Source organism: Uranotaenia lowii, chromosome 2 (assembly GCF_029784155.1).
Source record: "Uranotaenia lowii strain MFRU-FL chromosome 2, ASM2978415v1, whole genome shotgun sequence".
NCBI lineage: Eukaryota > Metazoa > Arthropoda > Insecta > Diptera > Culicidae > Uranotaenia > Uranotaenia lowii.
In genome coordinates, this window is record NC_073692.1 from 183,460,389 (window position 1) to 183,532,477 (window position 72,089).

At 35.1% G+C, this 72,089-nt stretch overlaps 2 protein-coding genes across 2 annotated transcripts; both read right to left on the reverse strand.

The window, feature by feature from the left end:
- Positions 1–13,746: 13,746 nt before the first annotated feature.
- Positions 13,747–14,184, reverse strand: LOC129742146 (uncharacterized). Its single transcript, XM_055733989.1, has one exon. The coding sequence runs from the start codon at positions 14,182–14,184 to the stop codon at positions 13,747–13,749; it is 438 nt and encodes a 145-aa protein (XP_055589964.1).
- Positions 14,185–34,743: 20,559 nt separating this feature from the next.
- On the reverse strand, positions 34,744–46,372 carry LOC129748994 (putative serine protease K12H4.7). The gene is made up of 2 exons (XM_055743810.1): positions 45,931–46,372; positions 34,744–35,885 (listed from the first exon to the last, which is right to left on the reverse strand). Exons 1-2 carry the CDS (start codon positions 46,341–46,343, stop codon positions 34,778–34,780), a joined length of 1,521 nt encoding a protein of 506 aa, XP_055599785.1. The 5' UTR covers positions 46,344–46,372; the 3' UTR covers positions 34,744–34,777.
- Between the last annotated feature and the right edge of the window lie 25,717 nt (positions 46,373–72,089).

A 72,089-nucleotide genomic window follows, 5' to 3' on the forward strand; every position in this document is an offset into this window, starting at 1 on the left:
TCTAAGCTGTAAGTTCTAATACTGTATTTGTTTTCTCCACTCGTGGAGTGTTCCACCGTACCCTATAAAAACAAACAAAAATCGTCGCCAGTGTATTGCTACCTCGCTCACTCACACGTTCTCTCGCAACACTGACAAAATTTTCGGGGCAACACCGCCCGATGGCAGTGCAACACCAGGTCAAAACCAGTGCAACACCGTCCGAATAAACAAACAGTTAGACAGCACCTAGTGGTGCACCAGTGCAACACTAGTGCAACACTCGGCATAAACAAATACGGTATAAGTATGAGTCTACATATTATAGCATGCAATTGACTACAGTAATGAACGATTTAATTGAACTAACGAAACTATATATAATAATGATAATAAGACAAAAACGAATATGTAACCTGTAAGTAATGGATTATCGAAAGATATCCCGATTACATTTTGCGCAGTATTACTGACATTTGATTACCCCTCGTCGAATTGGGGCACTTATCTCGTCTCTTTCTATCAACCTTCCTTCTCGTGCACTCGGTCCTATTGCATCGGCATTCATTAGTCGTCCAACGTTCGTAGCGATAGCTTGCGCGGTTAGCAGTGGTAAACCTTTATTATGTAACGTTATTAGCAACCAGAGATTTCTTATGATATTAGATAACCACTATTTTACAGAAACAACCACCCGGATTCGCTTCTCCGGGCAAGGAAGATTGGGTATGCAAACTGAATCGTAGCATTTATGGTTTGCGGCAATCAGCGCGCTGTTGGAACCGGCGGCTGACGGAAGTATTGGAACGAGTCGGGTTCCAAGTATCGAATGGTGACCCATGGATGTTTGTGAAGCAAGGGAGCAAGAAGACGTTCCTACTAGTCTATGTGGACGATCTTCTTATTGCGGCCGAAGACGAAGAAAGTGTTAAAAGTGTTTGTGATGAGCTCAGCAAAGAGTTTGAATTGACGTGTCTTGGACAAGTCCAGCATTTCCTTGGCATGGAGGTGCAGTTGCAGAATGGTGTGTTCCAAGTACGACAGCGAAGTTACATCAAGCAAATGATCGAGCGTCACGGAATGGCCGAAGCAAAGACCGCAAAGACTCCCATGGATACCGGCTATTTCAAGAGTGAAACTGACAACCCAGACAACCATTTGGTGGGTATTTCAAATTTGCAACGCAAATATACATGCAAATATACGTGTAAACATATCGTATATAATGTAGCAAAACTAGTATATACGTATCATTTTGGAGGCCATATATGTACATTAGCAAACATATTCTTGATTTGGATTGTATTAAATTACGATTTGCACGACTTGTCATGCGCATCATTTACGACTGCCCTGATTCTTTTTGGAATATACTATGACAATTTACATCATCATATAGAATATTGAGGTTGTAATATACGACATTTTTCGTAACAATATGGAAAGTCTGACGACTTGTTTGGTCGTCTTTTGCGACTTGAGTGCAGGGCTCTCATTTTCCGTCAGTTGAATAAAAATAAGATTATTATTTTTTTTTTCATACTTTAAACCAATTGGTTTATGCATCCATAAAAATAATAAAAATAAGATTATTTCAAAGAAATGCGTTTTTTGCTGTCAAATTCAAGTTTATATCGTACAAATACGAGACGAGATAAGATTTTTTTTTTTTAAATTCTTTATTTGAAACGGCTTCCACTTCTCGGTCCCAGTAACGTTAAACTAAAAGACAAAATTCTTGATGAGAGAGACCGAAAGGCGAAAGTTCAAGGGAAACAGTTAGGGGATACACGTAGACGTGCCCGAAAATGTCGTGTCAAAAAAGGCGATATGGTAATCTTAGAAAGAATTAACCGATCTAAAGGCGAAACCAGGTTCCACCCGAAAAAGTATTCCGTTATCAAGGAAAACAACGGAAATCTTCTACTGGAAGATGAACACGGAGCAACGATAAGAAGACATGTTTCCCAAGCCCGACGTGTCCATGAATGGAAAATGTATAACCAGCACATACCTGACGCATTAGAAACAGCAGAACAACTGGACTCAATCCCATCAGCAGCGGCTCAAAACATTCCGGAGCATCCAGTAGAGCCTAGGCGGTCTTCCAGGGAAAAGAAAATACCCGACCATTTGAAGAGCTACGTTTGGGCTTGCGGAAAAGAAACCCAGGAGCGCCTTGTCACTAAAACGAAAGAAAAATAATTAAAAGATCCATAGCATCCATCATTTTTTCAATTATAGAAATACTCACTATCTCTTGATTTCCGTCTCTTCCAGTGTGCACTCGCTGAGCCTTATGCTGGTTAGCTTCCGCCATTCGCGTACAGTGTTCGGATGGTAGTAGAAAACAGGTCTTTTCTGAGCAAAATTTCTAACTTTTGCTGAAATGTTTTCCAATGGGGTGAGTTTTTTTGAACATTAGTTCCATTTCCCAATAAGAGATGGCGCTCATCAAAATGGTTCCTTTAGACAAAAATTTGTATGGAAAAATTGAGAGTTACATTTTTTAAATTTTTTTGACGTACCTGGCACACTTTTTCAAAACTTCTAAAGGTTCCCACACATTTTCCGGATCGTTTGCCCCCGGTGCTGATATCGAACGAGGTGGTGAAAGTTGTTAAAATCGCGAAAAACTGTCGGTGAGAGCGTAATTTTTTTTGTTTTGATTTTCTATTTTGGGGGCAGCAGGGCTGCCAGTTAGAATGTTGGAATTTTTATGTTTCGTGAAATTTTCTTAGTTTTAAGCGGGCCATATGACTACACCACATTTGTACAAATGCGATGAAATTCGAAGACATTCTGTCGCTGTAAACAGGATTTGCATCGTGTATGGCACTGCTTGAATGAGCGCTCAAACGGTTTGGGTAAAATCGGTCCTGATCGAAATATTTTGTACAAACCACCCTCTGTGGTGGTTTTTTGTTGTTGCTGATGCTCTTTTCGCCAGCAATCGTTTGTTTGTACCGTGTGTAGGCGAGCATAAATCAAACAATCGTCGTAAAATCATCTAATTTGTACATGCCATTTGTGTAGTCTATGACCCGCTTTACACATAAACATATGAAGAAAATTTCAATATTGGATTTGTTTTTTAATGATACCAGTTTAAGTAAATTGTAAAGGCTGATGTTAAGCTGTCCTGATAAATTCATGATAGTACTGTTACAAGGATGTGATTGACCTTGGTAAATTGTAAACAATTTGTTTGCATAAGATTTGTAACTTACAATCGACTCCCTTGACGTCTACGATATATTTTAACCATACGCTCGAATGGTTCTCTTAGAATTCATTTATAGACCATATTAAAACTCTAAATCTATTCAGTATTTGAACCAATTATATAATATGATTATCGTCAATATTGTTTGAATAAAATCTATAGTTTTTTTATTCGAGGTTGTAAGTTTCTTCATAAAAATGGGTTCCTGAGTAAATGTTATGCCACAAAGCAATATTGTTATTGTTAAGCCAACTGGGTTGGGTAATAGTTAAAACTAGAAGACGGCACTCTGTACTGGTCGGAGAAATGGGTTGGGACTAATTTCAGGAACCAATATTGATAAATCGGCAGTTCTACATAATTAATACGAAATCACATTTTTCATACTTCAAAATGATTTAAAGGTTATCATTTGGCAACCCTTTCGATTCCAATCCGTTTTTGTTTTGCTTTATTCTCCTTTTCTACACGATTGTAAATGTTCCCAGCGATGTTCCAAGAGGTAATTTTCATTAACAAAAATATTAATCTTAACACATATGAGAAAGGTTTTTTTTTATATTTCAGCAACATATTCCCTGATGGAGACAAGTCACGGAGAGCGAAAGCATCCTGACGTCTGGATCCAGCAGCTACGCCAACGTTCGGGTGAACACGGACACGGATGGTGTATCGAAAATGAGACCTGCACCTAGCCCAACAAACACTTTTTGCTGCATAAACGCTGAAAAAATATTGTGGATCAATTTTTAATCAGCAATCTGGCTGAAAGAAGGCCTCAAAAATTTACTGATTCACTTGTCTTCAGCCTTTAATCATCTTGATCTGGAGAAGTTATTCAGCTAACGTCATTAAACGTCAATTGACGGATCAACCCAAAAAAAAAGTCCAATGCCTGTCTGTCAGATGTTTCGCACCAACTTTTTCCCCTCTGTGTTGTTTTTTTTTTCGTTTCAATTACCCCGAACTTCAAATCTCCAGCCAAAAAACTAAAAAAAAAAACTAAACTATTTAAACTTCAATTTTTAAGGCTAAGAGCCTTTTCCTCTCAATAAACTGGTTAACATCTGGCTTAAATTTATCCTATCATTCCTGCACCACCGTAAGAAATGTACTAGCTGCGATAGACATTGATTACATGTTGGAAATATACCGTCCTAAAGCATTGATCTGCGCCTATTATTCTTTTCATTTTTTTTGTTTACTGTTCTCTTTAAAAGCTTACGATCTAGACCTAAGCAAACAATTGCAAACATACAACACGAGTTTGGTATGAGCTGATTCAACGCAAGAAAGTACAAACAGTTTTCAGTTTTCTAAAACAAACTCGCTTAAGATTGGATCGTTGAAACGAGAAAACACAATTTTAGGTTCATTTCATAGACTATGTTTTGATTACTAGTCAATCTGGGAACCAAAAGATAACCGTGTATCATTGAGATTTTCAAAACCACAAATTTGGCTTGAATATGTTTTCCGTGCACAAATGTAAACAAGTTATTTCTCAGCCAATCAGTTTCATGGTACTTATTCGGCTGCACTCCAGCCTCAACCTCAATACAATAAAAAAAAAAGGATACTTGCGTAGCCCATCCCTTCGAAAGAGAACAACGAGACGGCAGATTTCGGCAATCTCTGTAACCCAAAAGTGCAATTTCCCGGTTTGACCCTCGGCAACCGGTGACATTCGTAATGCGGCCCCACTACTAAGCAGAGTTTCAGAAACGCTCCAGTTCTATGGCGACGGAACAACTATCTCCGTAGCTGAGAATTTGTTGACATAAATCTCCCGCCGGAATAAACCAAATTCCCACTCAACAGTGCGATTCTGATGCCAGCAATCCCAGTCCACCATCGGAAAGGATTGCGTTTAAGGACCCGAAATAGGTGCAATCGGAACCATTTGTCAGATGATGACCGTTCATTTTATCCCTCCTTACCGCAGGATTCAATTGAGATTATTTCATACGCGGGTACTACCAGAAGGCACCACATACATCATGCACCCAGAACTCAATCCTATTTCCCATCAAGAGTTTCCTAGAACTAAACCACATTCAGAACTGCGATTATAAGCTTCCTTTTTTCAGCCTGTCGCTCCGAAAACTTTTTCTTTTTCCATTTTATTTATAATTTTGGTTGGTGATTTGGTGAAAAACAATCGGGCCGGACACTTCAATCGACTTCTATTAAGGGCCGAGGCAAACACTGGAAGAAGCTCTACTGAATCTTCCTGAACCCGTAATTGGTTGTGGGTCATAGTGAATCGCAAAACGATAAAAGAGCGCTGAAAAGAAGAAGCAAAGTAGTAAACTTACGGCACCGAAGCAGTTCCTGAAAAACCTCTTGTTAATTTCGATCGTTTGACACAAAATGAGGTCTTTTGTATTGATCCCGAATTAATTCCATTTTCCAAACCTAGGTCTGATATGAATACTTTCTAGCGATTGAGCCTGTTTTGATAATTTTTCTTGCTTACAACATTTCGTATATATTTTGACAATCTAAGCTTTACTACTTTGCTCTCGCTTTCATCTAAATTACACAAGTCTCAACTCAGACCCTATGTTACACTCAATAGCACATTTCTACAAGATTATTTCGGTAAAGCTTACCAGACTTTCGCGTGAGGGCTTTACTAATAAATGTCCATTGAAAACTTTAAACGCTTGACTTTCGCAATTTGAACAGAATACTCGCTAACAGTCTTTCTCATTTAAACCAGCGGGGGCAATACTTATCTACTTATTAATCACTATTTTTCTTAGAACCTTAAGCGAAATTTTGCTCATAATGAAATGTGAATAATTAAATCCATCCTTATTCAATTCTGCGAAGGTTATAAATAAGTAGACATGAACTTGTTACGACACTTTTCATATTTCAGATAATTTGTATTATCATTGAGATTTCAATAACATTGTCTGCTGTTTAAGAACTGTTCTTTTGATGATTTTTACGTGTTATACGAAGTTCCGCAATAGTATTCCCTAAAATATCATACTTAAAGGAAAGGATACTAATCATTCTAGTTTAAATCGGACTTATAAGTATTCCACTAGCGATCATTGCATTAACTGGGCACTCAACATCGTTAACTGGACTAGAAAGTCCTAAACTGGCGACCATCGCCTCAACTGGACTTATAGTCCGCAACTGGCGATCAACGCTTGAACTGGACTTGAAAGTTCCAAACTGGCGACTATCGCCTCAACTGGACTTCTAGTCCGCAACTGGCGATCAACGCCTGAACTGGACTTGAAAGTCCTAAACTGGCGATCATCGCCTCAACTGGACATCTAGTCCGCAACTGGCGATCAATTCCCTAAAAAAATTAAACAGATATGAAAATGCGTGAAAATTTATATTTCGTAATTGGATTTTAATGTTTTGCCTTCCTCAAACTGAATTTTGGGTTTCATTTCTTGACCGTGCAACAAAAAAAAAAATCAATTTATAAAGTTTTCTAAGTTTATCGTGTAAAATCAAATTCGAAAATCAAGATCATAACAAAACGGATAAAATTTTCTCTCTTTCAACTGATTCTCTCTCTCCAATGAGAGGGAACTAGTGGCGGCTCCAAACGGTCGTTATGTGCTGGCGCTTGCCGACACAGGCCATTGGAATGTTTTCAATGTCAAGGTCAAGGGCGGTTTGTTTACACTTGTACACGATAAAAACCTTGAATTTAAACTTTGCCTTGAATTCTCCCATAGTTTTACACGTTCAAATTAATAGAAGCAAGAAATGAAAATTATCACACAATTGCAGGAACAGCGTGTACAATGGGCCGAACGAACCCGCTGCGTACAACGGGCCAAATAATTAATGAAGTAATTTATTTATGATTTTGTTTTGTTTTTGGAACAATTAAAAGTTTTCCTCAATAAAAAAAAACAATATTCTTTAGAATGTTGGTTATCCTAAGCTTAACATGTCTTTTATCAATGTACGGCTATCACCCGAAAGGATGATAATCCCAGAGGAAAAGTGCACGGCTACACCGTTTTGCGTTTATATCATTCAGCAAAGGTTGCTATGGAAAATTTTTAGCTTGTTTAAAAAAAAAACTTGAAATGATTGATAAAAAAAATGAAAGGTATTGAATATAAACCATTGTTATGAGGACCAGGAAAAACTGTTTATTTGTACAAAGGCGACCATACTACAGAATATTTTTAAAAACTTCTCTTCTTTTTCTTTCGTTCCTTTTTGATAGAGAAGGAGGGGAATGTAAGTAATGGATTATCGAAAGATATCCCGATTACATTTTGCGCAGTATTACTGACATTTGATTACCCCTCGTCGAATTGGGGCACTTATCTCGTCTCTTTCTATCAACCTTCCTTCTCGTGCACTCGGTCCTATTGCATCGGCATTCATTAGTCGTCCAACGTTCGTAGCGATAGCTTGCGCGGTTAGCAGTGGTAAACCTTTATTATGTAACGTTATTAGCAACCAGAGATTTCTTATGATATTAGATAACCACTATTTTACATAACCCTGTTACAAGGTACATCAGATGGTTGCTACTTATTGTTTTTCGCATATTATCCATCCGATGCCTTACTTTTTCACCAAGTGCCTCGTGTTGAATCGTATTGTTATTTGTTTTCCCATTTCCCCCCTTCTTTAGCCAATTGATTTTGGCTATGGAAAATGGGAAAATGGGAAAACAAATAACAATACGATTCAACACGAGGCACTTGGCGAAAAAGTCAGGCATCGGATGGATAATATGCAAAAAACAATAAGTAGCAACCATCTGATGTACCTGAACGAGTAGCACGCATCGATAGAATTGGTTAAGCAATAAAAACAGCACTTGTGAGCGCTGCTTGTGTGATTTTTTGCCCGGTCGGACGCAACCTCATGTATTCGACCCATCTGAGCTGGTTGTGGGTAGCAATGTGGCTTCTTCGTCACTTACTACAAACAGCCAGCAGGTGCCGGGTAAAGAATCACACAAGCAGTAAAAAGCTGTCGATAACACAATGCCCTGCTCACATTTTTCACCATCTATTCGTTTCTTCTACCCAAAGCGCTCTAGCTTTGACCTTTCCACCTATCAATTTTCATTTCTGTCTTAATTGCTCTCTAACTAGAATTTCAATTTGCCGAAATGCCATAAAACTTAGATAAGAATATATCCCAGCGGCGATCAAAATAAGATAACATTCTTATAATGTTAACATATTTATTTTGTAGCTTCTACGTGAAAATCAGTTGGATAAAAATTATGTAGCCACGACGTGCAGATAATTTTGAGTGTATAGCAACTCTCGCTGGAAAAAAATGTGTTGATGAACACCATTAAGCAACTTTTTTGTACATCAAGTAAACAACAAAACTGCATTTAAAGGTTCTGAATTGGATCAATTTAAAGTCCTTGATGAGAGTTTGAAGTTCATTTAACGAAAATGACAATTTTTAAAGGGACTGTACCAATTTGCGATCATTTCTTCAAAGATTATATGAATCATAAAATGTGAAAACACATTTTCTAACGCATTGAAATATCTTTTTCAAAAAGGTTCTTGCTTTAGGATTTATTGGAATATTGTTTATCGCCGCGCTTTAATGTAATTTGAATCATCGACGTTTTTCGGCGGATTTTAGAATCAAAACGTTATTACCAGTTGTCCAGACGTTTCGAGCTACTATGGCTTTCGCTCCTCTTCAGTGGACACTAAAATTATATTTTAAACAATGAATTTTTATCTTAATTTACAATATTTAAAATCTTACAAACTACTGGCCTTCGTCTATACTAGTTTGATTCGGGACATTTTGTTTTGATTTTCGTTTACATTTGTATGTTAGTGTTTGTGACAATTTTTTGATTACAGAGTCGTAAGCTGTCTTAAAATTACAGGAGTCTATCTGCCTATTGACTACATTGTTGTCACCTCTAATCTTAATGTAAAAAGTTTCAGCTGTGATTCTTGCATTATAGCCTGTAACTTTTTCTAAAATGTTTGTATTGTCGAAGTCGAAAAGGTGACCAGTTTCCAAACTGTGTTGTGCTAGTCCAGTGCTTATTTGTTTTGTGGATACATTCGTTTTATGTTGTTTTAATCTTTTTTCCAAGAACTGACTAGTTTCACCTATGTATGATTTGTTACATTTACCACAATTGATTTCATACACGACGTTGGTATTTTTGTTTTTGGGGATTTTGTCCTTAGTTTTTGTTAGGATCAGATTTTTAATTTTATCTAAAGGCTGGAAGGCGACATTAATTTCAAATTGCCATAAGTACCTTGAAAGTTTCTCCCCCAATCCTGAACAATACGGAATAGTTACAAATTTGTTTGAATTTCTATTGGTTATACTTAAAGTGTTATAAATTTTATGTGTTCGTTCTTTGACAATACTCGCAACAAAATATTGTGGATAGTTGTTTAAGTTCAAAATGTTTCTAACTGTATTAAGTGTTTTTTCCCTATATTTTGCGTGTGATAATCTTATTGCCCTGTCTACTAAAGCTATGACAGTGTTCTTTTTGTGCGAATATGGACTTAACGAATTAAAATCTAGGTAGCGGCCTTTTTCGTCTTTTGGGAACCATTCTGTTGTGATGCCATTTCCTTCCCGCCGCAAAATTGTATCGAGAAACTTGATTTCTCCATTCAATTCGCGCTCGATAGTGAACTGTAACCGTTGATGAAATCCATTGAAGGTGTCGACAGTTTCAGTCTGTTGATCACTTCTTGCAGCTACCAAGCAGTCATCAACGTATCGCTTGAAGAAAACCGGCGAGATCCCCTTCATTCGCAACTCATCTAACGCAGCCTGTTCGATCCGCTCGAGAGCTATAGAAGCCACCACCGGACTCAAAGGTGAACCCATCGGGACTCCAAATTTCTGAGCGTAGAATCTTCCGTTGAATTGAAAAAATGTAGATTTAAGCACTAAGTCCAAAAGTTGCAAAAAACTACTTTTTTCAATTTTCGTGTGTTGTTCAATTTCATCCCAACGTGATTCGATCGTTTCCATCGCAAAATCCACTGGGACGTTCGTAAAAAGTGAAACGACATCCAGTGAGAACAAAACCGTCTCTGGGGGGAGAACAATTTTTCTCATCTCGTCGACGAACTCGAAGCTGTTGTTGATGTGGCGATTTGTGTTCCCAGCTATTTTATTCAAAATACCGGTGATATATTTTGCTATTTTGTAAGTAGCAGTACCTATCGTGGAGACTATCAGACGGAGTGGCCTGCCTTCCTTGTGCGTTTTTGGGAGGCCATAGGCTCGCGGAGGGTTACAATGATACACCTTTAATCGGTACATCGTGCGTTTGTCAATGTAATCCCGCTTGTGCCAATCAGTTATGACGGCGTTTATTTTTTTCAGAGTGGAAACTGTGCAGACCTGTCCGGAGGTCTGCAACCCGGAAGCAACACCGGTGAGCAACCCGACCTCGAACTACCGAGGAAACTATGCGCTGCCCGGCTAGCACGCTTGCTGGCCGACTGACTGACCAACTGGCTCGCTGCACGCTTGTGACGAATGACGCGGTATCACACATCCCCCTCCTATCCCAAAAAAAATGATTTAATATAATTAAAAAATAACTGTTTTGAAATCGTTTCTTTTTATTAAGTTAAAAAAAATGCAAATCGACAATAAGTTTGTTTTTGTTTTAGGAAACTCGTCTAATTGGCATTTGCCAAGCATCCTATCGATGGACTGATGTGAAATAGGTACAAACAACTTGCGCTACAATTCGTGGCCGATGTTTTCATATCTCATTTCCACCTCTCTTTCAATTTCCGTTTAACGAAATCATCCTAAACACTTCGATGAAATTAGATCTCTATTTGATCATCGACTAGCTAAGCGACAATTATTCAAAAAATTGCGAACTATAACTCAAATAGATATTTTATAACACTATGCAAGCAAGTTGTGTTGTAGTGGTTTTAAGCTTAGTCACACGTTTAGGCGCCCGCACAATAGCCCGTTGGACGTCGCGTCTGCGTTTTAGTACTCAACGACAGCGTTGACAGCTGACGCGACGCGACGTCTTACGTGCTATTGTGCGGGTGCCTTTTGTTTCTATATTGCATAATATTTTTGTTTGCGTTCCACAGATTTGATACACGGTTGACATATAATCTATAAAACGGTATTATAATTCAACGATTACTCATTTGAACTCTGAGTTTAATCGAGAAAACCTATATTCCATATTTCTTTTATTCATTTTCTCGTTTTAACTGCGCATATCACAAAACTTTAAAAATTTAATTGGGGGCAGTTAGTATGAAGATGTTAGATCTAAGTTTAACGTGAATTTTAGCTATTGTCGCGGAACCCTAAAACCGGGGTTTTTGTTAAAATCAGCGCCGGCGACATTCATTGACGATATATCATGTTGACCAGACGTCTAACAAACATATTCCAAGTATCGGCACCGGACAACAGCAAGGGCTGTCGACTGCCAAAGTGTTCGTTAAATTGATATGATTTTTTTTACCATTTCTGGTTGGCAAGATTGTAAACTACCAGCGTTAAAGCTTCAGTTACCAACTGCATCAAAATATTATTAAATTGCGATACACAAAAACTTTCGATAAAAACTGCCGGGGAAAAACCCGTGATATGAATTTCTAATTGGCTAATTGTGATATCTAATGATTTAATTGTGTATTTTGATCCAAATTCATGAGGATAAGCTCAAAGCTCACGCACAAAAGATGGTTTATTTTGTATTGTACTTTTGTATATTGTAAGTACTCATCTTGTATTTTTTTTTCAAACTTTTCTTACAACCCGGTAAAATTACGAAATAACCTCTCGGCGCGTTAAGAAACTATAACTGTTCCCTCAAGATGCTATCAAGGTTTGCTATTCACCCTTAAAACTGGACACACACTTTTTCATTTTTTCAATTGTCAACCTATGTGTTCAGGCTGTTTTCTAGACTTTCTCATTGTTTTCTATCATCTCAAGCTGTCTCCTCAACCATCTTGATTATTAATTTAATGAGATACCGAAACCGTCCTCTCAACATACTTTTCGTTTCCAGGAGCAGTTATTACTCAGTTGAAATCCTATCGAGCTGCTCTCTCGAAATGTTCCATAGTTCTTATATCAAACTGTTAAGTTCAAATTTATTCCTTGAATGGGAAAACTGTTCTTTTCAATTGTGTTTTGTCAATTCAAAACTATCCTGTAAGCTCGCATGAAATCAGTTCATCAATTTATACGAGCTATCACCTGGACACGCTTTATGGTTCATTCTTATTATAAGCAATCTTCAAACTGTCCTCTTGATACCCTTTCTTCCTCCTTTCAAATTGTCCCCTCGACACGCTCATAGTTGCCTCATTTCTCAAGCTGTTCTTCGAACTCGCTATATTTTCAAATTAATTTCAAAAAGTCAACACGTTTTTTTTTTTCAAATTGAAAGTAGTCCTCTCGCATTACATTTCAATCTTATTTCAAGCTGTCATCTTAACCGGCCTTCTAATTTCAAGCTGTTCTCTCAATTCGCTTGAAATTTCTATTGATGCTTTCAGGCTGTCCTCTCAACTCGCCATTCAATTTCAAGCTGTCCTCTCAACTCGCTCGAATTTCTATCGATACGTTTAGGCTGTCCTCTCAACTCGCCTGTCAAATTCAAGCTGTTCTCTCAGCTCGCTTAAAATTTCTATCGGCTGTCCTCTCAACTCGCCTTTCATTTTCAAGCTGTCCTCTCAACTCGCTTGAAATTTCTATCGGTACTCTCAGGCTGTCCTCTCAACTCGCCTGTCGATTTCAAGCTGTCCTCTCAACTCGCTTGAAATTTCTATCGGTACTTTCAGGCTGTCCTCTCAACTCGCCTTTCAACTTCAAGCTGTCCTCTCAACTCGCTTGAAATTGCTATCGATACGTTTAGGCTGTCCTCTCAACTCGCCTTTCAATTTCAAGCTGTCCTCTCAACTCGCTTGAAATTTCTATCGATACGTTCAGGCTGTCCTCTCAACTCGCCTTCCAATTTCAAGCTGTCCTCTCAACCCGCTTGAAATTGTGAACATGATCAAGCTGTCCTCACGACTTGCTTGAAATTTAATTTTGATTTCATGTTGTTTTCTCAACGAAACTTCAATGCCTAATTCACCAATTCCAGTTTCGGTATTATTTCACAACCCGCCGGAAATCATTCAACAGCGTTGCTTTTTGTTTCAACTTCACATCACTTAATGAGTACTCGAATTACTCATTTTATCACGGTAATTAACAAACTGATTGATTTTCAATCAAGTTTGATGAAAATAAACTCAGCGTGAATCAATGACCACGTTTGTTTACTTTTTCGGTTCGGTATTTTTTTGGTATTTATAATTTCTTGTTTTTATGTTATGTAACAAGAAATTACCTGTCACGGTCGCCAAATGTGCAGACCTGTCCGGAGGTCTGCAACCCGGAAGCAACACCGGTGAGCAACCCGACCTCGAACTACCGAGGAAACTATGCGCTGCCCGGCTAGCACGCTTGCTGGCCGACTGACTGACCAACTGGCTCGCTGCACGCTTGTGACGAATGACGCGGTATCACACAGAAACTGTTGGATCTTTATCGAGGCTAACGTAGGTTTCTTTGTCGTTTAAAAGTTCACGCATTTTTTCCTCGTATTCGTTTCTTTTAATAACAACGATAGCCTTACCTTTATCTGCTTTAGTAACAAGCAGATCTGGACGAGATTTGAAAAATATTTTCGACTTCCGAATCTCTTCTCGAACCCATTCATGATTGTCATGAGCCGATTGTTTTGCGTAGTTAATGTGGTTCACAATCGCATTCGAAATATCGTTCCGAATCACAGGTGCCTGTGGATGCTGTTGTATGGCACACTCTATTTCGGAGAGAATTTTAACGTACGGCACACAATGCGGATCCGGGCAGTTGTAGCCGCTTCCCAGCTGGAGCGATCGTAAAACATTGTTTGGTAGATCTTCGCCGCTGTAGTTTTGCACCCAATTCTCACACATTTTTACTTTATCAGTTTCCGCACATATCAATTTATCGAACTTATTTGTTAATCGAACTTTGCAGCGAGCAAAAGTGTTTTTTTGTTTCCGAGATGATGACAAAATCATCATCTGAAAATCGTCGTTACTTACATAGCGTTGCAAAAGGTTCGAAATGTGCAACGCTATGTAAGTAACGACGATTTTCAGATGATGATTTTGTCATCATCTCGGAAACAAAAAAACACTTTTGCTCGCTGCAAAGTTCGATTAACAAATAAGTTCGATAAATTGATATGTGCGGAAACTGATAAAGTAAAAATGTGTGAGAATTGGGTGCAAAACTACAGCGGCGAAGATCTACCAAACAATGTTTTACGATCGCTCCAGCTGGGAAGCGGCTACAACTGCCCGGACCCGCATTGTGTGCCGTACGTTAAAATTCTCTCCGAAATAGAGTGTGCCATACAACAGCATCCACAGGCACCTGTGATTCGGAACGATATTTCGAATGCGATTGTGAACCACATTAACTACGCAAAACAATCGGCTCATGACAATCATGAATGGGTTCGAGAAGAGATTCGGAAGTCGAAAATATTTTTCAAATCTCGTCCAGATCTGCTTGTTACTAAAGCAGATAAAGGTAAGGCTATCGTTGTTATTAAAAGAAACGAATACGAGGAAAAAAAAAATGCGTGAACTTTTAAACGACAAAGAAACCTACGTTAGCCTCGATAAAGATCCAACAGTTTCCACTCTGAAAAAAATAAACGCCGTCATAACTGATTGGCACAAGCGGGATTACATTGACAAACGCACGATGTACCGATTAAAGGTGTATCATTGTAACCCTCCGCGAGCCTATGGCCTCCCAAAAACGCACAAGGAAGGCAGGCCACTCCGTCTGATAGTCTCCACGATAGGTACTGCTACTTACAAAATAGCAAAATATATCACCGGTATTTTGAATAAAATAGCTGGGAACACAAATCGCCACATCAACAACAGCTTCGAGTTCGTCGACGAGATGAGAAAAATTGTTCTCCCCCCAGAGACGGTTTTGTTCTCACTGGATGTCGTTTCACTTTTTACGAACGTCCCAGTGGATTTTGCGATGGAAACGATCGAATCACGTTGGGATGAAATTGAACAACACACGAAAATTGAAAAAAGTAGTTTTTTGCAACTTTTGGACTTAGTGCTTAAATCTACATTTTTTCAATTCAACGGAAGATTCTACGCTCAGAAATTTGGAGTCCCGATGGGTTCACCTTTGAGTCCGGTGGTGGCTTCTATAGCTCTCGAGCGGATCGAACAGGCTGCGTTAGATGAGTTGCGAATGAAGGGGATCTCGCCGGTTTTCTTCAAGCGATACGTTGATGACTGCTTGGTAGCTGCAAGAAGTGATCAACAGACTGAAACTGTCGACACCTTCAATGGATTTCATCAACGGTTACAGTTCACTATCGAGCGCGAATTGAATGGAGAAATCAAGTTTCTCGATACAATTTTGCGGCGGGAAGGAAATGGCATCACAACAGAATGGTTCCCAAAAGACGAAAAAGGCCGCTACCTAGATTTTAATTCGTTAAGTCCATATTCGCACAAAAAGAACACTGTCATAGCTTTAGTAGACAGGGAAATAAGATTATCACACGCAAAATATAGGGAAAAAACACTTAATACAGTTAGAAACATTTTGAACTTAAACAACTATCCACAATATTTTGTTGCGAGTATTGTCAAAGAACGAACACATAAAATTTATAACACTTTAAGTATAACCAATAGAAATTCAAACAAATTTGTAACTATTCCGTATTGTTCAGGATTGGGGGAGAAACTTTCAAGGTACTTATGGCAATTTGAAATTAATGTCGCCTTCCAGCCTTTAGATAAAATTAAAAATCTGATCCTAACAAAAACTAAGGACAAAATCCCCAAAAACAAAAATACCAACGTCGTGTATGAAATCAATTGTGGTAAATGTAACAAATCATACATAGGTGAAACTAGTCAGTTCTTGGAAAAAAGATTAAAACAACATAAAACGAATGTATCCACAAAACAAATAAGCACTGGACTAGCACAACACAGTTTGGAAACTGGTCACCTTTTCGACTTCGACAATACAAACATTTTAGAAAAAGTTACAGGCTATAATGCAAGAATCACAGCTGAAACTTTTTACATTAAGATTAGAGGTGACAACAATGTAGTCAATAGGCAGATAGACTCCTGTAATTTTAAGACAGCTTACGACTCTGTAATCAAAAAATTGTCACAAACACTAACATACAAATGTAAACGAAAATCAAAACAAAATGTCCCGAATCAAACTAGTATAGACGAAGGCCAGTAGTTTGTAAGATTTTAAATATTGTAAATTAAGATAAAAATTCATTGTTTAAAATATAATTTTAGTGTCCACTGAAGAGGAGCGAAAGCCATAGTAGCTCGAAACGTCTGGACAACTGGTAATAACGTTTTGATTCTAAAATCCGCCGAAAAACGTCGATGATTCAAATTACTTTAGGATTTATTTGAAAATTTAAATTTGTGAAAGATTCTACTTTACAAAGTAAATAATCTTATTGTTTTTCTAGAATACAATTTCATTTTTGTATTTGAAAAATTCCATTTAAATAGTGAAATTTCAAATTATTCTTTTTTTTAAACTTTTATATAAAATTCAAAAATAGAAACCAGTGAAATAACTGTATTATAATTTACAGATGGAAATGGAAATCGAAGACAAAAATATGAATATTACCTCTAGGTACTTTTAGATATGTAGTTTCCTCGACATAAGTACCCCCATATATTCATATCTTCCGTCCTCCCTGTCGTCATAAGCCATTATCAAAAATTTGCACTATCTTCCCCTAGCCGAGCCAATCTAATCTATCGATAAACTGCATTTCCCATTCAATCGCCAGTTTTATTCCGTTACGACCCGATAATAATATAAAACATAAATGGATACTCGTAAAACCTCCCCCGTCCACTCACTTTCAGCTAGGGATGGTGGTGGTTTTTCGGGACCAGACGGTCGAACAGCTAAAGTGCGAGAAATTCCCAAAAGGTCGAAATCGGAGCTGACAGAGGCAGGCAGCAGCAGCGGTTGCAACAACTTCAAGAAGGAACCATCATCGGCAGGTTCGACTTCCACCCCCTCACTCGTGGTTGGGGGCATGGGTTTCGGTCGGATGGCAAGCTGGATGGCTGGCTGCCTGGCCCCATAAATGTACATGAAGTGTAAAAATTAATGAAAAGTTATGATTATTGAATCTTGGATCGTTTTTTTGCCTTTTTGCTGGTTTTCGGAATATTTTTTTTCTCTCATGATTTAATAAGCTTGAAGTAGGGGGTTCAGAACGTTGCGTTCTGCATTTGACTGGATAAGCTGGAAAATCCGGTTGAGATTTGCACACTTTGATACTGAGATAAAATCCAAACTGTTGCAGTTTTTTTCGCTCTTCAGTGGATGTGACAGGGTTGAATTTCATAATTTTTTGAACGGATGTATGTGTAGAATCAATGTTTTTGCGTTCTCTTCTTCGCAGTTGGATTTTTTTCACACTTATATAACTTTTAATTAATGAAACTTTCAACTTAACAATATTTGAAGATAATATATACATACATATTTAGTTCCAAAAAAAATGAAATCGTCTGTTTGTGAAGCAATCTCAAATTTCCCTATCCAAACTAAAGGAGCTAAACCTCTGTTACTAGTACTCGCAGAATGTTCAAAATTCAAGCAATCATGTGTTAATGAGTTAAACTAGCTTATGTGAACTTATCATGAAAAAATGTCAACGGTGGGTGATATTGCATTTAACAAAAATCATGTATAGTGCACTACTGAAGAATATGCATCTGACTTGGGAGGCACAGGTTTATTCATATTATTAGCTAAATGAAATAAAAAAAATAATTTCCTCATTGAAAATTTCAAGACTTTGTGGTCAAAAACGATATAAAATAATCCATAACGAACATGAGTTTTGGTATAGTTCTCATATACGATTTTAAAAAGGCTGATGCTGTGATTTCAAGTTATATTTTTTTACTTTTCTCTTGTTTGTTTTGGCCTAGATTTTGTTCAAATTTTCCCTTTTTTCAAATCAATTTTTTTTTCCTGAATTGCCCGACCGTTGGGCTTAAAGTATATTTTTATTAAGGTTAAAAATCATCGTTCTTATTAACAACTATTATGAAGATGTCTTGTGAAATTCGAATTTCATAGTTTAAAATTTATAGTTTAAAATTTCAAATTCCAAACAATAACAAATTTCTAAGAGATATTTAGAATCATCATTTAAATTTGGCTTTTTTGGTCTGGGATGTAGATCAAACAACGATTGGTTTTGAAACACCTAACGTTTCGATCAGATTTTTCAATCTTTTTCAAGGGAATTTGCTGTCTGTTGTTTTGTCGATTTCATTTCCGTCCATTGATTGCTATTCACGTTTTTCACTGGATGGAAAAGATTTTTTTCTCATCCGTATCGTTATGTTCACGTTTCATTTAGATTTATAAACATCCGTGAAGACTATTTTTTAGGACATAAAAATTCAGAATTAAAAAATAAAGAGAAGCGAAAATTAAAAGAAGATAAATAGTAGGACTATCAAATTCGGTTTCTTGATTTAAAAGTTAAAAGAAGTAAGAAGATTAAAAAAAATTCAACATTTGAAAAGGATTTTTTTAAATAAATATGTCATAACATTTTGTAAATTTATTAATGAAATTTAATTGAAAATTCAATGCACCATTATTTTTAGTGCCAATGTTCAAATTATTTATTGGGAAGATTTTAGCGTCGTGAACTGATTTTTTTTTCAAATTTAGTCTATCACTTCTAATTTTGGTGATATTCCGTTTAAAAGTTTTGAAATATATCCGATTTGTGTTAAATCAATGATTGATAACTGCCCAAGTAACACAGATTAAGCCAACTTGCCTTAAGAAGTTTCATTCTGTTTTTATTTTTTATGCAGCTTATTTTTTGACGGTTTTACTACAGTCATGCAAAATGCTTATATTCTTGTTTCGACCATTTGTTTTCAGATAGTTTCAGAAACGCTAAAAAAGCTTTTATTAAACATACATGTTTTATAATAGCACTCAGTGCATGATTATTAAATCGCCATAAAACTCAGTGACAATTCTCAATCAAGATGTCAACACAGAACACTCTCATATTAGATTACACATATTTGAATTGGAATTCCTATTTTTACACATTTTTGATAAGTTATGTGTGTTGGTTTTGAGTTAAAATAAAAAAAAAAATTAAAATCTTTCAAAACATGAAATCACCGAAAGTGATATGAAAATCTTTACAAAATGCGTATTAAATGAAAGGGCCCAAATAAGGCCGGAACAAATTTGAAATCCTTCTTTTGTCACTCGGAGTTGGAACATCACAAGGGGGGTGGACAATAAAGAATAATGCGAAAAAAAAATTAATTGGAATAAATCGCACGAAAGCTTGTATGCAACCAAATTGCTTACTCCATCATTGCATAAAACCTATAATTCAAGTACTTTTACTATCGAATAATTCAATAAAATCAAGATTAGAAAAGGTGGAAAAACTCCCATCTTCCAAAATTTGTATTTTGGTGTTGTAATCTTGCAGATATTTGAATTTTTTGTCGAAATTTACATAAAATACTTCAAACCTTATTTTTCCCCCCTTCGGGTTTTTGGAAATTTCGAAGGGGGGGGGGGGGGGGTTGGCAAAAGAAGAAATTGATATTTGTTCCAGCCTAATATGAAAAAATAATTATTGCTTGACGCCATCATTAATCCAAGATGGCGGCTTCCACTTTAATTTTCAAAGCTGTAAATTACTGAAAATCTCATAAAACTTTCACAATATAGTTTAAAGGCGAAAGGGCTAAACGAGTAGAAGTCGAATTTCGTTTTCCGTCGACATCTTGAAATCCAAGATGGTGGCTTTCGATTGACTTTAAAAATGCAAATTATTAAATATTGCACGAAACCTTCAAAATATGGGTTTAAGTTAAATGGAATAAGCAATAAGAAGTTGATTTCAGCTTTCTGACGCCATCTTTAAATCCAAGATGGCTGCTTCAGCTTATTTCTAAAATGCTGTTAGTGAATGAAAATCGAATAAAAAACTACAATACAGACCCCATTCGTTTTTGCCAACATTCGATTTTGGCAACATTCGTTTTTTGGCGACATCCGGTTTTGGCTCATGTGCCAAAATCGAACGATTTCCATAAAAAAAAACATTGCCTTATAGTTTTCGCTGTGATAGGACTAATACAATTCAGACATAATAGCATAATAGACATCATAGAATGACATAAATAGCAAATATAGAAAAAAACAAAAACTATAAACGAAATAAGAAAAGTGCTAAATGCATCGCAAACATGATAAAAAAAATAAGAAAATTCTAAAAATAATCGGAAAATGACTTAAAATAAAAAACAGTAGTTTTAATGTAGTACTAAGTGAAAAAAAAGTTGAGAGAAACCGTTCGAATTTCGGCAACACAAAACTTTCGGGTGTGTTGCCAAAACCAAACAGGGTCTGGTTCTTCTAGTTTAGCCCTTTCATCCAATACCAATATTGTAAACCTTTCGTGCAATTTTTAGTCATTTACAGAATTTTAAAGTTTAGTTGAGGCCGTAATCTTCGATTTCAAGACGGTGTCAAAAACCAAACTTCGACTTCTACTCGTTGATTGATTTTCAGTGATTAACAGCATTTTAAGTTCAGATTATTCGAAAAAAAATTTATAAAAAAGTATAAAAAGTATCGCTGACATTACTAAAGAAAGTCTTTGAATATTTATGGAAAGATTTGTCCTATCTATTACATTTTAAACACTTCCTGTATAATCAGTTATGTAAACAATGACATTTGCCTTAACCTTAAATCTGGAGTGTCCTACCTGGGGTTTCCAAACCGGAAATCCAGGGAAACGCTTAAATATCCGTGGAATTCCAATAGCAAATAAAATTTGCTAAATTACTTAAAATTTAAACGATCCAAACTGTAAAAATGGTTCTGATTGAGCAAGAAAAATGATAGTTCTACCTTGTTATATGACTTAAACTTTAATTTTAAAAATAAAGGTTAACCCAAGCAATCAAAAGTCTCATATCTACTTAAACTCGTGCCTTCAAAGTTCGAATTTCGCTGAACAAAGGTTCCAAAGGGAATTGGTAGAGAATTTTCTCGAATGTGAGCATGAAAGTTACAAAAGGTTCCTCAAATAACCTTCTATGAACTTGAAGTTCCAAAAAGTTCCTCAAATAGCTTTTTTTGTAACATGTCAATCGCATCCACACAGTATAAAAGTTACAAATTAGGTCTCAAATAGCCTTCTGTGAACTTCAAGTTCCAGGAAGTTCTTCAAATAGCCTTTTCTGTGAAATTCAAGTTCCAAGAAGTTTCTCAAATAGCTTTCTGTGAACTTCAAGTTCCAAGAAGTTTCTCTAAAAGCCTTTTTTGAGACATGTCAATCGCATCCACACAGTATAAAAGTTACAAATTAGGTCTCAAAAAGCCTTCATGAATATAAAATATGAACGAACATCACAAAAGGGCATATAATAAATAAATCATTTTTTGGAGCTTGGAAATTGTTGAAATGTATAATTTATTTTGAAATTTCAACTAAGAACAACTTCAAGCTCACTCGCAAATAATTGTGTTGGAAAAGAGTAAATATTTTGACATTATAAAATTTCGTCCAACTGTATTTACCTACCACGAATTTATTACACATAGAAAGTCAGTTGAAGCAATTCATTAATTAAACATCAAGATAACTCAAGAATTTGTATAATTTTATGCTTAAAAAGTCTTAAACATGGAATTCCATTTTTTTTAAACTGATATTATTTGAACCGATGATTGATTTATATGATTTTCCGTAATGTTTCTTAGTAATAATCAACATGCATTTTTGCTGCTGGCCGCTGGCTGCTCTTGCGGGTATTCTAGAAAGCTTATAACCGCTTCGAATTTTAGCTGCCGGCAAGGCAACATCTAGGCGTGGCGTCTTGGCAGCGTGTTTGGCTATCATCTCGGAGGATCGGGTTCAGATCTGGTACTTGAACTAATTTCTTTCATTAGGTTCATGCTTGTCCAACACCTCTCAAACACAGAACAGAGCAGAGAACGTCTTACACTTTTTTCATTTCGGTTTCCGAGTGCACTGCTCAGCCGTTCAACGTTCACAAATCTTTTTGCAGAGTGCGCCCGATTGCGGTTGCTCTGACGGTCGGGTGGACGTCGCTCGCTCTAAAGAAAAGAGAAGGAGCTGGCTAGAAAATTGCCCTCTAGCGTCGCTGCTGTGTAGCTCAGTGTATCAAGCCAGGAAGGGATGTTTTAAATGCAGGGATGTTTTCTTCAAAAAAAGGTGTCATGCAGCGCGGAACAATGCATCAGTTGAAGAAGATTCCAATGTAGGTTTATGGATTAGCATTCCAAAATTATTTTTTTCATTTTCATGTTTCATGTGGATAAAACTGGACAAAATTCAAGTAGTTTTTTACAAAATCCGGGCATCAGGGCCGGACCAAACTTTTCTCGAAAATTGCACTGAAAAACTGGGCTAGCCCGGATGAATCTGTAAACTTAAATTTAAATTGAAATTTTGCTAAGCATTTTTTAAGTTTATTTTAATTCTACCGTATCTCCTTGGGTTAATATGGTAGAACTTGGACATTTTAAGCAAAGTTGTGTATTTTTTTGAGATAAATAACTTTGAAGAAGAAACTTAAGCACGAAAATGCTAAACAAGAAAGTTATCATTTCTATCTCGCTATTGGTGAACCCCTCGACTTTATATTTTATATCAAAATATGCGCTTTGTTATACAGAGCAAAGTTGCCTCAGACACCAGCAGTCCATCTTGTCTACCTTTGGCGATATTAATTTAGTTCCGCTAGATTGATGTTCTGTATCATTGTGCATTGTAAATTCTGACGCACTTCTAAACTTCGATCCAGACGCAACCGATGAAGACAAACCGAATTTTCTGTGAAGCTTCTCTTTCACCCGTTTGCGAACGAGTTTATCTGAACCGAGAACGCACTTCATCAGTTTGCCTGCTTCTCTTGCCCACACTTGGGTGGACGCTTGGTCGCTCTGGAGCTAACTGTGCGTTTTCTAAAGCTTCTCCGTTTGGGAAGAGCAGAGCAAAAAAAATTACACGCTCTTTCTCTGAACAGGCTAATCTGAGGAGCGATGCCAAGCATGATTAGGTTGTTTGATTGCTTGAGTAAGCGAATCAAATAATTGCGTAGCAGAACAAGCTTGCGTGCTGGCATGTATCGAACAAAGTTATAAACAGGGAATTAAGTAATATCAATTGAGGGAGGTGATAGGAGGGATGAAGATGGATGCCGAGAAACCGGCAGCACCTTATGGGAATAGTGGTGACCAAAGTAAAAGAAAAGAGGAGATTTTTTTTTGTTTTTGCTGATTAAACGTTTACTTGTGGGCTGAATAGAAGGCCGATCAAATCTGTAATGGAACTTCGAAGTTTCAATAAGAACTTAAATTTTGGGCTGAATGAAACGAACTTCAGCACATTGATTATGCTGATTAAGCTGTGTTCGACCTTTTTAGCGAGACTTTTGGTTGCTTGGGAATACTTTTAATTTCATAATGAGTTATTTTTCATTCGAAAACTTAGACTAAATGTGAAAAATGGCAAAGAATCTATAAAACCAAATAATTCCAATAAGGAAACGCTATGAAAAGAATCTGAATGTTCTGTTCACACTCATCATTTAGAATTTCCGTTTCACAAACTGTTGTCTGTAGCAAAATTATCGGCAAAGAAATGACAGATTTTGAAACAAAAGGATAGTCGCGTCGCGTCTGACAATTAACGCGATCTGATGAATAACCTGAAGTCTAGCAATGCAACTTCTCTTGAATGTGAAATTTTTTTTTTAATTACTTCAAATATTTGCTATAAGAATGAGTCTAGTCTGTCGAAAAAAGTACTTAGTTTTGAGATCTTCAGCTTTTAATTGCTAATAAGTTTATGAGGCATTAAAAAAAGATGTTGATATGTTTGGGAAACTATTACCTATCTAAAATTTTAAAAATACCAAATTGATAAGGTTTAGTGTGCAGTAGAGCGCTTAAATCTCCATTTAAAATTTTTCCCGGGACCTCGAGTATTCCCAGGAAAAGGATCGTCAAAATGGCCGGGAAATGGGCACTCTACCTTGAATCATTTATCCATGATAAATCAGATTTGGCGCTCGAAACTCCCCCGGATAGGCATTTTTTAAATCTAAATTTTAGTACATAAGTATAATCTTTTACTGGAGTTTGAAGTAAGTATGATTTATCACGAAACTTTCATTTTTCCCCAAAAAAAACCTTGATAAAATTCTATGGTAGCTCTTGAAGTTTTTCAAAAAGTTTTTTTTAAACTATTTGAATGTGTTCGACATTCTCATCGGCTCTGGAAGTGAACCCTGCAACAAAGCTCAACTCACCTTTTTTGTGTTGTGAAGAATGCTGTTATTCTTGGGGAGCTCACAACTCACAATTCGACTGTACACTTGCTCGTAGCCATATAAATTGCTAAATTAAATTATTAGCACGTTCTCGAAATCAAATATTCACCGTTCTTTTGTGATTGTGTTTTTTTTTTGCTTCATTGGGTCAGTTCTATTTTTTGAATGTGATAACCAATTTAACGGGCTCCTGGAGTGATGCCGTCCAAAAATGGATTTTCAAAACAAGTGGCCACCGAGAATTCTTTTTACATGAGGGGATAGCCGTGCTATTCCCCTTCCTTCGAAACAAAGTTCGGTCTTTTTTTTTGTGGCTCCACAAATTTAACTCTCCTTTGACGAGGTGTAAATGGGTGCGGATGCTGCGGTTATCTCCGTGCGCTCTTGGACAAAGCGAAACGAACATACGAACGAGCGAAAGGAGAACGAGTCATCCATTAGCAGTGAATCCCTAATCCTGGCAGCTTATTCACGCCCCAGAACGTGGAAGCTAAGTACGGTTTCATCACACATCCACTCGGAAATTTCGGATTGAAAGGTGGAAGTTGGCCTGGCGGATGTGGGAAGAGGAAGCTGGAACATCTACCGACCTGTGGAAAGAAAATGAGGGGATCGAGGCAGGAGGTTCATGCATCTCATTTCATGCTAACCACGTTTTCCGGATGTTGCACATGGTCCCACGCTCTCTCTATCTTCTCTGTCTCTGTCTCTGTCTCTTACCATTCCGTGTGGTGAATGTTCCGGAATGGTCAGGGATGACTCGAGTTGAGCGAGACCCAAAACCGCTTCAACCAGCCAGCGGAAGTTATGGGCACTGATGGTCGTCGGTGGATAGAACGAGCATTTAATTAACCTCGTTTAAGCGTGTACCTTTGTTCTGAGCCGGAATGAGTGATCCTTCTAGCGACTGAGGGGTAAGCTGTGAAAATTGTTCAGCTTAAGTTTGAGGAAGACCATGAAAAAAAATAACAATTATCTTATTTTTACCGATTCTTTCGAAAATTCCGAAGGAGGAAAGAAGTAAAGTTTTCTATTTAATAACTTGAAAAACTATTAGAAATTCAAGCAACAATAAAACTGTAGAAGATGGGAACGGTTCTCGTTTTTTTGTATTTAAGTTTTTTTTTTGAAATTTTCGATCTTAAATTACTTAATTTCTCGGTTTTCTGAAATACGGACTGTATGCAATTTTGTTGCGTAGAAGTATTTCATTATTTTTGTTTTTAGTTTATTGAAAATTTGAACTTATTTTTTTATTGTTTCTAGTGACAAAAGGAGGATTCATTTCAAAAAAGAAAATTTGAAACCATCCTGAGTTTTTGTTTTGATAACGTCGTGATTCAAAGATTTTGAGCTCAATTCTTATGCAGAATTAAAATATCAAAGCTTTAAAACGGCGATCCAAAACTGAATACTCAGAACTAGATTCATCATTCAAAGTTCATATAAAAATTCATGGCCATAGCCCAGAGGTAGATGGTAAACTGAATATGGTATAACACAAGCATGAACCTAAAGACGGCATGGATGGCATGACCCAATAAGTTCAAACTATTGACGTAATAAGACAAACATGATCTAATCAAAATTCATTAAAGACTACATTGACCAGGAGTGTTCCAAGTGATTTGGGTTAAATAAGACAATAATAAGCATGACACACACAATAAATTGAACATTCGACATAAGATCACATAAATGACAAATGACAAAGACGAGAATTAAAAAAAAGTGAAATAACGGATAGATAGTTAGGAGTACAGAGCAAAAAAACAGCGAAGAGTAAAGACTTCCAGTAGTAAAAAGTTAAAAGTTAAAGGTTCGATACCAGAATAAATATAATATGGATTGGATAGTTCGAAGTAACGACAGAAAAGTGCGGAATAAAGATTTAAATATTTAAAAAAGTTAAAAGGAAAGTCTTGAAACTAAAAACTAAAAAAAAACATTCAAAGTGAAACGCAAAGAGTTCAGTGGCTTAAGACAAAGAGAAAAGAATAAAAATGTTTGTAAAAAAATTATTTAAAAATAAATATTACAGAGAAAAGAATAGGAAAAGTGTAATACAAACAAAAATTGAAAAGAGAACTGCTAGAAGTCACGTATTGAAAGGAAAAAGTAAAGGTTAAAGGGTATAAAAAAACAATTCAACAGTAAAAAGTAGAATTTACGTGAAAATAGTAAGGAATGAAGTTAAAAAAATAGTGGAAAGTATGAAAAAGTAAGGAATAATCGGTCTAGAGTAAAGAGTAGTATAAAGTAGGAAGTGATGAGTGAAGAAAGAATACAGTAGAAAAAGTTACAAACGAAGAGGAAAGAAACTGAAACTGGAGGGTAAAAGGGTAAAGCACGAAAATAAAAGATTAATATTAAAAAAAAAACAAGTAAAAAAGTTTACTGCGAAACATAAATGAAGGATAGAAAATATTGAGAGTAAATGATAAAGAATAAAAAGTTAGAAAACGAGAACATGGAAAGGAATGAATAGCCAACAGTAAATTTTGGAATCAATGTTAAGATAAAAAAAAAGTTTAGTAAAGAGTATAAAATTAATTAAAGTTAATAATAAATTAAAATGAAGAATAAAAACACATTTTTTTAGGGTAAAGTGATAACAGTAAAGGAGGATGAGTAAAGGATTGAAAGTAAAATAATAGGGATTGAGTTTAGAGAAACGCATGGATGAACATTTAGAATGTAAAGAGTTAAAAATGATTTGAGAGTGATAAATAATGCAAAAATATTTAAGACTATAAAGCCAAGTTTTTAGAATGTAAAGCTTAAAGAGTTAAGGATGAAGAAAGGGCAAATAGTGGAGATCAACAAATTGCAATTGCAACAAACCTAAGGAAAGAACATCGATCAAAAGATAAGATCAAAGAGCAAGTACGAATTCTTATTGAGGTGCGTTCACTCCGTGAAAATCAATTGGATAAAAATAATGTTGTTTTTCACGTAGCCACGACGTGCGGATTATTTTGGGTGTAAGGATACAAAACTATTGGCATCTGGTCTAAATATGAAACATTATGATTAAAAGTGTCCTATTTTTGGACAAATTTTCCGAGTTTTCCTATAATTTTCATTTATTTAAGAAAAAAAGATTATATAGTCCATTTTTTTCATAGCGATAGTAGTTTTTCATTAAACTTTGGCTTGGACAGCTGAGGAATGAAATTATTGGATTATTCACTCTGATATCTCATAATGCCCTCAACTAATTGAGCTATCTGTTTCATCACTGAAATGAAATACATTTTTGAAAAGGTCGTAATTTTTTTTTTGAATTACTATCTTTTGCAAACTTAACTTGAGGTACAGTGATTCCTCAATTTTGTCAAATACCGATTATGTCTGCCCCCGATTTTGTTACCTTTTTTGTCCCGATTTTGTCACCATATTTGATTTAATTTTCAATAATGTATTCTTCCTGAACCCATTCATATCAGTTTTACCAAAAATTTTAAATGATTGTCATTTAAAAACTATTCGTTCAAAAACAAGAATTCGAGATATTTTATTATCATTGCTATAAACTTGGAACTGATTTTAAAAAACTTATATTTTTTTATTGTTCTGAATTTTTTTTAAATTTATTTTATTTTTTATTTTTTACTAGCTGACCCGGTGTGCTTTGCTACACCTTTCAAAATCAAATGATAGTTTCAAAAAATTATTCAAATTTTTATATTTTTATTGGCAATATTTTAAATCAAACTATAACATAATTTATAAGCAACCGCTATAAAATGAGAGCTGAAGCTAGAGTTTCGAATTGCAACACAAAGATAACTTAAACGAATAATCTAAATCTTGCTCTATAAATTTGTGTTAAATATCTGATAATTTGAAGCTGTCTGGGCGGTCTCAAATTAATCGTACGCAAACAATCTAACTTATAAAATATGGTTGTTTTTTTTTGATGTGTTCTGGATTTATGCTGAAAAACTGATAAGAGAGCCCCTCTCCTGTCCTTACCGTCACCCCCTGCTGAATGGAGCTCGTGATTTTTAATAATCATACCTAATTTTTTCGTTCCCAAAAATCCTCTTATATCAAATATAGTTCCTTTGGTTGTTAAGTTTTTAAGCTTTACAACAAAATTTGTATGGACCCTCCTCCTTTCTTCCCCTATCTACACTGTAAAGCGTAAGGATCTAAAACAATCGTAGAAAAATATCTCATAACCTTCGTTATGCATAAATTGAGAACTTATGCTAACATTATTGTATTGGGCTCACCTCCCTCCTCCTATGTACCTACTCACTGAAAGGAGGATGGTGTGTCAGATAATCATAGAATCATACCAAAATGATTTTCCTTGTTAAGTTTTGTCCATTTCTCGGATTTTGTATAAAACAAAGTTAAATGTAAGCCTCCTCTTCCCTTCCTAAATTCCCAATTCTATCATCGTACTGCAAGAAAGGAATTGTTTCACATAGAAAAAATATTTTTCATACTCAAAAAACTTTTTGATGCCAAATTTGGTTTCATTTGCTTGATTTATTCTCGAGTTATGCAAAAAAAATTATATGGAGGCTCCCCTTTCCCTCTTAATATCTTTCCGCTGGAAAAAAGGTGGGGCTTCAATTTATGATAGAAACATTTCTCGAATCCAAATACCTTCATATGCCAAATATGGTTCAATTTGCTCGATCAACTCTTCAGTTATACTGAAAATTATAAGGGAGACCTCTACTCTTCCTTTTTATCCACATCTTTGAAGGAGTGAGGGATACCAAATACCATAGGAGCATTTCTCGTACCCAAATATCGTTCAATGCCAAATTAGGTTCCATTTGCTGTTGTAGTTTTTGAGTTATGATGTAAAAATTGTATGAAACTCTCCTTCCTGTTTCCTTTCTCCCCACTGGAAGAAGGAAGGGTTCTCAAACAATCATTAGAACATGTCACGTTCCCAAATACTCGCCCATGCCAAATTTGGTTTTTGCTTAATTAGTTTTTGAGTTGTGTAAAAAATTATAAAAAGAGGCCCCCCCCTTAATTTCTTCCTACTGGAAAGAGGGATGGGTCTCAAATAATCATAGAAATATTTTTCGTATCCAAATACCCTCCCATGCCAAATTTCGTTCCAATTGCTTTATTAGTTTTTGAGTTATGTAAAAAAATATGGAAGAGGCCCCCTCCCCCTTTCTACAAAAAAGGGAGAGGGATCTCAAATAATCATTGAAATATTTTTCGTATCCAAATACCTTCCCGTGCCAAATTTGATTCCAATATCTTGATTAGTTTTCGAGTTATATGAAAAATTGTAAGGTAGCCCCCCTCCCCCATTCCTATCACCCCACTGAGAGGAAGGAGGGGTACCTAATATTCATTGGAATATTCTTCGCACCCAAATACCACCCCATGCCAATTTTGATACCATTTGCTTGATGGGTGCTCGAGTTATGCAAAAAATTGTCTTTTATTTGGGAGGCCCCTCCCTCCCTTATTGAGAGAGGGAGGGGTCTCAAACCATGATAGGAACCTTCCTCGGCCTCCAATACCCCCACCTGCCAAGTTTCACGCAAATCGGTTCAGTAGTTTCATAGTCTATAGGGAACAGACAGACAGACAGACAGACAGACAGACAGACAGACAGACAGACAGACAGACAGACAGACAGACAGACAGACAGACAGACAGACAGACAGACAGACAGACAGACAGACAGACAGACAGACAGACAGACAGACAGACAGACAGACAGACAGACAGACAGACAGACAGACAGACAGACAGACAGACAGACAGACAGACAGACAGACAGACAGACAGACAGACAGACAGACAGACAGACAGACAGACAGACAGACAGACAGACAGACAGACAGACAGACAGACAGACAGACAGACAGACAGACAGACAGACAGACAGACAGACAGACAGACAGACAGACAGACAGACAGACAGACAGACAGACAGACAGACAGACAGACAGACAGACAGACAGACAGACAGACAGACAGACAGACAGACAGACAGACAGACAGACAGACAGACAGACAGACAGACAGACAGACAGACAGACAGACAGACAGACAGACAGACAGACAGACAGACAGACAGACAGACAGACAGACAGACAGACAGACAGACAGACAGACAGACAGACAGACAGACAGACAGACAGACAGACAGACAGACAGACAGACAGACAGACAGACAGACAGACAGACAGACAGACAGACAGACAGACAGACAGACAGACAGACAGACAGACAGACAGACAGACAGACAGACAGACAGACAGACAGACAGACAGACAGACAGACAGACAGACAGACAGACAGACAGACAGACAGACAGACAGACAGACAGACAGACAGACAGACAGACAGACAGACAGACAGACAGACAGACAGACAGACAGACAGACAGACAGACAGACAGACAGACAGACAGACAGACAGACAGAAATTCATTTTTATATATAGATTTACATAATATTCCGTCTCGCGACATAACTTGACGAACATAATTCCTAAAATTCACTCGGTCCATGGCAACCGTTCTCCAATTCCTCGGGCACCCCACGTTCGCCAGATCACGCTCCACCTCGCTCGTTGCGCCCCCGCTCGTCTTGTTCCTACCGGATTCGTAGCAAACACCTGTTTTGCAGGACAGTCGTGCGGCATTCTCGCAACATGTCCCGCCCAGCGTATCCGGCCAGCTTTCACCACCTTCTGGATACTGGGTTCGCCGTAGAGTCGCGCGAGCTCGTGGTTCATCCTTCGCCTCCACACTCCGTTCTCCTGTACGCCGCCAAAGATGGTTTTTAACACTCGTCGCTCGAATACTCCAAGTGTACGCAGGTCCTCCTCGAGCAATATCCATGTCTCGTGCCCGTAGAGAACAACCGGTCTAATGAGCGTCATATACAGGTTACATTTCGTACGAGGGCTCAGTCTTTTCGACCGCAGTTGCTTGTGGAGTCCGTAGTAGGCACGACTTCCGCTGATAATTCGCCTCCGGATCTCACGGCTGGTGTCATTGTCTGTGGTCACCAGTGAGCCGAGAAACACAAAGTCTTCGACTATCTCCAGCTCGTCGTCGTCGATCGTGACCTTGTTATTACTGGACAAGCGGGTTCGGTCGGTCTCGGATCCGCAGGCCAGCATGTACTTCGTCTTGGACGTATTAATCATCAACCCAATCCTTCCTGCTTCGCGTTTCAGTTTGCGGTAGATGTCTTCCATCGCCGCCGATGATCTGCCGACTATATCAATGCCATCGGCAAAGCAAAAAGTTGACTGGATCTATTGAAAATCGTGCCCCGCATTTTTTTAAAATAGTGATTAAAAATATCGTGTTGTTCTAATCCATTCTGAAATTAATTTTTCATTGTTAGCTGTAGTTCAAAAATTTTATTTCTTAATCAAAATTATATAATGAATAATCTTTATTTGAACACTTTATTAAATCCTCAACGAATTGAATGGAATTTTCACCATTCGTTTAGAATAATAAAAAAAAACATACGACAAAAAGGGTATGAATAAAATGAAAATTTGTTTTTTATTCCTTAAAGAGCACAATTTTCAAAAAAATTAAAACGATGCTTTAGAAGAAATTTAAAAAATATGAAAAGAAGGATCAATTTCTGAGAGCATAAGGCATCAATAATCACATTGACGTTGACTTAGAAAAAAAATTTTATGTAAAATGATACAAAGACATAAATAATAAAAGTTTTGATTAAATAATGAACTTTCTCGATAACTGCAAGCAATTCTGACTTCTGAGAAGAAGTTACATACGGTTTCTGGACATTTTGTTTACAATTCTTCGAAAATACAGGAATTTGACCAAACTACATAGAAATTTTAAACTAAAATCAATCACTTATATTAAGAAAGAAATGTTTCGCAGTCTGGCACAGATGTGAAAAAAATTAAAATCTTTAACATAAAAAAATAAAATCGCCCTCGTTCCCTGACATATCTTTTGTTAGTTTTATACTCCTTCGATCTGAGCTTTTTCAACCCTTTGAGTGAATCTTTTAAATAATAATTATTTTTTTCCTTTTCTCTTTTGAGTTCTTTTCCTTGCTTAGCCGAATAATTCAGATTCAAACTATTATGAGCGATTCAATATCAAAGAGTGCCATTTGACGAGGATTTAGTCAATTTCGATACTCAAAATTAGATTTTTTTTGTATTTTTGTCTGACATTTTTCAATATATTGATGAGTACTTAAATAAAAGCGTTTATTTCTACCAAGGTAAATACATCTTTGAAACTTCGTGTCATTTTTTCTCCTCTTTATAAAAAAACTCTATTTTTTTATATAAATGGACTATCAGAGATTGATCCTCAAGCTTCGAGTTTTTTGGTGGATTAATCCTACGACCTTCCATCTGAATCGATCTTGGAGATTCAAGATTCAAGTCGACCACCCGGCATTTCTGCTGTACTTATTTATGATTATTTACAAAAAAAAACTTTTTAATGATATTTTTCAAACATCTCTTTTATCAATTTTTTTGTTATATAGTTTGAGAAAATGTGAAATTTATAACACAAAACATTCAAAAAAGAGAGCGTTGTGACGTCACGCCTATTATCTCTCACATATCAATTATATTATCGAGAAATAAAATTATAATATCAAATTGTCATGCTTTTAATTTTGAATCTATTGATGATATATTAGTTAGTTTAGTAAATATTTTTTTACACAATTCACTGAAATTGTGCTAAAAAAAATATCGAGACGTCACCGCGTAATGAGTCTTGAACAGAAATGAAAATGTAAGGAGGAAATAAATCGAAAAGCTAATAAAAAAATGTAATCTACGGTTCTTGCGTTGTGGACATATTTGAACAACTTGCGTGATTATAGAGTTTAAATGCATTTTCTCAATTGAAATTATACAGTTAGTTTCGATGTCGTTATTTTTCTGTAAAAATCGGGACTTGCAATTTAAATTGTATCAAGAAATTTAGAAATGAAATTTCTTTAAAAATAATCACAGAGGTAGTCAATACGTCAGAAATTCTTAGTCCATGTGTTTTTCGATCGTAAATGGCTATGAGAAGTTAGGTCTTAAACTTATCATCATTCTGGTTTTTTTTAAACAAAAATAATCCTGTGCAAGGTAGAAAAAAAACGTCTAAATGCTGGGTTTGGAAAAACGACAACAAATCGACTAATATGTAAAATGATTGCAACCGATATTAAGTTACTTAGACCATGTAGCTATGCAACTTTTGGAGAGAAAAAAAGGTTATAATTGTTTCCTTAACGATTGAAATATTCATAGAAATAAAGTGGTATGTAATCATAAGATTAAGGGCCCTATTACTCAAGACAAGTCACGAGCCATTTTACTCGAGGGAGTCATTTAGGTTTTACAGTAATCGAGTCGAGTCGAACTGCAGTCGAGTAGCTCGACTAAGTCGACTGCGAAAAAATTAAAACATGATAGCCGCCATACGGGCACATAAATTAATTCGATCAGTTTCACTCGACTACCGTAATGCGACATTTTGCTCGACTCGACAGTGACTGGAGTCGAGTCGAGTTGTTCGACTCGTTTTGTGTAATAGGGTCCGAAATTTCTGTAAATTTTTGAGCGAAAAAAATTTGATTTCAGAGGGTCAACAGTAAATAAACGTTACAATTTTAAAAGAAAGTTAAGAATGTTATACTGCCAGAAAAAGTCCTACGCTTCTGAAGCGCCTTTTGGAAAATTGATCACCCCTATGAAAAATTTGACTTTTGTATATTTTCGTATGAACGTTTTCGTATAATTTGTAACGAGTTTTTTCCGTTTGGGGACGTTGCCTTAGACCCTATATCAATTCTTGGTCTTTATCATTTTTGGAAGTTACTTAGTACCGAGGTGAGAATAAAAAAATGTTGTTCTTGACCTATTAAGAACCACGATGAAAATTAAGCCGTCAAACACTGACAATTCGACGAATTAAGAACTCGCTGAAAGAAATTATTTTTAAGTAACCGCTTTCAATGATGAAGGGTAGGTGATATTTCATAAGTTAAAAGACATTTGCACATCTCAATTCGTTTCGTATGTTATTCTAAGATAAGTCATCAAACAGCACTTAAGCCTGCTCTTTCTCCTCCGTGATGGGAACGATTCCCGAGTACAACCATTCCATAATGTACAAATGCACACGATGCTTGACCTCCAATAGTGCTGGACTGTTGTAGCCGGAGATCGAGTTCAGATCGGCACTGTTGAAGTACCCTTCGATGACCACGGCAGCGGCATCCTCCGCGTAGTAGTTGGTGATACCGATGTCTCGGATCGGGTCGAATTCTCCGTTGGTGAAGAAAACGTTGGTGATTGCAGGATTCTGGGCTCCAAAGTGGACATTCGTCAGTTGAACTCCATCAGCTACAACCGAGCTATCGAGCCAATCACCGTAGAGTTCGCGGCAGAAGTTTAGGAAGAAGTTCATGGTCACCATATAGCCGAAAGGCTGATCGGCGTTGTCAGCGGTGAGGAACCATCCGAATTCGGTACAGAACTGGTAGACACGCTGACGGAGACCCAAAATGGAGTTCTCGAAGGCATGATTCTCGGTGTTAGTGTGAGCTTCAACAGTAGCGTGGAAGTCGAACGGCATGCAATCCAGGAAATAGTATCGCTCCTGAATCCAGTGAGCAAGAACTTCCAGATCTGTTCTCAGCTCACTATCGATGAGTTCATCGCACACATTTTCTGCGCCATCGGTTGTTTGAGGTTGCAAAATGGCTGTTTGGATTCCTTCCTTGATATTGTAGAAGAAAGTTTCAACATCCAGATAGTATTCGTTGTCCACGGGTTCGCAGGTATTGAACATATCGGTAACGACATTGGTGAAACCGGCCAGCATCAAAGCTTCAGCAGTACGGAATCCACGCCAGATACGGCTATAGCAATCATCGGAACCATGATCACGGATAAGCTCACCGATTTCGTAGGCGTATTCTTTGAAGTTGAGTCGGGCTTCCATCTGGCCACTGGAGGACCAAACACCATCGACCAAGTGAGGATACCGTTGACGAGCCCAGGCAGCCATTGCTCCAGCATAACCCGTTCCCAGCAGGATGACCTTAGCGTTACCATCGCGAACGACGTTCGTCTTCAGATGCCAAATCCACTCAGCCAGATCAACCATCGCCTGCTCGACCGTCAAGAAGCTCATGTTTTCGGCGGTAAGGTCACTGTTAAAAATAGAGAAAAAAGGGCAGTTCATAAGTGCGTCCGTTGAATTTGCTTTAAGTATGTAAGAACAAAAATAGCAACACTATGTTTTTTTTTGTTAAAAGTTGAGTGATTGGTTATCATATGTATAAATAATTTGTTCTTCATTTTCAAGCTGCTTCTAAGATTCCATCTGAATTTCATGAATTTTGACGAAATTTTCTTCGAGCCTTTGCCAATTTTAAATTTGAGCTATATCACACTGCTTATCGTTTTAACAATGTCGTTTAACAATGGAACAAAGATTCTCGGTTGCGTTTTGATTCGAAAAATGGCCGTCCATTTGTAACTTTTTTATCAGTAAATCTTCAATGAATTCTTTGAATCTTCAATTTTGCATCATTACTATTTTGGACACAGCTTGAAAGCTCAGATAAAAAAACTCCCTAATCAGACCTGGAATGTCAATTTGACACTCATCGCTTGAAATCGCTATATCTCGCTTGTTTCTCAACCGATTTTACATAGTTTATTATTTTGGGAACTTCTTCAATAATGCAACTCAAATATGTTTTTAGACAAAAATTAACCTACAGTAATTTTATATGTACCATATTTTTGTAAAGTATCCCTTTATGAATTAACAACAAAAGAACTGGTATAAAATTGCCATTCAAGTGAATAGAAATTTATTGAGGAAATCTTGCGTTAATAAACCCCAATGCAATGCGAGGTTGTATTTAAGTATAAGAAAATATAAAAAATTGCAAACTGACAAGAAGTTTGAAAAATAGCTAGCTTTGAAAATTTGTCAAAAACTCTGTGTTCCGTATTTTACTAACTAAAGGTGCAAAAATGTTCATAATTATGTCAACTTTTCGATCCTCTTTTCAAAATTTAATGTGACTTTAATAAGTTGACGGTTCATTGATTGAAAAGAACGGGTTTACACCAATTTTTGCAATTTTTATGGTCATGATCCGGAAAAATTTCCTTAAAATATAACCTTGTGAGCAACTTAAAGCTTCTAAATTTCGCTTTGTTGGACACTATAGAATGTTCCAGAAATTATAACCACACTTTCACCACACCACAAAAAAAAATCATTTAAATTTAATTTATTTTATTTGACACACTGTCTCATCATTTGTGTCCTATCCAGCACTGAATGTCTTAATTTATAAGCCAGACTTCGCACTTTTCCTCGAACGTTCGCGGATTCATGTTTTTTGACACAAAACAGACGTTTTGGCTTTTGAGCACTCCGTAGCTGAGCTACAGTCTTTTTTAAAGCATGTTTTTTGGACCTTTTTTTCTAAGACTTAGAAAAACAAAATCTGTAGTGTTGCAGCTAATTATTATTTGAAACACATATATGAATTGCGTTACAAGGTTTCCAAAACTATAAATTTTGTAAAAATTGGTTTAGAAACAAGAGAGATGAACAAAAACTCTAATGGGTAAAAATATCTGGGACGGTGAAGTGGTAAAATGGCGGAGAAAATCTTTTTTTTTTTTTTAATTTTTATTCAACATGAAAATAAACGGAAATTTTTTTTTCGAAACATTAAAGACCCTGATGAAAGTCTAGAAATCGTTTGAAATTACAATTATTTATTAAATATGCTCGTTGAATCATGTTTCCTACCAAACGAATATTACTTGTAAAAATTCAACGATCCTAGAACTTGAAATGATTGTTTACGTAATTTGATTATGAAAAATTAATGCGCATATATTTTTAATACCAGATATTCTGAGTTTTAAGGTTTAACGTGAATTCACTACTCACGAATCAAGCTAAGCTAAGCTAAAACAAACACTTGTTAAAAATTATTTACTTCAGATGAATAATTCTTACGTTAATAATGTTTAGCATGCTTATTTTGTTAAAAAATGTACAGTAGTGATTTTTTTTTATTTTTCACTTTTTCTTCTTAGTGTAAAATAAAGAAACGAGAAGATTATTTACATGTAAGAAGAACTCTACAAACTTAATGAGGGTAAAAATTCTGTTTGAAAAATAGTGTTTGACAAATAAATAAATAAGGTAATAAATCTAATGCATTCTACTAAATAGAACTCAAAAAAAATTAATGATAACTAATTTTTACTACTAGTTGAAGTTCTTGTAATCCAACGAGGTGAATGAAAAAAATTTGATTTTCCAAAAATGATTCATGCTGAAATATTCCAGGTCATTTAAAAGAAGTTTAAATGAAAAACAAAAAACAAAAAATTCACCATTTCCTCAGATCCGTAAAAAATTGCATTTTTTTTCTGAATTCGTAAACTACGATAATTTTAAAACCCGGTAAATTTGATTTCTCTCACAAAACATTTATTGGTGTGTGTATTTCAAGAAGATGAATATTCTGAAATTGGTTTTTGTATGGTTTTGACTTTGTGAAGATTTTTGGGGATATTTTTAATTATTTACTGGTGTTGGAAATAATAGCATCACAAAGAAAAAAAAACTCAACAAAAAACCGGAAATTACTTTTTTGTTTTTTGTTTCTGAAAACAACTTGTTAATATGTCCGAATGAAGAAGAATGATTGAAAAAAGCATACAAACTAAGTTTTCCAAAATCTTCCGAAGCATGGAACGTATAAATTTAACAATAAGTATAACAACTTACCCACAACTTATTCAATTATTGTATAAATATATATTACGTCTACGGTTGACTTTAAATCCAACTATCATTAAGCAATATGTTTCGATAATTTTTATTTATCAAATTGTGATTCAATTAGGAATCCTTGCTTTTAGATTTTTATGAGCAAATATCTACCACAGTGGGCCCGGCTAAATTAATATGGGTAGTAAATGTACTTTTACTTCTCACCGGGATGCTGACAAAATCTGACTCTATGTATCATAAACAATTTATGAGCAAGTATCTATCGATTTTGAAATAAAAATTGATTTAGGTTTGCTTTAAACATACCAATTGAACATGATGATAATGAAGTATGTTATAACTCCTTTCCAATTAAATAAATAAAACATTCATTTTACAACAACGGAAGTTGCACAGTACCAGAATATTAATAATTTAAGGTAAACTTTATAAAAGTTTTTTTTTTTCAACTACGATTCAAGCATTGATGGATTTTTCAAAACTTTATTTGCTGCTTTATTGGATTTTTCAAAACTGCTATTATTAAAACCGGCTAAAATAAAATGCGGAGTTCTCCCGTATTTTGCGGACTGTGAATATCAAAATCTCAGTATCTAATGAACTTCAAAATTTTCAACCCAAAATCTGGACAAAAATAAGTAAACCGAATTCGAAAAAAAATTCGATCAATATTGAAATATTTTCAACTGATTTATCAAAAGTTTTATCATCTACTTAAGTGAATGTCCTGAATTAAGCATATCATTCTCCAAATGATCATTTTCAAATTATTATAAAAACGATATCATAGTTGATTTGCTAATATCACTGAGTGATTCTCTTAACATGATATTTTTATGCTTTAAATCTTATCCTTTCTACATTTCCATTTCATTATGATCTTCAAGTCTTGTTTTTTTTTCAGTAACTGAAATTCAATTCATGTTCATGTTTTTTTCTGAATTTTGAGGAGGGATCTTTGTTTATGGTACAAAACTCATTTGGATTCCTTATCTGACTTTTAATCATTTAATCCCTATGCATTCTATTTTTTTTTTCAATCGATCATTTTCGATATACCCCTTTGGCTTTGAGGGCATCGAATGAAACTTTTGTCATATTTAGAAAAACAATTTGACAACATTTTTTTATCTGATAAGAATCATATTCATAAACATCTTCTGAAAAGGTTTTCATCTGTGTTTCAAAGATATAAAATTGAAATTCACAGTTGGTGCAATTTCTGCTTTGGCTCTGAGTGCAACTTTGAATCTCTTGTTTAAATTTAATTCATACTTGGTTCCTCAAAACTTCATTTGAAATTTTGAATTCGAATTGAATTGAATTTAATTTTGTTTTCTATTGTTCAAATCTTCATGATTCTTCCCAACTGTCATTAGGTAAATATTTCACAATGAAGCACAAACCAGGCGATCAATGATGAAAAGCAAATCATTTCAAATATCGACCCGGTCATTTTTCTAATCAGAGAATCATAGAAAGGGTATTAAAAAAAATTAGAATTAAATTTTGAAATTTGCAGTTTATATCAGAGCTTTCATTCTAGAGTAATTTCTATACTCTTCCGCAATGTTTGCACGTGATTAATTAACAATTTTTATTTGAAGATACCATAAACTTTTTTTAAACATGGCTTTTTGAAGATAGTACTCATCTTCAGTTTATTTACACGTTTAAAATGTTTTGTATTCTCTGGGATAGCATTTGAGATAAATTGAATCACAGACGGCCCTGATCACACGTCATTATCTATAATTGTCCTGAAAAAAGAGAGAACAATGCTGAGTAACAGAACCCTTCATGAGTTAAACATACAGAATAGAAAATTTATTGGATTTACACATAATTTATAAGCTTTTAGAACAAAATCATATTTTTACTTTTACTTTATTTTTTGAAAATGTCTTTATGATCAGTAAAATTCAACATTTTTTGCATAATGACATTTTTCTTAGCATCTGAGCTCAGTTTTTGAATTTTTTTTTATACCAAAACAGTTATGCAACTTTCTTTTAAAAAAAAAAGTTCATATGATTTAGGAAGATGTTTGTGATTGATTGAGCCTACATTTTTTTTCTGAATTCCATTGCCTATCTTCTCAAATTTCTATTAAAAAATAAATTTGTTTGGATTTCAGAAACTGTTTTTTGAAACAACACTATGCATTTAAGAGGTACGATATCGTATTTAATAAGTTTGTAAGACTAAGTATTCAATCTAGATGATAAATGTATACTTAACCCTTCGTTTCATAAAGTTACAAATTTGCAACAATTAATTAAAACTCTTATAAACTTCACAGTTAGTTAAAAAGTCAATTTTTTTTTCGATGGGAATAATATTTCTAACTTAAAGATCATGTTCAATTAAAAAAAATTACTTTTAGTGCTTAAAGGTACAAAAACAACAACTTGAATCTGAAAAATATGGAATGTGGAAAAAGCCTTATTTTTCAAATTTTTGGCCTAGTGAAATTCATATTGAGAATTTTTTTCGACTCAAAAAAAAAAATATTTTAGTGTTCCCACTAAAGTAATTTACATAATAAACAAAGTTTGAGAATTTTTTTTTATTTTTCTCTCATATAACGGGTTTTCAATAACTGTTGCAAATTTGCAACACCATACAACGGTAGTACCCTAGTGTGTTTTCGAAACTTGCATCGTTAAACAGTGTATTTGTTTCCCGATGAAAATATTTTCGTTATTAATTATTTATTATCATGTTAAGGCCGTATTAAGAGGGGGGGGGGAATGAGGAAAATTGCGCCCCCCCCCCCCCCCTCTGAATAAAGAGGGCCCCCCCGAGGTGAAAAAAATAAAAGTTTTGCTCTAAACCGTGATCAAAACTAGAAAAATATTATTTAAAGTTCAAAATTTATCAAATTTTAAACTAGGGCTGGTCTGAATAATTAACTTATATAGGATTTGTAATCCAGCGTATTTAAAACACATTATTTTGATTTTTTTTCCGCGGCCCATTGGTATAACAAATACATATTCTGAATAAAAAAAATTGTCGGATGCCTTCATAACTTGCAAAATAAGCATACACCAATTTTCAAAATTTCTATATTATTGAACGTGATACAAATTCAAGTACGGGGCTTTATCCAGAGAGCTTAAAAATCTAATAACAAACAACGAATACATTTTTTTTATTTTTCCACTTGAAAATTCAGCACTATCTGCCAACATTCGATAACCGAGGTTTGAGGTTTTTTTTCCTTTTTTTCTTAGAGATAAATGAATGATTTGATTGAAAATAACAATGCTCATTATTTTTTACTAAAGTATGAGCCGTTTCTTATAATCAATCGACGAAAAATGCTCTTTATTCATACTATTGAACCTTTTCCTGGAAGCTCTGGAAGTGGATTTTAATTTGAAACTTTTTGTTATTGGATTTAGTTTTATTTTTATTTCTTTTTTATTCATAAACTGATTTCAAGTTTGAATTCTTATTATAGAATCATGTTCCAAATTCTAATGCCAATTCCGAAGAAATCTTTATTGTTCTTTTAATTTTGCCAACAAATGATATTTAATAATTTAATGTAATTTGTAATTGGATCATTCCTTCAAATCTAAATTGAGATTTTGCTCTTCAATACTCAAGTTTGTTTATTAAAACTGGCATATAGTTATGGTATGGTTTAAGATTTAGAATCTTTATCAGAACCAATTTAAATACGTTTTCGTAATTGATTTGTGTTGATTTGTTCAAGGTTATGTTCAGAAAAGTTGTATAGGTAAGAAGCTTTCCATTTAGCACCTTTAAGCAAACGTAAGGAATAATTTCCTCAGTAGGTGGTGTATTATCGCATAACTACTCCTAACTAATTTCTCGAGAGTCTTTGTAGTCTAGTGGATAGGCTGGTGCGATTCTGGTTCCGATGTGCCAGGCTGGGTTCGATTCCTGGTATCGGCGAGACAACTTTTGGGTTCGAATCCCATAATAAGCCGACAGGTAAGATGTGTTTCCTCTTATAACTGATTATATGAATGTTTAACCAGCTGCCAGCTGGCCAGGTATATACACGGATGCCGGAATACCTCTGAGTAACCTAATTGACTCGTTCTTCCAAAATATTCCTACATCAACACGCAATACTTCACTCCATAACAGTTCATACGAAGCCATGGGGTCGGTCCAAGAATGCATGTGAGCACATACTTAGGCAGAAACTGCGGTGAATCCGTGCACCCATGGTGGATAACCAATATACATAACTACTCCCGGCTAAATTCTCAACTTTCTTGGTGTCCAGAAATCTAGATTTGCGAAGTTCCTGTGCGAAAACTATGATTAGTACAAAAGAAATTTGGAATAAGCATTTATTTCCAGTTGCCGAGTTTGAAGAAAAAAAGGTGTAACCGTTTCATGTTGTTGCAAATTTGCAACAATTAATATTTTTGCTAAATAACCGAAATATGTGAAAATAATATTTTTTCATTATTTTTCCCTTCATGAATTTTTTCGAGAAAAAATAAAAAATCATGAAATGAAGGGTTAAGAGATTTTTTTATTTAAAAAACATATCGAGAAATTAAATATGAAATTTAAACTTCAGTTATCATTTAAGTTTATACATTGGTACACGAAAATAAAGTAGTATAAAGTGATGCAATTTAAACGTGGCTTTTATTTTCACCGAAAAAACATTCAATTATTCGGTTATATGCTTATCGATCGTGTGACGGATTGGTTTAATGATATCACCTACAAACTTTATATTGCTTTTTCATCCTAGACTAATACTTTTGGGTATATAACTCAGGAACCAAATTTTTTTAAATAAATATTAAGTTTTTAGAAGCTTTTGAAGATAAAATGTGTTGCATGATGCCCTAGTTCACGGTACTTATAATTCGTTCTAATAAAATAGTGCCTATACAAGGAAAATAAAAGAAAGGTAAAATTTACCGAGATGGCAAGGTGAATTTTCGTGAAAGCCAAAAAGGTATTTTCTACCTCTTCAAGATGAAACTCACCCCTCAGCGAGGTGAAATTTACCTGAATTGAGCTGAAAAAAGGTACAATTCACCGAGAAAAAAGATGAATCCAAAAAAGTAAATCTTACCTCGTAGCAAGGTGAAGTTCACCTGAACTGAGCTGAATAAAAAAGTTGAATTCACATAGAAAAAGGTAAATCCAAGTAAAACTTACCACGTAGCTAAACAAAACGGTAGGTACATTTCTTCTGGAAAAAAGTAAATATTTGTCGAGCCCGTTTATTGAGGTTAAGCTGTTTTGTCGTTCAGGAACAAGTTTTGCTTCATGCCCAATATGGAAAAATAGGAACAGAATGGTAAGTGTTTTCTTAGAAATCATTTAGTTGTGCTGGTTCTCGTCATATACAGAGCTTCGAGGTGTATTTCATGTCACCCTCCAGATTTCATTCCGGAAAAGCAGGACCTGACCGGATTAGTCGAACAGAGAAGGGCATGAATGTGTTAAGGCAGTGCAGGAGGATTCAGCGGCCATGGTGGTGCTTGGAAGAACGCGAAGCCGGACTACCACGAGCCACGGAAACAGAGGACTGGCCTCAACATTTATTTTAAACACGGTCATTTCAAATATCAAAAATAAATATGAAATGGAAGTCTCTATTTATTTCAAATAAATATAATTTTTTGAATGAATTATGTTTTTTTTTTAAATTAAAAAAAAAACCTATCAAACCAACTATCATATACCTTTTAAATAAGTGAATGGGGGAAAGGTATCTTTTTTTTTTTCTTGGTGAATGCGAAAAAGGTAAAAATTTACCTTTTTGCTAGGTGAATGAAAGAAAGGTAAAATTTAACTCGAAAGAGTTGTGGAAAAAAATCACCTCGCTTCTCGGTAAATTTTACCTTTTTTTTATTTTCCGTTTATGTAAGTTTTCAGCTTGAGCCTCAATAATAAACTTAAATGGGAGGGAAGAATGCCATCAAGTGTAAAATTCCTGGCAAGAAATAAAACCTTTTTATTTAAAAAAGGAAACTGTAACCAAAAAATTATTGATAACGTTTTTCGAAATTGAACTTGTTAAAAATTAAAGCGCTGATATTTGTGATTCAAGTGGAAACAAGCAAGTCAAGATAAAAGTAAGAGCTTTGCGGTTCTCGTTAAACGTGCTAGAGATAAAATTTTAATTAACTAATAATCAAACTAATTTATGTGTTTTTTACATGATGTCATGTAAAAAACATATGAATTCCTTTTGACTATTAGTTTTTTTATATGTTCAGTAGAATAGTGAATATGTCCTTGTTATATAAATTTACGTTTTATTCTAATATCTATTCCAATGACTGTTAATAAAATTCTACAAAAAAAATCTATTTTTATGTAGAAAATTAAAGATATGAAGTTGTAAGTAGCCCGTTCATCCCCAAGGTTTATTATCAACTATTTATAAATGTAGACGATGAACACATTTTTTTTCACTTGATCATTGAAGTGCTGAGCAAAGTTTCTGAAATCATAAAAAAAAACTATATTTTTGCAAAGCAAATTTCTTAAACAACTCTTGATTACAGTTCTTGAATTTAAGGGCAAAATTTTTAAACATTACTTTAAAAATTTATTTAAAAACAAATGAAATTTCACCTTCAAACAATTCTATAGACCCTCCCATTTTGCAGATACAGTTGCGTTCAAAAAAGAATGAAATCGCGTGAAGCCGCGCACCCACTTCCAACTTTGACAAGCTGCCATTTCTCTCACGGTTGATATTTTTGTATGAAAATTTCACACAATCTAGTTCAACTATCCAACTAACGTTCTACAAAATTAGAAGTCTTTACAATGACAGAAAACGAAGTTACAGCTATTCCCGTAAAAAAGGGAAATTTGGAGAACAAATGGATTATGATGTTTTCCATACAAACATCCGTCCAAAAAAGAATGAAATCGTCTGCTTGGCGATAATGAACCTTATTTTGTACCCGACACCATTTTTGATCACGTTCATCGATTTTGACGAAACTTGGCCTGGTATTAGATCAAACATTTTTGCATCTTTGTACCAAATTTCAAGATTTTTCAATGAAAATCATCAAAGTTACAGGAAATTTAGTGACGGAACTCCAAATTTCCCTTTTTTACGTGAATAGCTGTAACTTCGTTTTCTGTCATTGTAAAGACTTCAAATTTTGTAGAGCGTTAGTTGGATAGTTGTACTAGATTGTGTGAAATTTTCATACAAAAATATCAACCGTGAGAGAAATGGCAGCTTGTCAAAGTTGGAAGTGGGTGCGCGGCTTCACGCGATTTCATTCTTTTTTGAACGCAACTGTATTTAAACTTAAGTTTTAGTTACTGATTAAGTGGAAAAATTTCATGTTGATCAAAGCTACTTCAGTTTACGGTAGTAAGAATTAATCTTGATTTAAAATTTCCAGTTTCTACAGTATTCAAAAAAATCTTACGCGGTCGGGAAGCTGCGTCCATAATAGCGATGTTCGTTGGTGAACATCCAGGCACCCTCGTAGAAGGCAATATCGTGGAAGTGACCATGTTCGATATAGTACTGTTCAATTGGCCACGGTCCTCCCACGAAGATGAAGATGGGTCCTCCCGGTCGATAGAACTCATCGTTGGAGAAGTACTGGAACTCGAAAGTTTCCCGCCTTTGGGGATTGAAATGATCGACCCGGGTGCGGTGCATGTATCCGATGGTGTGCGGATTTGTGGAATTGTAACCTTCCGGAACACCCGGTGGCTTGTAGGATTTCAACATTTTGTCCACAATCGGAGCAATTCGAACGGGTTTCTTCACTTCTTCGGCCAAAACGAAAGCGGCCAGAGCCACTAGGGCAACGATCACTATTTTGCTCACCATTTTTCCGGGCTTACAACCGATCCGATCAGTTGTACAGCTAAAACTGATTCTTGAGAGTTTTCTAAGCTTATGAAATTGATTAGACTTGAAAAATCCAGAGCCTATCAGACCCCGGAATAGAGGTCATAAAACTGCCACCGGTGCCAAAAGGTTAGGATTAACCATATCTTAACTGCATATTTTAACCCTGATTGATTAAACGGTAGCCGATTGTACAATTACGTCCAAGCGTAGATAAGGTCGATTGGATTAGTTGCAAGGTGTTACACAAGTTCTATCGATAAGAGCAAGTGGGCAATAAAGGGTTAGGAATTTTGGCCGTTCGATTATTTGGTAATGAATTGATACCTACTGAATCAAAACCACAGCGGGCTTTACCGGAAAAATCAATAGAACAGTTTTTTTTTAATTTTTGATCGAAAATTACACGGTACATTTTCCCCGTTTGCCAGAGAAATATACAATCTCGTCTGGATTCAAATAAGGTGTGTGAAGAAATGTTTCGAATTGCAATTGATAAGTTTTTACTTAACGGAAATGGTGCTAGAGAAATTATTCGCTTAATGTTCGTGAATTCCTAGAAACTTACACCTCTTTTTGAAAAAGAAATAAGAAATTGCACAATGGCTGAAACTTTCTCAAAAAAATATATGTATACACTTACATCTCTATGGAGCTGCGGTGTATACTAGACCATTGCAAAAATGGCTTTTTGCTTACGTGTTTTTTCGATACTTTTGGATAACCAGGCATCAGTGTGAAATTTAAGATGATTTGGTTGATTCTTGAAGTACGCAACGCGATTCACTTTGTATAAAAAAATGCATGGAAGAAATAAAAAATGTATTAAATCATCCAGAAATTTCAAATAAGCTTGGAATGAAGTTTGTCTTTGATTATTGATTTAAGATAGTCCTTTGCTCCATTGCTTATACAAAAAAAGAAATGAAAGAAAAATCTGAATTTAATGAGAATTATTATAAAAAATTAGCTCATTTTGCCCGGCCTTGCTCGGGTTCACGAAAAATTTAAATCAATATGAGTCGTTTTAATTTTCAACATTTTTAAGTTTATATTCATCATTACAAGAAATTTGTTAGTCTTTTAAAAGTTTTTATTGAGGCTTTCAACTTTGTTTATCGATTTCACTGGGTTTATTCGTTTCATTTCGTCTTATATTTTTCATCTTCAAATGGTAACATTGTTTTTTGATTTTCCAATCCTCCATCTAATAAAAATCTTTTCAAGATGGTTCCCTGTTCAATGGTTCATTCAAGTTATATTCACTAAGAAATTTCTTAATAGACTTCCAAATCTTGTTGAACCATATTAAAAACTCATTTTTCATGTTTTCAGTTGTATGTTTGCCAATTTCACTTTTGAATTTCATACTGTTTTATGAATAGTTTTTCTTAAATGTTGCAAGTTCCTCTAATAGTTTTTTGAAGTTATCGAAAACGAATCATCTTAACCGAAGTTACTATTATAATGTTTTGAAAAAAGTTTTATTTGAGTTTTATTTCAATATTTCTATTCTTGAATTATTATTATTATTATTATTATTGTTTATTGAATCATGCTACTTAAGATAACAATCTTTTTAAATGTTACAATGTGGTAGTTTCATTTCTAAGAATTCCTTAACAACTAATCGTTCTATCATACTGATTCTTATTTATTTATATGTCGTTTTACTCCACGAATTCCTCCAGCTAACTCCTTTTGAACTCTTATTTATTTTGAATTGATTTAAGATTAAAGGGAAAATTATTCCAACATACAACACCAACGAACATCGGTAAATCGATTCTTCATTTGCCGATGTTCGTTTATTTTTTACCGAAAAAATTACCAAACAGTTTAACGAACTCCACATGTTAGGATTTCGGTAAAAAAATTACAGAACTCGGTAATTTTCGTTTACTGTGTAGGTTTTTAAAAGTTTGAATTTTGTAGAGACGTCCAATTGATTTGTCAATAGGTTTAGTCTTTTCAGCGCACCGTAAATTTTGCAGCATTGAGCATTAATATGTCGATTCCAAGAAAGATCCCGTTCGAAAATTACTCCAAGGTTTTCAGCATAGTCTACAAACTGCATAGTAGTGTTGTTAAGAACAACTTGTGGAGAAACTTGTGAGGTTAACTGTCAACCAAAACACAGTGCTTTGGTTTTTGAGGGGTTTATTTGTAAGAGCTTAACATCAGACCATTCACTTATTTTAGCAAGATCCTGATTTATTTCTGCGTAGAACTCATTCAGGTTTGATGCATTTTTCTCGCAGAAGTATAACTGTACATCATCAGCAAATAGATGAATTGAGCTGTGCTGTAGAACAGATGGAAGGTCGTTTATAAAGAGCGAGAAAAATAAAGGTCCCAAAATCGATCCTTGCGGAACTCCCGAATGAATGGATACAAATTCAGAAAAACATTCGTTGAAAAATACAATTTGCCCTTCAAGATACGATTGAACAACTTCGGAAGCTGATCTTGAAAAATTGTGTTTAGTTTGCAGTTTGTTAACAAGCTTTGAATGCGAAACGCAATCGAAGGCTTTTGCAAAATTTATTAACAACAGAGCTGCAAATCCTTTTTTATCCAAGGTGTGCGCAATAACGTCATGTACTTTCATAGAGCGGTTTCTGTGCTGTGAGATGAACGAAATCCGGATTGAAATTCAAATAGAATGTCGTTTTGGTTAAGGTATTTAGTTATCTGATCAGTGAATCAAAAATCGCCTACTATCGAAAGATAATGAAATTGTCCCAACTTGAACTTTTCATGACAAAAAAAATAAAATCTTTGTCGTTGTCGTACGCTCGGAACGATAAAGACAAATTTCTTTGCTGATTGATTCCGATAATATTTTTTCAGAACATTCGTTTGTTGCTGTTGAAAAATATAAGGATAAGCGGTTCCGAAAATAGTAATTAAAAAGCATCGGATCTTAGCTTGAGAGATATTGGAAGAAAGCTCTTGGCCTCTTCATTAAGGAAATCGATAGGAGAATCGATTCGGGGACACTGGGTCGTGGCCATGGCCAATTTGGCCGGTTCCGGAGTGAAATATGTCAATGTTATCGGATTGAAGCTTGCGACATATTAACGAAAAGCTCTTGGCCTCTTCATGAAATGAATCAATAGGAGAAGAGATTCGGGGACACTGCGTCGTGGCCATGGCCAATCTGTCCGCTTCCGGAACGAAATATATAAAAGTTATTGGATTGAGACTTGCGACATATTGATAGAAAGCTTTTGGCCTCTTCATGAAGGTAATCGATAGGAGAAGTGATTCGGGGACACTTGATCGTGACCATGGCCAATCTGGCCGGTTCCGGAACGAAATATGTCAAAGTTATCGGATTGAAATTTTCTACATATTGATAGAAAGCTCTTGGTCCCAACATGAAGGGAATCGGTAGGAAAAGCGATTTGGGGACACTGGGTCGGGGCCATGGCCAATTTGGCCGGTTCCGGAACGAAATATGTCAAAGTTATCGGATTGAGACTTGCAACATATAGATGGAAAGCTCTTGGCCTCTTCATGCAGAGAATCGATAGGAGAGGCCAAGAGCTTTCTATCAATATGTCGCAAGTCTCAATCCGAAAACTTTGACATATTTTGTTCCGGAACCAGCCAGATTGGTCATGGCCACGACCCAGTGTCCCCGAATCACTTTTCCTATCGATTTCATTTATGAAGGGGCCAAGAGCTTTCCATCAATATGTCGCAAGCTTCAATCCGATAATTTTGACATATTTCGTTCCGGAACCGGCCAGATTGGCCATGGCACCGACCCGGTGTCCCCAAATTTCTTTTCCTATCGATTCCCTTCATATGGAGGCCAAAAGCTTTCTATCAATATTTCGCAAGTCTTGATCTGATAACTTTGACATATTTCGTTCCGGAACAGATTGGCCATGGCCACGACGCAGTGTCCCCGAATCGATTCTCCTATCGATTCCCTTCATGTTGAAGAGCTTTCTATCAATATGTAAAAAGTTTCAATCCGATAACTTTGACATATTTCGATCCGGAATCGGCCTGGTTGGCCATGGCCACGATCAAGTGTCCCCGAATCACTTCTCCTATCGATTCCTTTCATGAAGAGGCCAAGAGCTTTCTATCAAAATGTTGCAAGTCTCAATCCGATAACTTTGATATATTTCGTTCCGGAACCGGCCAGATTGGCCACGGCCTCGATCTAGTGTCCCTGTACTACTTCTAGCATGGTTTCCCTTAAAGTTAGGCTAAGATCTCTTCTCAGATAGCTTTTGATCTGGTCACACAATTTTTCATTATTACGAAATCAGATAGATTACCCACATAAGCGAAGCGAATTGTCCCAAGTTGTAAATTTCAGGACAATTTAACATTAGAATTTGTCATTATCTTCTCAACGACGCGACAATTCTTGACTACCTATTTCATTTTGTCATGATACACATGCGGGAGAGACAGAAGGTTGTCGCACAGAGAAAGAATAAAGATAAAACCACACGCCGACTTTGTCGATTGTTTCAAGACAATATCAGGGACAATTTGATTCACTGTATCTGATATTTAATCAATTTTTCAAAGATTTTGGAAACTGTTCTTAATATACTGATTGGTCAAAGATTGGATAACTCATGGGATTTAGCTTTTTTTGAATAGGAATATCTTTCGAATGTTTCCTTTGGCACGGAAATTTTGAATTTTCAATAATTATGTCAAAAATATGACTAATAGAGGGTAGAACATATGGTAAAATTATTATGATTAGTTTGATAGGAATACCATCCATTCCTACTGCATTTGATTTGGTAGAATGAACTGCGTTTATGATTTCCTGTTCTTCAAAACACTTGAATTCAAAACCGTGTAAGTTATTCGGATAATACTGTTGTTCATTGATAGTTCTAGAAAAATTTAAGGAGAAGTAATTATTGATCTCATTAGCTGTAAAAATTGTTGTTGCTGTATTTCCTGATGATTTAGTTAAACCAAACTTTTTCAAGTTATTCCAGAATTTTTTCTTGCTGGTTAATCCAAATTAAGCTGTGTCTTGTCACGATTCATTTTGCTTCGAGTATGAGATTGTTTACTTTATTTATCAGTACTTTATATTTATTTCTATCATCAACAGATTTTGAATTTTTCCAATTGTTGTAAGCCAAATCCCTGTTTATCATTGCATGATAAACAGGGATTTGGCTTACATTCTTGGACACAATCATCTCATTAATCATTGTGAAGACTGATCAACGTTGAAATTTAGAGATATCATTTGTTTGAATTCGTAGTACCAAACGGTTCTAGAATAATTCTTTTCAAAATTGGATGGTAGAATTGAACACATAGATAACGAAAAATTACTCAAAAATAATAAATTGATTAACGAATTTGAAATGTATTATACTAAAAAACCTCAGATTTAATTATCTTATCAAATTTATTTTCCCCCGTTAAACTCCCCGACGACTATCAAAGCGTTGAAATCGAAGCTTTCAAGTTTTAAATATGAATCTTTTTATTTGTTCTTTCTCTATGAGGGATTCCAAAACTATAAAAATAGTTTGTTCTTAAAAGCTATAATTTATGAAAATCTGTTCAATAGTTTTTCAGCACTCAGTCCAAATAGTTATTCAGCCGAAGTAGTTAATTCACTGTTCACTATTCAGTTCATTGTATATTCTTGTAGACTCTCGAAGCTCCCAAGCACTTTGAAAATCAAAAAATCTCGTACCAGTTACAAGCGCTGATGTGGTTTAGCGGATAGGCTGGCGCGAGTCTGGTTTTGGTGTGCCAGACGAACTGGATTCGATTCCCGGTATCGGCAAGAAAACTTTTGGGTTCGAATCCCATAAGTGGCCGACAGGTAAGAGTTATACCATGTTTACAGCATTCGAAACTTCTTATCAACGGTGCATTTGGTAGACATTTATTGAAAACTTATTAAGAACAACCAGGGCCAAATTTTCTAGGGTGGTCCCGATTATAGAGTTTTTTTTCCTAATACAATCCTCATAAATACACAATATTTCAAATATACACGAAACGAATTCAGTATGCGTAGTATGTAGTTTCTGTTATCTTCAAACATTAATTGTTAACACAATACTGCGGAAAAGTTAACCAACTTATAAAAAATGTAAATTCTGGAAGAAATTAAATCAATTTCCATAAGAGTTCATAAGAGAAATTCAGAACAATAAATCAGATATTATTCAGAATCACAATTCAGTTTCATAAATTAAATTCTTAATTTGCTAAAAAGATTTGAGAAACAGCTCAAAAATACTAATCAGAACCTTAGCAGGAATTACTTAATTTATGATTCATAGTCCAAATAATTATTTCAATTTCATGTCATTGAACTACAAAAAATACATTTCAAATAATGTGTTAAAAATGTAAGATTACATTTTCAAATTTAAAACCCATCATTTGCAATCCAACTGCGAGAATGTTTTTATATTAAGAGAATAACCGATTGGAAAATGGTATGCTGAATTCAGGATATTTACTCCTTAAGATGATAATTAAAAATAGAATTACCTTAGAAACAATTAATTCGAATTTCAAATCCAAGACTAGAATAAAATAGACAAGACTATAACTTAAAAGAAGCATTCAGTATTGTCAATTCAAGCAACAACAGTAATTTATTTTTTATTTTTTCTTGATTTATTTTTGGAAAAAAGTTGCAAAATATGGTAACCAGGTCAAACACAAAAAAAAATTACATAATTTCTTAAAAGACTCCAAAAAGAAATAAAATAAATTCAGTGTGTATTTCAAACCTTCCATTATTTAGCTTCAATTTTCCATACAATAAACAGTCGAACATTCAAAAATAAGTATCTACATATGCTATCTCTAACGTTAAGTGTTTAAAATAGCATAATTGAGCATACCTGACTCTACCTAAAATTGCATATTTAGAAATTCCTTAACTAAAAATGTAAAAGTTGGAAGCTTATTCAATGTTCCTTGTAATTTGTAAGACGTTTGTACTTAATGAAAATGGGGGATGTTCTTTCTGATAATTATTTTTATTATTAAAAAATTGACATTGCAATGATCAAGTAAATCCAGCCACCGTCAAAGTCATAGCCTTTTTTATTCAAAATTTTGAGAAAAAAATTGCTAATCAAAACAAATCCGTAAACATATTCTGTATTCAATAATTGAAAGAAAATGATGAATTATTTATTATTGGGAAAGCATTCCAGATTCCCCTTATATATTTCGAAAAACTCGTTTTTATGAAAGTGGACGAGTAATGAAAACAACGGGTTCACCCGGTTGCAAGAAAATTGAAAAAAAAAGCAATTCAATACTTTGCCAGTTTTTTCACATTATCCATGAAAGCAGATAATTCAAATTGGGTGTATTGGTTTTTTGAGCTAGCTTTATTATAATTGTTTTTTTTTTGTGAGTTTGAAATACGTTTTAAACAGTTTCCTCTTGATTTTTGTTTTGTAATAATCACAGTAATCGATTTTAAAATTCCAGTTTTTGGAAAAACAAGTTTACCCTAATTTTGTCAGCCCACATAAGCACAGGAAAAATTCTGCAATACATATTCTAGGGGGCCTCTCAATTATACAAGTGTGAAAATATTTGAGATACAATTTCACTTGGCCCCCTAAAGCTGTTGAATTTTGCATTTAATTTCCGATTATCTGGTTTCGGTTTCCATTCCTAGAATTTGTCTAACGGCCTATGCGAGCCGGAGGGCCTGAGCCAATTGCCCCCCGGTTAATCCGGCCTTCAGTACAACTGTATTTGATGTTAACTCTTGAACTCGAACTGGAGGAGGTAACTGACTTGCTAACTGAACTTTATAACAAGTCTAAATTTTGACATTAAAAATCATAAATTTGTGTATGAAAAAGCACTCTTTGTAGATCATTACTCACTTATATTGGAATCAACCCATTCATAAAATTCATAGGTCATGATCAAAAAAATTCACCTTTTCCACAGGTGTGAAGAATTTAAGAACTTATTTTCTTCGGCGCGTGGAAGCCGAATATTAAATTAGTTGTTAATTTGCTCCCTATTCGAGATTCAAATGTAAACTTATGAACATGAAATGAAAATGAAAACTTATGAAATATAAAATGCCAAATTTTGGTGTATGACGGCTTAGATTTTCTCGCGATTCTTAATGTGTTAATAATGGTCAATAATACACCGAGAAAATATAGAATTTGGTGCAGATTTTTTAGGTTAGTAAATGTATGTAGATATATGTTTTTTTTTTAGGGTTTTAGCGTGAAACAAAACTTAAAAAAATAACACAAATTCTACTTTGTATTTGAAACCATCAGCTGAATTGAGTGTACAAACTTATTCTGATCAAAAATTTGAAATCTAAAAATTGAATTGACAAGCTCATGACCTCATCCTTAACAATTTATGTTGATCGCTAAATTTATTCACAAATCTTTTTATATGTTTTAAATCTGCATTCTGAATCTGAATTCAAATTTTTAATTAAAAACTAAGCTTGCATCTGTATCAGTATTTCTAAACGATTTCTGAAATGTACAAAAATAAAAGGATTTTCGAATCTTTATTCCAGCTCAGAATGTTTTGAAGCAAGTTTTGAAGCCCTCATTCATGATTCTTTTATTTAAATTCTGTAGCTCGAATTAATCTAAATTCACTTTTTGAATTATTTATTTTTCATCTGTGTTTTGAATAGGAATTAAAAAAATTGAAATTATGAATCTGCATCTAAGGTTTCAATCTTGAAATTACCATTTCCAAGCTTTCAATGTTTGAATTTTGTGTAAGAATGAAGTTAAAAAACTTCAAATTTGAGTAAAAATATGTTTTTCCTTTTTTTTCATACTCGGAAAACTTTCATCAAAAACGGTCTCGAAAAATATGATTAAAATTTGATATGAGAATTAATACCAATTTTAAAAACCAGACCTGAATATTTATTAACAAATGAGAAAATTTTGAAAAATTGTAGCAGTTTATAGTATAGATTGTTACTCTGGATTAACCTCTGTTATCATAATTAGATTCGGAATTAAAAATTTCGAGCGTAGAGTAGAATACCTCGCTTGGTTTTTTTGGATTTTCATGGGAGGGGGGGTTAACCACCAAATCAGCGTCCCCCCCTGCGTTCCTATGGCCATGCTTACAATTACACATTTGACACAAAACATGCGTTTAAAACAAAGAAAATGTGCGTGACCGGTCATTAGGAACCAACACTTTTGTATATTTATATCAATTACCACCCACCAATAAAATCTTTAAAAAACAATAACTAATTCTATTTTAAGAAAATTAAACAATCGTTTCAAGTCTAATTTAAGTCAAATATGTCTAGTAAACAAAACCCTTTTTGCATTAGGAGTAGTAATGCTTAGTTCGCTTATAGACGTCGAATTTTATAATTTGATCGGAAATGAAAAACATAATAATTTATTTCTGACAATCGTTAGCACAATTAAGTGATCTTTTTTTCAGTGAAATGGTCGAATAAATATGCAAACACAGAATAGTCGTCATATTTTTGGGGAAAAGATCTCAGTTATTTAAAAAAAAAAACACACAAAAAGCCATGGTTTTGGGCGGTGATGATATTCCGTCCTCAAGAAACCTCCAGGAGAAGACCTTATATCAAGCATTTTGTGAATGTTTTAAGTTTTTTATAAAAAAAAAGACCTTTGATTTTTATGAGGATTGATGCAGATTTTCAAACCGTGTTAAATCTTGGATTTTCGAACTGGTAGGTGCAATTATTATCAGATAGAGCTTGAGTTCTTCTATTTAATATAATTTTCTTATAGAGGTCAATTATTTTAAAAAAAAACTTTGCGTTCACTCTTGCTTGAGATGCTGATCTACTCTTCGCAACCGGAAAAGTAAACTGGCTTTGCCGATAAACGTATCTCCGTCTCTAGGTTTGATTCCTGAAGGTGGCACATCGTAATTTATGTGACACCAGAAAAGCGTTGAGGCTCAATGGTTGATATCATCGGAACAGGATGAAAGTGCATCGTACACACAACAGAAGTCAATCGTCCTGGCTAGAATTTCCCGGTAACTTACAGGAACAGCAACACTCAACGACACCCAGGTAAATCTGTTCCATTCACCTGAGGCGATGTTCCAACACCCCCACCTTCGGGTGGGAGGAAAAGAAGCAGTTGATGGGACACAAAGAGTACCTACAGGGAGCACGCTACTGTGTATGACAAGGTTCGTTTCCGGTTTCGAAACCTTTCCCTACGAGGTGCCTAGAAGGTAACACTTCTCTCTGTATAAAACCAAACTAAATACTAAGGGCGACAGGCTTCCAGGTGAATCGAATCGAGAGATCATTCCATACGACAGCCTGGAGCATGGTTAAATTATGTTTTCCGCTTCCTGCGAGCAGAGAAAACCGAATGAAAGAAGGCATTCGTAAGCGGATGTCAACCCTGCTGCATCCGACCGAATCCAGCCTCCCACGCTTCCCTTCTGTCACTTCCAACAGCATCCACACATTGACCCCTGTTTGTTGTCGAACGACAAACGTAGGATTGCATTGAAACCTACAACCTTGGGTTGGTACTTGGTACCCCTACCTTGCCTTCCTTGCTGGCTGGTAATTCGCTCGTAATTGCGGCTGCCGTCCTGTGGATAGAAGACGAGATTGAGTAGCTCAGAAGCCGGCTTCAATTTATTTGATGCATTTCTTCGGGCCACGGATGCATTGCTGTCACCGCAATTTAAAAGCCTTGAGGAAGAGTTTCGAGTGATTTGTATTCTTATACATATTTTTATTGAAATAAGGCTGGAACAAATATTAATTTCGTCTTTTAGTATGCAAAAAAAAGTTTATCCACCCACCTCACAAATTTACAATTGTAATGTTTTTCTGGTGAAAATCAAGTTGATTTCATGAATGTTCCACCACAATTTATCATTTTATGTTTATTTATTATATTGCCATTGAAAATACGGCGTTTATATCTTTTCTCGGGGTTTCATGTGATAAATTTTGAAAAAGGGTAAAAAATATGCAAACATAGTTTATCGATCCTCAAATGGATACTACGATTTAAGTGTGTTTTTCAATGTTTTAGTGTGTAGCCTGCAGCTTTCTTGAATGTAAACATTGTGTCCATTTAGCTGTCATTTAGCGCTCTTAAAGTTTTCGTTTCGTGTTTCGTGTTCAAAATTGGAAGTTATTTATTTATTTATCAAGTCAAACTATGTAGACTACAATACTTAAAACTACTTAAAACTAATGTAAGCTATTGTTTCATTGTTCTATGAAGTTGTTTTTGAATGCCTTTTTTGTAAATTGTACTTGTACATCATCAGGTTGATGTTTTGCATAGCCTTGTCGTAAAGATTAATGTAGAAAAAATGTTTATTTCTTAATGGACGGGAGGGTGCGTAAAAATTTAGTTTTGAAAGTAATTCAGGACTGTCTGTTCTTTGTGTAACAACATCATTTACAAATGCAATTTGGGAAAATTCTCTGCGTTTACTGGGAGGTTCTATATCAATAAGCTTACAACGAGATTCATACGATGGCAGAGGAAAAGTGGTCCAATTGATTTCACGTAGCGCATATAACAAAAAAAATTTTTTTTGAACTGATTCGAGACGTTGCTCGTGAATAAGGAATAAGGATTCCATATGATGCTACAATACTCCAATATCGAACGAACATAGGATATATAAAATGATTTTATGGTGTACGGATTTTGAAAGTGTTTGCTGAAAATTGGTAGCAAAATGCCTAAAAAAGCACAAATTCCGATCAGCATCCGAAATTTGATTGTTGAACATCAAAAAGCCGGCAAAAGCTACCGTAATATTGCCGATTTTGTCCAGCGTAATAAAGATACGGTTGCTAGGATTGTTCAGGTGTACAAAAAGCGTGGTTCAATCTCACCAGCTAAGCGATCGGGGCGTCCTTCATAGTCTACAGGCCGAATTGACAGAGCTATCGTGAAGAAGGCAGAGCTGGACCGAGGACTATCAGCTCCGAAAATTGCGAAACAGATTGAAAGCGAATTTTCCATTCAACTGACATCACAATCCTTGTGAAATCGTCTTCATAAGAAAGGTCTTAAGGGCAGAGTAGCGCTTAAGAAGCCATGGTTGTCCGCAAAAAATATCAAACAAAGATTGTAGTGGGCCCTGGACCACATTTCATGGATCAGTGATGACTGGAATAAGGTGATTTGGTCAGATGAGTCGAAAGTTATGCTATTTGGGTCTGATGGTATCACAAGAAAATGGCGGCAAACCGGTGAAAGTTTAAAAAAGGAGTGTTTGCGGCCTACAGTCAAGCATGGCTGTGTTGCGTTACTTAACATCAGTGTTCGGCATCGCTAACTGAAAAATTAGCGCTGCTAATTAAATCGCTAACTAAGTCAATATTAGCGATCGCTAATTAAAATCGCTAAATGTGCTAAAAAAGTTATCGCTAAAAGCTTAAAGCGCTAATCGCTTACCGCTAAATGTTACCCAACAAAAAACGTAAACCATTTTTTTTTATTTCGTGTTATTTGAATGTACAGAATAAATGTTACACCGAAATTGCAAACACAGTTAACTAAAACTTCTAAAAACAATACAAAAAAAATTAACTGTTAATAGCATGTATTATAGTTGAATCTAAAGTTTTTTTTATTCCAATGCTTTGCAAACATAGTGTTGTTTTTTTGGTAAAATCTTCAACCAGTTTTTCATGACAAAATCGTTTCAAAACGTTCATACAATATCTATTCGAACATAAATAGAATACAAAACGAACAATTCAATGTACATACTGCTTTACAATGTCAATTTTTTCTCTGGTATTTTTTTTTCTCATTTTATATGAACTGATCTGTGAAATAAAAAAAAAGAACTAATTTTTTAAATCTGAATATTTCAACTACTTTAAAACAATAAACCAATTAAACGATGTAAAAATGTTCGATGTTGTTCGATGTTCTAAAGTTTAAAGGCAAGCTTAGGTCTCAGCTGTTCTATGAATTAAAGGTAAACAAACGCAACGAAGCAATCAATATGGCTGATTCTGAAAGTCGACAGATCGAATCATCTGCTGTTTACCCATCTTGGTTAATCTGCATTACTATGGTGTGAGGTGACCCAAAATACTCCTATCATTTGACTCTAGTACGCACACTTTCCATTGAGACCATTCGAAATGCCTGATTTGCCTGATAAATGACTAAAAGTATAAATACCTACTTCTATCAGCAGTGATCTACGAATTTTGAAAAAAATTATGGGATTAGCGGTTTTAAATTAGCGGAACCAAAAATAGCGGAACTTTTTAATTTGCTAGCTTACCAAAAATTAAGCGGCACAATTAATCCGCTAACAAAAAGTTAGCGGACTAATAAGCGATTAGCGGATCAGCACTATAGTGCCGAACACTGTTCATGACCATCATAAAACAGTTATGAATTTTCTCGGCCTAAAACATACTTTTTTTTGCCTTGTCAAGATCTTTCGAACCATATATTACACATCCGTGTACAACAAAAAACAAAATTGGCTTCTGTACCATGTTTTTCTAGGCATAAATTGAATTTTCTGCATGTCGCAGTTTGAGACACTTTGGTTAAATTCTCAATCTCCAGAAATAATTTTTGTAAGTACCCTTTTACCAATTATTCTCGTCATTTATTTTAACCAATGTGAAAGATGTAGAGTTCGTCAAGCCGAAAATATTTACAAAACTAGACAATACAGACTAGTAGCTCACAAAGAAGATCTTTTTATGAAACAATGTTGAAGAACTCTTAATTCAAATGCCAACTCGTTTCAAATCCATCCAAAAGCCCAGATCTCTATTTTTCTATTTAGCACGATTAAATCTTGATCGTGATTTTTTATATTTCCCCTTTGCTGCCAGACGTGCTGAGAACAGTTGTGGTGAGTGTGGTGAGCCAATAAAAAAAATTATAAAAAAAGGTTGTACAAATATTGTGAGTTTTTTTTAAACATAAATATGCATTATCTTTCTTGATCCGAATTTTGATAGATTTTCAAGCCAAAAAAAATTTCCAAAACATCTTTATAATCCTGAACACCCTAAACTTTGCATCTTTCGAAATTTTGAACAATTTATGGAATAACAACATTTTTATATTTGTACAGAATTCACCCAATGATGACTTTACTTCACTTTTATCAAAATCATTCGAACTTTTCCGATTTTTGCTTAAATCAGAGTTTAACAAACAAAACAACACTTTTTTTTAGTCCAGCTAGTATACTTACTTAATAAAATAAAATAAATTCAGAGTCCTCAAAACTTAATCCTAAATCCTATAAACTAACTTAATTGTAAAGAGAACGAATCTCTGCGATGGAAGACTGCATCGATTTGCCTCTGAAGTTGGAGATGATTTTGTTGGCCATCTCTTCGATCGATTCTATGCCTGCAATCCGATGAAGATCTTCGGTGCTGTGCCAAGGTGGAAGCCGCAAAATCATTTTCAGAACCTTGTTCTGAATCCTCTGGATGGCTTTCTTCCTCGTCGCGCAGCAGCTAGACCAAATCGGAACTGCATACATTATCGCTGGTCGAAAGACCTGTTTGTAGATTAACATCTAGTTTCGCAGACACAACCTGGATTTCCTGTTGATGAGAGAATAAAGAGATTTAGTGTATTTATTACATTTAGATTGAATATCTTCAATGTGATTTTTAAAAGTAAGATTCCGATCAAGTGTGAGTCCCAAGTACTTCACGTGATCAGACCATTCTAATGAAACCCCATTAAAAGTTATGGAATGATTTTCATTAGGTTTTAAAAAATTTGCTCTTGGCTTATGGGGAAATAAAATAAGTTGAGTTTTGGAAGCGTTAGGAGAAATTTTCCACATTTTCAAGTAATTCAAAAAGGAATTTAAATTTTGTTGCAATCTACTGCGTACCACCCGTAAATTTCGACCTTTGGCTGAAAGCAAAGTATCATCAGCAAATAATCTTCTACCTTTTCCTTCTGGTACATCAGGAAGATCAGAAGTAAAAATATTGTATAAAATTGGCCCAAGTATACTGCCCTGAGGGACCCCAGCTCTAATGGGAGTCCTTTCAGAGCATGAATTTTGATAGCTTACTTGTAAGGTTCGGCTAGTCAAATAATTTTGAATAATTTTGGTGAGATATACAGGAAAATCAAATCGAGCTAATTTAGCTACTAAACCTTTGTGCCAAACACTGTCAAAAGCTTTTTCAATATCAAGAAGAGCAACACCAGTTGAATAACCTTCAGATTTGCTAGCGTTAATCATATTAGTTACACTCAAAAGTTGATGTGTAGTAGAATGTCCATGACGAAAACCAAATTGTTCATCAGGGAAAATAGAATTCTGATTAATGTGAATCATCCTTCTATTCAAAATAACTCTCTCAAATAGTTTACTTAAAGAAGGAAGCAAACTAATTGGTCGATAACTTGATGGCTCTGAAGCACTTTTTCCAGGTTTCAAAATTGGAGTTACTTTGGCATTTTTCCATTTATTGGGAAAATAAGCCAAGTGAAAACATTTGTTGAAGATTTTAACTAAAAAATTTAAAGTGCTTTCAGGCAACTTTTTAATAAGAATATAGAAAATCCCATCTTCCCCCGGAGCTTTCATATTTTTAAATTTTTTGAAAATCAATTTAAGTTCATCAATATTTGTCTCACAAGAACTTTCAAACACATTTTGCTTTGAAAGAATATCATCAAATTCTAGGGAAATTTGAGCGTCAATAGGACTACCAACGTTTAAATTAAAATCATGAGCAGACTCAAATTGTTGGGCTAATTTTTGAGCTTTTTCTGAATTAGTTAAAAGAAGTTTATCCCCATCTTTCAAAGTAGGAATTGGCTTCTGGGGCTTTTTCAGAATTTTAGTTAATTTCCAAAATGGCTTTGAGTAGGGTTTTATGTCCTCTACTGCTTTAGCAAAATTTTTATTACGAATGAAATTTAAACGACGTTTGATCTCTTTTTGAAGGTCGCAATAAATAAATTTTAAATAAGGATCCCTAGTACGTTGATATTGGCGTCGACGAATGTTTTTCAGTCGTATCAAAAACTGAAGATCATCATCAATTAAAGGTTGATTAAATTTATGTTTAACTTTAGGTATTGAAGCGGCTTTAGCATTGACTATTGAAGTTGTCAAATTTTCTATAGCCAAATCAATATCTTCTATTGAATTCAGTGGAACGTTTACATCTAAATTACGTTCAATAAAATTCATATATCGCTCCCAGTTAGCCTTTTGAAAATTAAAAGTTGATTTTAAAGGGTTTTCAATGGGACTTTGGGATAAAGAGAAAGTTACTGGAAGGTGGTCTGAATCGAGGTCCGCATGAGTAACTAATTGACTACAATGCTCGCCTAAATCCGTTAGAATCAAATCAATTATGGAGGGATTTCTAATTGAAGAAAAACAAGTATGCCCATTAGGATATTCAACAGTATAATAACCTGCAGAGCAGTCGTTAAACAAAATATTCCCATTAGTATTTGATAAAATATTATTCCAAGATCGGTGTTTTGCATTAAAGCCACCAATAATAAAAAATTTAGATTTATTTCTGGTGAGTTTTTGTAAATCTCCCTTCAAAAAATTTTTCTGTTCACCGCTGCATTGAAAAGGCAAGTATGCGGCAACAATTATAATTTTCCCCATAGAAGTTTCTAATTCAATTCCAATTGTTTCTAAGACTTTTGTATTGAAAGAAGGAAGAAGTCTAAATTTGAGACGACTATTGATGACAATAGCTACACCCCCACCTTGTCGATCAAGTCGATCATTCCGTAAAATTTTAAAGAAAGCATTGCTTTTCAAGTTATTGTCTGGCTTTAAAAAAGTTTCAGTGATGGCAGCAATATGTATGTGTTGAGTTTTCAAAAATAAAAAGAATTCATCTTGGTTAGCCAGCAAAGATCTAGCGTTCGAATTCATAATATTTAAACATCTATTTGGATCCATGAGGGAATCGTAAAGTCATAATAATTTTCTTAGCATAATTAAGGGGGGGTAGGGTCTAACGGGTATAAAAAAACACCATTTTCACGATTTTTTTCTAGAGCTATCGTTCAAACAAATGTATTCAAATTTTTTGCATTATACAAAGCATTGTTAAAAGAACATTTAGTAATTTTTTCGTAGAAAAATATTGAAAAATGAGCCGGTGACAGAGCATTTTCGAGGATGCCTTTTAGAAAACAGGATTTGCGGTGGACACTGTATCTCAGCACAGAATCATCTGAAATCAAAAAATCAGAGCAAAATATTTTTAATAGATGTTTTTCTGGACCCCTACGTTTTTATTTAACTTAAAAATATTTTTATAAAATTTTTGTGGCTGTTTGAAGTAAAAACTACGATTTTTCACTTAAAAATCCGCCATTTTTCACCTCTAAAATCTCCCCAAAGTAATAAAATCAAAAAAGAAAAACGTTGGGGTCTGGTATTTTATATGTAGAAAATATGTTCCAAATTTGAAAAGAATCGGATAAGTAGTTTTCAAATGACGATGTCCACGGACTTTAAAAATGTGCTTTCGAGAAAAACGCATTTGAAGTTTCTGCTCTTGCTTTCTTGCAGTATTAGATAGGAGGAGATAAAGGCCTATAACTTCTACAGTTTTGCTTCAATTCACTTGAAAATTTGACACAACATTCTTGAAATGTTTTAGAATAAGAAAATAAAAAAACAAAAAAAAATCGATTTTTTGAAAGTGTTAGAACCTACCCCCCCCCCCCCCTTAAAAGAAGTTTGAAAAGCTTCAAACATTGAATTTGCTTTCAACATAAGTTGCATCATTTCCATTAAATTTTGATGCAAAAATTTTAATTTTTCCTCAGTAATCTCCCCAAATCAACAAAATTGTTAGGATCAGAAAATGAAGGAGAAGAACAAGTATTTGAATTTCGGGGATTTTCCCAAGCCTTCGCATGAACGTTGAGACTTGGTTTTTTCCCATTTTTATTAGTTAAACCTGAAGAGGGAATCCCTTTTTCAACCACCTCTGAGAACGATAAACAACGAGCCTGGGGCGCAGATTCAGCACAGGTAACATTAAAATCACTTCGGGTATTACCCAGCCGTGATCCCAATGTAGACCGAGGCTGACCGCGAACAGGCAGGTTATTTGCCGGCCCGACGTGTGAAGACGAAAAAGAGGAAGGAGGAGAAGAAACTTTTCTGGAAACTTTGGGAATTTTCCTAGAAGCAATAATTTTTGCCCTGATGGGACAGTCTAGAGAATTCGAGGAATGATTACCTGCGCAATTCTCACACTTAAAAAATTCTGTTTTTGGCTTATCACCACCAAAAAGGCATTTAGATTTTTCATGATCGAATGAGCCGCAAAACATGCATCTGGCATTCATTCTACAATTTTTAGTGCCGTGACAAAAAGCTTGACAACGACGACATTGCGTAATATTTTGTAAAAAATTGGTAGTAGATTTACGAAAAGGTTCAAATTTTACTCGACAATGAAACATAAGACGAGCCTTTTCCAGAATTTTTAAATTATTAACCTGATCCTTTTTAAAATGGATCAAATAAAGTTCAGGAGCAAAACCAACACTACTGGTATTATTCGTGTTGGTTCTTTTCCTCATTTGAATTACTTGAATTGGAGAAAAACCTAACAAAGAATTTAATTCAGTTGTGATCTCATCCGGTGTCTGATCGCCGGTGAGACCACGAAGTACAACTTTAAAAGGACGATCACCTCTAGTGTCGTACGTAAAAAATTGGTGTTTTTTATTATTCAAATAAGTTAAAATTTTTTGAAAATCATTAAAAGATTCCGCCAATATACGAGCAGTTCCCCTTCGACCGATCTGAAAAGAAATCTTCACATCCTTGACGGAAGTGACGATTTCTTTTCGAAAGGCATTGAAGTTAGGAATCGTGACCGTTATTGGTGGACTCTTTTCGTTTTTAAGAGTATAAGAAGAAGAGGGTTTCTTAGTACTCTTATCAGAATTAAATATGAATATTTCCTCATCACCGATGTTATGAAGGACATCGAATGAATTGGAAATTTCAACTTTTTTGGCAGATGGCCCTGGATTAGGTTCAGCAATCCGTTTTCTTCCGGCCTTTGAGCCGGCCGAAGACTTCCCCGTGCTGGAAAGAAAAGAGAAAATATGAATAAAAGAAAATGAAAATAATTTAGCACTGAAAAGTGCTGATTGAAATACAGGTAAGGAAAAAATAAATAATGTAAAATGTTCCTGCAGGTACACAGCAACGATACGATGCTCCGGCGTACGTGTTGACGGCTCAACGGTACAGATGGAAGTGAAATTCAGAGTCCAATTTTTTTCGTGAACAGTCCTAACCTTGATTGATTTTTTTTCATTTTATTGTATGTTTTTTTTTAATCTTGTTACATAAACTTTTCTCAATTTTTTCCAGTTTTTTCTTATTTTAGCAGTGTTTGGGTTCTACTTTTAACCCGTTACCAATATTGTAGGGGTTTCATGCATTATCCAGTCATTTACATCAAGTTAGAGTAAAGCGGAAAACGCAGGGGAATGGCAACCTGGTTCTTCTTGGGAGGAAGAATCTTTTTCTTCTTTTCTATCCATTGAGAGAGACGTTTATGGTGTCTGCCACACCATACAGAGTTGATTTTTTTAAATCTCGTTTATTTGGAACGGCTCGGACCTTTAGTTTAACGGAGCCAAAATCAAGTTTTGTTTTTACAATCAAATTCTTAGAACTAAGAGTAGGTAAAGAGACGAAAAGAGGAAAGAGGTAGTTAAATGCGAAGATCGATAGATTTAAGAAAAGGATATATCTCGAGCGTATAGTCTAAGTCTACCGCTGACTTAATTCCCTCTGGCGACAAGATAGACCTCACATGACCAAACAAGATGCTAGATGTCGTGGAAACCTTTGCCACAACTACATAGATTGCTGCTAGCAAGATTCACACGATAAAGTAGCGCGTTTAAGGAACAATGATTGGACATGAGTCGAGAAAATACGCGGATAAAATCTCGACTAAGGTCCAGTACAGAGTTGAACAAGTTATAATTTCAACCAGTAAGGAACTATAATGATTGTTGTGCTAGTGTGCTATCAACCATATTTCTCTATCACTTGACATTTAGTTCGGGCCCACGACAGTCAAATGTCAGGTTTGTTAGGGTTCAAAAATGTTTGGGCCCCAAAAATTGATGGTTATCAAACTCACGTTCACACGTTCGTCGCCACGGCACCCATATTCGGGTGACGGGTGTACTTCCTGGGGGGCCCCGTCACATCAAAAAGCGTGTGACGCTCTCTTACTTGAGTTTACCGCTCAGCTTCGCCACACGTTTCAAATATGGGAGTTCTCCTTCTTTGCTTTCTCTCTCTGAAAATTTCTTTGGGCCCGGCTAGTAAAACTACCAAAATGAGCGTGGCGACGAACGTGTTAAAATGTCAAAACTGGATACGTTCAAGCTTGATTGCACATATTTGAATTGGAATTCCTAATTTTACAAATTTTGGTTAAGTCATGTGTGTTGCTCTTGAGTTAAATGAAAAAATATATAAAAATCTTTGAAATTTTTCAAAGCACTGGAAATGGTATGAATATCTCTACGATATGAGTATTGAGTGAAAGGGCCCAACTAGTAGGAGAAACAATGTTTTTGCTTGACGCCATCATTAATCAAAGATGAAGGCTTCCGCTTTTCTTTCCGAAGTTTTAAAAAACTGACAATCTCATGAAACATCCACAATTCAGATTTTTGGGGAGAGCCTAAACGAGTAAAAGTCAAACTTGGTTGTTCGACGCCATCTTGAAATCCTAGATGGCGGCTTCCGATTTAATTTAAAAATGCTATGAATCACTGAAAATCACAAAAAAAATTCACAACTTGTGTATAGGGTGGAAGGGCTCATCGAGTACAAGTGTGATTTCTCTGTCTGATACCATCTCGAAATCTTTTCTTTTCAAAGCTATATACAACTGATAACCACTTGAAAACCTCATAATGTGGATATTCACAGCAAAAATTATTTCCTGTAAAATTACGCAAATGTCCTGTGTCAAAAAGGAACAGGACATTTACCGTAATTTTACAGGTCGAAAACATGATTACGTGACATTTAATTTTTAGTTTACAACTTTTTTACAGGACATTTGCTGTAATAATAAATGAATCTTCGCTAACTTTCAAGAAAACAGGTGATTTATTTTAAAGGTTGCAGGTTTCAGTGACACGTAATAGTCAAAAAAAATTTCTGTGTTGGGTGAAAGGGCTAAATAAGAAAAAGTGGAATTGGGAGCTTCTGCTTAAATTCAAAATGCATCAAATATCCAAAAATCACATGAAACCCTCACAACATTCGTATTGCGCGAAAGAGCTGTACAAGAAGAAGACGAACTCTAACAAAAATCCAAGATGGCGGCTTCGGTTTTTCTTTTCAAACCTGTATATTATTGATAATTATAATCGGTTGAAACCTCCACAATATGGGTATATGTTGAAAGGGCTACACTAGAAGAAATCGAATTTCGCTATCTGTAGCCATCTTGAAATCCAAGATGACGGCTTCCGCTGAATTCTTAATGCAGTAAATGACTAAAAAATCATATAAAACCCCCCCAACTTGTGTATTGGATGAAAGGGCTTAACACGTTCGTCGCCACGGCACCCATATTCGGCAGACGGGTGTATTTCCTGGGGGGCCCCGTCACATCAAAAAGCAGGTGACGCTCTCTTACTTGGGTTTACCGCTCAGCTTCGCCACACGTTTCAAATATGCTTAACTTCCAATTGCTGTAACCAGATCACTGAAAATCGTATGAAGCTCTCACAATATGGGTATTGGGTGAAAGGGCTTAACGAGTAGAAGTCGAATTGAGCTTTCTGACGCCATCTTGAAATCCAAAATGACGGCTTCCACTTATGTTTTAAATGCTGTAAATGGCCGAAAATCGCATGAAATTTTAATGAGATTTTTACAGCATTTTAAGATCAGTGGAAGTCACCGGGTCACCGGGCCACCAGGTGGCGTCCCTTTCACCGAATAGCAATATTGTGGGATTTTCTAAGTCACAAAAAGTGCATCACATCACCACATCGAGTTTTAGTTTCAGTTAGAACAACATCTAGGCGTGGTCTTGTGGTAGCATGTTCGATTCTCACCACGAAGGTCGGGGTTCAATCCCCAAGATGGCAAGTTTTTTTCATTCAGTAATTTGGTACTTGAGTGACCATTCTGATGAGATATAGGAAATGTAGGATAATAACAATTTAGCAATTTGTCGAGTTTGAAATCTGGCGCGTGGCGTCATGGCGGCACCATGTACTGAGCATAGTAAATAATTAAGAGAAGTTGATATGAATCGGTGCCAAGGGTGCAATTGAGATAGAGAGAGAAATTTGGGCTCATTTAACGATTGTTTTGGAAGCTGAACTAAAGGCCACTGGAAGCTCAATAGAAGATCATTAAGACATTTTTAGAACCTCAAAATATCAATAACAACTCAAATTTTGAGCTGCATAGAACGTACTTCATATCGATGACGGGGCTGAGTAAGCTTTTTGTACCTGTTTTATAAGCCTTGTGGTTGCTTGGGATCTCAATCAATTTCATTATGTTTGCGATGTCATTATGTCATGTTTTACAATTTCATTTATTTAAAAATGTGTTTCTTGAAATATTTTAATTTAATATTTTTCGATAAAAATAAATATTTCATAAAAATGAAAAATAAATCGGAGAACTCACGGAATCTAATAAAAAATTGCTAACATGTTTTATTAAAGCTTTTTAAAATCTTTGGTGATCAAAATTTAACAGCACAATGATTCTATCGAAGATAAAAAAAAAGTCATGATGACAATAAATAAACAGATTTAGCTTTATAAGAGTTCTGGTGATGTATAGAACGTGCTTTAGCTAAATTTTATAGACGGATAAAAAGTTAGGGAAAAATGAAAGATGGTGGAAATGAGCTAGTAAAATTTTATATAGAAGCATTATCATTACATAAATTAAGTAATAAAACATAGTTATGGTGAATTATCTATTCATGAAGTTGTGCAAAATTTTTCAAAATCTAATAATAAAATGACAACTGCAGTGACTAATTATGTTCGAGTATGCTGGGCGAATTTTATGCGTTTTTTTAAATTAAAACATAAAACACATTTCAATGAAGGTTTATATAGTTGTGTATCGATTACTTTGTCATTCTATTAGAACTGATATGGCATTTGTTTTGAATTCAAATAACGTGTTTCAATATTTGAAAAAAAAATCTTTTTTGCATCATTTATAGCCGTTTCTTCATCTTTGTGCCATTTGCGACTTTAAATCGACGTTGCTGTTGGGGGACAGTTATTGAAAAACTTATCCGGTAGAACTGTGTTCGATGTTTACTTTTGGGCTCGAACTCGTGGACATTGGCTCAGAAGGCAGCTGACTTTCGAACTGAGCTATTTCACAAATCCCCTTAAAAAATATGATATATGAGATGAACATTGAAATTTTGTTTTCGGAATATAAAATTAAACCCGATTTTTTTAATGCATGAAATTTTTTACAACCATTCTATAGAATAAGGTACCTTTTGGGGCCTGTATCAAAGTATCATCGTTGTTTGTCAATTTTCCAAACATCAACATTTACTTCTCGCAACAACCTGGCATCAAAATGCGAGTGAAATTTCACATCACCAAATTCAATTTATTTCATCTGCACTCACAGCACCGGAATGATGAAATTGAAAGATCCAGAAAAAGAATCATTCCTCAGCAAATCGTTTGTGCCAAGTTCTGATAAAAGTGCAAACACATCCTCAGAAAACAAAAGACTCCTCTCATATCAACCAAGAAAAACCTAGAAAGGACACGTGTCTTTTCGGTACCTCCCTCCTCCGACAGTCAGCAGCAGCAGCACGTGAGAATGAACCAAGAGCAAGAGCAAAGATAAATACGGTATCAGAAATTTAATTTAATTTTAAGAGCTTTCAACCGTTGCCATTACTTAATTCGCCGTCATAAAAATGATCCCCATTGCGGAGATGTGACCTTTCTTGAAGATTCTTTCCCCGTTTTTTTAAGGGTTGTACAAGTCAGAATATGGTCACACTCACACAAAACCCTTTAAATGGTTTTTTTTGTAAATTAAAGCAATAGAATTTTGCATTTCAACTAGGGCATATGTGGTTAATGATTTTTTAACCTTTAGTTGTTTTGCTAGTAGAAATTATTGCTATTGCAATTTTTGAATAATTTTTTTTAAATTATCATTACGAATTTTCTTCAAATAAGATACAAACCAAAACATTGACACAATACTGTTAATTCTATAACCGAATTCTAACTAAAAAAGAAAAGCTTGAAAAAAAAATCCAACCCAAGAAAGAGCAGTGCAAGATAACAACAGTTAAATGAAATTTGACAATTGTTTTTCTACCATCTTTGCTTTTTTCTTCCAGTGACATTTAATCCAAGCACATTCTTGAAGGTTCAACATACTGTCAAATTTGTTAAATCTAACACCCTCTAATGGTTTCTTCACCAAACAAGGGTGGATCATTCCCAGACAGTCTCCCGAGCCCAGGATAAGAAAAAAGAAAGGACGGTTTGGAAAAAAAGAAAAAGCTGCTTGTTGAACGAAGCGAAAATTCGATTTTGGAAATCACATTTTTTTTTCTGAGTGTGTCCTATCTGTGCAGAGTCGTGGAGTGTCGTCGTCTGATTTCAAATGTATCAGCCGTCGTCTGCCCGAGTGACAGTCAAAGAGAGAAAGACACAGTGTGTGGTGGGGAAAAAGATGTTATCACTTTCATCAGAATCAAATTATGTACCCCGAATCCTGTTCTTCGAGCCACTTTTAACAGCCAGCCTGCCAGCAGAATCCTGTGTCTTGGATCGAATGGAGGAATTTAGAAAATTTGGTGAAAGATAACGAGCATGACACTTTCAATTTCGTGTTTGCGATATCTGTAATGATGAGATAATTGTAACGGTTGAACGCTTGTCATGGTAGCTGGAAAGCTGGATATATGTATGTAGGAGTCAATTTCAAAAATAGAGGAACCTGATTGTTTCAACTAAATTATAAAAACATCATGAAAATTTGTTTCAAATTCTGGGTGTAATGAACTTTCACAGAAAGAAAAATCTGTAATCCTGTTTGAAATCTTAGGACTTTCCTTGCTAGATTTGTCTGAAGTGATGCATATTCAGAAGTTTGGAACAAAAAGCCTCATAAACTTTAGATAGTACTACTTCCAAGCCAAATATTTTATTCATTCCTGCTATCAAGTACACCAAGCAGTCTGTATAATTACCGTAAAATGGATTAAATAGGAACAAGTATGTAAATTGTGATCGAAATGGGGATTTTTTTTATAAGTTTACTAGCAGACCCGGTGTGCTTTGCTACACCTTCAACAAATTATTGAAATTTGTGGTTCCTAGTTATTTCACTTTACATTTATTTGCATAAAATTTTAAATTCAATTTCAAAATGATTGAAATGATTATTCAAAATAAAATTGCTACTTTTTTTTATTTGCAATCTTAACTATTTTTTTAATCCGTGTTTCAATCCTTCTCTGGACTCTGGATTTCTTTGCTTTATTAGCTTATAACTTATGTCAAACAATTTTTTTTATATATGAGGCTCTTGGAGCCAAAGGGGTGCATAAAAGCTTATAGATGTGTATAGTGTATGTGTATAGATGTGTTTGGCAATTTTCCATATATTTTCCGGTAATTTGTATTTTTC

Bases quoted from the DNA above. Each gene is read 5' to 3' on its own strand.
- LOC129742146 (XM_055733989.1), bottom strand. From the start codon at position 14,184: ATGTGTGAGAATTGGGTGCAAAACTACAGCGGCGAAGATCTACCAAAC.
- LOC129748994 (XM_055743810.1), bottom strand. From the start codon at position 46,343: ATGGTGAGCAAAATAGTGATCGTTGCCCTAGTGGCTCTGGCCGCTTTC. The intron at 35,886-45,930 runs GTAAGATTTTTT...TATTTTTAACAG, and splicing joins GGACGCAGCTTCCCGACCGC to TGACCTTACCGCCGAAAACA.